This window comes from Pteronotus mesoamericanus, unplaced genomic scaffold (genome assembly GCF_021234165.1).
Source record: "Pteronotus mesoamericanus isolate MK-2021 breed Mesoamerican mustached bat unplaced genomic scaffold, CSHL_Meso_final contig_82, whole genome shotgun sequence".
NCBI lineage: Eukaryota > Metazoa > Chordata > Mammalia > Chiroptera > Mormoopidae > Pteronotus > Pteronotus mesoamericanus.
In genome coordinates, this window is record NW_026555265.1 from 23710455 (window position 1) to 23782543 (window position 72089).

Sequence of the window (72089 nt, forward strand, 5' to 3'; positions counted from 1 at the left end):
TACAATTAGATGTTGTGTACTTTCAGTCCTTGAAGGAGCTTTTACTTTAAATGCAATCTGTAAAATATAAATAACCTTGGCAAAGGCAGTGTATTAAGGCAGTTATTTTTCATACTTTTTATGTTACTGAAATTACTCCTTCAAATAAATTTTATATAGAAACTCAATATATAAATAAGGTGGAGCAAATGGAATTGAACCTTGTCCACATTTCTTTCCATGCCTCTCAACCCAAATCCATGTGGCCCCTGAGGCACCTCCATGAAATCTCAATGATTCCTGAGAACAAATTTGAAAACTATTAAGTCAGGAAGGTATACAGGAATAAGGTCATATTATAAGGAGACTGGGTTTCTTTTTGTAGTTATGTATGTATGAGATCCCATCATAAGCAATGACTAGAGCTTCTTTATGTTCCAGATATTATGCCAAATAATGGGTATACAATGATAAAAGACACATTTTCTATTTTCAGGAACTTATGGTCTCTTGAAGCAGTGAGATAATGATGCCAGTAATTACAAATGAGTGTTAAGAATTAAGTGCCATAGACTTCCACTTCAGTCAAGATGGAGTTACAAGAATCAGATTTAGCTTACCATGAAAAAGTAATATAGATTAAACTTGTGAAAAAATAGTTTTCAAGGCTTTGGGTATCAGGCAATAAAGCAGTGATTCCTGATAGAACTGAAATTAAAAGGTGAGCCTCAGCTTCCTGCGGGGCCAGAAATTTCTGGCTGCAAGACAGAGATGGGCAGTTTAAACAGAGCCTTGCAAGGTGACATGCACATGCACAGTGAGCTGAGGAGCAAGGGGAGGCCAAGGTGGCTAAAGTTCTAAGGGCAAATACCCAGCAAAAGAAGGCCACAAAGGAAAAGAGCTCTGCAGATCTACAGAGGATTGCCTTCTAGTGAAATAAATATTGATGCATGCAAAGAAACTGTAAAGGTCAAAAATGAACACCCTAGAAAGATTCAAAGAAGCAGTAACCAGACCTCAAATAAGACCAGGAACAGCACCTGTTTTCAGCAGCCAGAGTAAAATATCCCATAATTCACGGGCATCACGATGAGATCAGAAAAGTTTTACTCCAGTTGTGGAAACTAAATGCCACTCTGGTTCGAACAAACAAAGAATTGTCTGGGTATTTAAACATGTTTTTAATATATTAAAATGTTGTAATTATGTGCACATTAAGTTAATAAAATAGTTAACTTCCTGTTACAATTTGTTAATTTGCTAAGATTTTGGATTATTTTTAAGAAAATTTACATCAGAAATGATACTGCATTTTACATTTTTAAAACTGTATTGCTGCCCAAGAATGGTACCCTAATGTCAAAAATGTCAAAAAGGCATACATTCATAATGTACATTCAGCACTGTAAATAACCTTATGAAATTTTTTTGATTGAAGCTGTTCAAAATAAAATGTAAATTAAAAAATTAAAATGAAAAGAACTGAAGAAATTAAACTGCTCCACTAAGAGATTAAACCCATCCAAAAACAAAACTCAAAAATATTTTTAAGATTTATATTGAACATTCCCAAAATTAAAAATTGACAATATCTGGCACTTATTCAAGATTTATCAGGCATGCAAATAAGCAGTAAATACAATACATGATAAGAAGAAAAATCAATAAAAACTGACCAAGAAGTGATCTAGATGATAAAAGTGATTAATCAAGGTCATTAAAACAACCCTGGCCAGGTGGTTCATTTGATTGGAGCATTGACCCATACAGCGAAAGTTTGTGGGTTCCATTCCTGATCAGGGTACATACCTAGGTTGCAGATTTGATCCCTACTCTTGGCTCATATAGAAGGCAACTGATCAGTGTCTTTCTTTCACATCCATCTCTCTCTCTCCCCCCGTTACTCCATCCCTCTCTCTAAAAAAAAAAAAAAAAAAAAAAAAAAAAAATCAAGTGTAAACAAATCCTCAGGTGAGGACTAAAAAAATAGATCATTAAAAGAGTGTAATTGTAGTTTATATATTCAAGAAGCTAGTGTAAAGACTGATCATATAAATCAGATACAGGGGGAATATTCTTAAAAATATGTAAATCAAACTTAGAGAAATGTATGAGATAAAATGTATTAGGTAAAATCAACATTAGATTAGACATTACAAAAAATATTAGAAAATTGAGAACATAGCAATAGTAATCATCTCATATAAAAAATGAAGAACAGAACCTGAAAAAAGTGAACTGAGCATCAGTGAGCTTTGGGGCAAATTCAAGAGACCAAATGCATGCATAATTAGAGTCAATTAGAAGAGAAAAGGGAGTAGAGAAGAATGATAATATATTTTGAGAAATACTGGCCAACATTTTTCCATATTTATAGAATATTATTAAACTATAGATACAGGAGACCAAATGAACTCTAAACACAGGGAGTATAAATAAAATAAAATTAAGATAAAATAAACCAACAACAACACACTTCATAGTCAAATTCCTTAACACCAGTGATAAGGAAAACCTTGAAATCAGCTAGAGGAAGAAAGACAATTATGTACAGAATAGTTAAAATAAAATGACAGCAGAGGACTTCTGGCCAAGATGGAGACATAAGTAGACATGCTTTGGCTTCTCACACAACCATAGAAAGAATTACTACCAGATCTCAAAACTGATAACACCAGCACCAACAGAAATTCTATCTGTATAGAAGTATGACAACAAAAGATTTAAAGAAGACACATTCATCCAGACAAGCAGGAGGGGTAGAGTCACAGAAAGGAGCAGAGAGGCGGCGTGGCATGGAATGGTGGCAGCAACAGTGGCGGCAGAATGGACCAGAGAGATACTTTGGAAGCAAGCAATCCCAGCCCAATGCCAGGCCATATAGTCCAGGGTTCCAGCACTGGGAAAGTTAGATCCCCATTACCTCTGGCTATAAAAATCAGCAAGGAAGAAACTGCTGGATTTCCACCTTTAAACGGCCAGCACGGCCTTAGAATGTACACAAACCCACCTCTCTAGGTTCACCACTGGGATGCCATTCACACACAGGAAGCGGGTAAAGTGCCTGGAAATGGTGCAAGCACCAGGCAGACTGCCTGAAGCCAGGCAGTGGCATTGTCCCCTCTTGGAGTCCTCCCTACACAGCCACTAAGTGGTGAAGTGGGTTGCTCCACTCTAGCATTTACCTAAGGTTCTGCCCCACAAAATTTACAGGACTGATGATGATAAATTCATAGGTCACATTACTAAGACAGGGAGTAAAGCAGCTCTACCTACTACACAGAAACAAATAGGGAGGCTGCCAAATTAAGGAGACAAGGAAAAATGGCCCAAGTGAAAGAATAGAACAAAACCCTAGAAAAAGAACTAAGAAAAAAGGAGATAGCTAACATATAGATGCAGATTTCAAAACACTGGTGATCAGGATGCTGAGAGAACTCCTTGAGCACAGCAAGAAAAATAAAGGAAGAAATGAAGATCACACTAAGTGAAATAAAGAATAATCCATAGGAAACCAACAGAGAAGGGAAGGAAGCTGGGGTTCAAACTAAAGATTTGAAACATAAGGAAAAGATAAATATTCAACCAGAACAAAAAGAAGAAACAAAAATTTTTTAAAAAATGAGGATAGGCTGAGGAACCTCTAGGTCTTCTCCAAAAGTGCTAGCAACCAAAACATAAGGATGACAGAAAGAAAGGAGTAAAAGCAAGAAATTGAAAACTTATTTGAAAAATTAATGAAAGAAAACTTCCCTAATTTGGTGAAGGAAAGAGACATGCAAGTTCAGGAACCACAGAGAGTCCCAAACAAGTTGGACCCAAAGAGGACTACTCTAAGACACATCATAATTAAAATGCCAAATGTTAAAGATAAAGAGAGAAATCTGAAAAGCATCAAGAGAAAAGCAGAGAGTTACCAGCTAACAAGTTACCATAAAACTGTCAGCTGATTTCTCAAAAGAAACTTTGCAGGCAAGAAGGGCATGGCAAGAAATATTCCCAAAGATTAACAGCAAGGACCTACAACCTAGGCTGTCACTCTATCCAGCAAACCCATCATTTAGAATGGAAGGGCAGATAAAGTGCTTCTCAGATACAGTAAAGCTAAAGGAGTTCATCAACACCAAGCCATTATTACATGAAATGCTAAAGAGATTTATTTAAGAAAAAGAACAAGAACAAAATCATGTACATTAAAAAGGCAACAAATTCACAACTATCAACATGTAAATCTAAAAGAAAAAATCAACTATGCTTACAACCAGAACTGGAACAGAATCATAGATATGGAGATCTTTTGAAGAGTTATCAGCTGGCAGGGAAAAGGGGGAGATTGGGGAAATGGTGCAAGGATTAAGAAGCATAACTGATAGCAACAAAAAGGATGGGCAAGTTAGAGATAGTATAGGAAATGGAAAAGCCAAAAAACTTACATGCATGACTGACCCATGGACATGACCTAAGGCGGGGAATAGTTGTGAGAAAAGGGGGTACCACTGGATGGAGGGGGGCAGGAGGGGGAAAATTGGGACAACTGTAATATCATGATCAATAAAATATACTTAAAAAATGACAGCAGATTTTATGTTGGAAACAATTCAAGCAAAAAAAAGAAAAAAAGAACAATCTTTAAAGTAATAAAAGAAAAAAATCAACCAAAACAAACAAAAATCCTGACTCAATTCCAACAAAAATATTTTTTTGAAAAAAAGGTTAAATACTTTTGCTTTCTTAAGACATACAATAATGAAGAGACTCCATCATCATCAGACCTGCATTGAAATAATTGTAAAGAAAGTCCTATACTCAAAATGAAAAGGATACCAGATAGAAATGTGGATCTATGCAGAGAATTGAAGAGAAATGAAAATGGTAACTTGTAGGGAAAATATAATATACTATTTTTTACTATTTGAAACTACACAAGGTTATTAACTGCTTAAAAATGTCAATGCATTATGAAATTAAAACATATACAGATGTATAAAACATTAAAAGCTATAATGATCAAAAAGTATGATAGTGGTATAAATATAGATATATATAGATTAATAGACCAAAATAGAGAATTGAGAAATAGCTCCACACATGTATTTTTGACAAAGGTAGAAAGAAAGTTTACTGGAGAAATGTTATTTAAAATAAATGGTGCTGGAATAATTGAATATCTAGGCTAAAACAACAAGAACAACACACTAAAAAATCCCAGAACTTTGATAAAAACAATTAATTCAAAATTGTCATAGATTTACGCATAAAACCTAAAATAATAAAACTTCTAGGGAATAAAAGAGGGAAAAATTTTGTATCTTCAGTTAGTCAAAGAGTTTTGAGACAATACTAAAATCACTCCATTGAAATGATTAATTGAAGTTTAACAACATAAAGAACTACTTTCCAAAAGGTACTGTTAAAAAATAAAATACAACTTGTAGCATAGGAGAAAATATTTGCATATCATGTATCTGATTTAAGAACATGATTCAGTTATATATAGGGCCCTCAAAAATGAATAAAATAAAACAATGCAAAACAAAACTTGGTCAAAATATTTCAATGGACACTTCATCAAAGGAGATACAAGAATAGCAAACAAGCAGATATAAAGTGGCTCCTCATGTTTAGTCATTAGGAATTTGATACAGTTTAAAATTTAACAAGATACTGCTACAGACCTATTTAAGTTTCTGAAATTAAGAAGACTGACCATAATTACCATAGGTGAAAATGTAGAGCAATTGAAAATTGCTTTCATACACTGCTGATGGGAATGAAAAATGGTAATGCCATTTTCAAAAACGGTTTGGCAATTTTTTTAGAAGTTAAACATAGCAAGGGAAACAAAAATAAACAAATAGAACTATATCAGACTAAAAAGCTTGAGCACAGCAAAAGTAGCCATCACCAAAATGAAAAGACAACACACTGAATGGAAAAAAAAATGCAACAATGATACATTTGATAAGGGATTAATGTCCAAAATGTATAAAAAACATATAAAACTCAATAGCAAAAAATCAGACAATCCAATGAAAAAAAATGGGCAAAGGACCTGAATAGATCCTTTTCCAATGAGGACATATAGATGACCCATAGACATGAAAAGATATTCAATGTCACTGAACATCAAAGAGATGCAAATTAAAAGCACAATGAGATATCACCTCATACCTGCGCACATGGCTACCATCAATAAATCAACAAACAACAAGTGCTAGAGATGATACGGAAGAAAGAACACCCTCTTGCACTGTTGGCTTGAATGCAGACTGGTGCAGCTAAAATGGAAAGCTGTATGGAATTACCCAAAAAATTTAAAATAGAACTGGCTTATAACCCAGCGATTCCACTTCTGGCAATATATCTGAAGAAACCTGAAACACTAATTTGAAATAATATATGCACCCTCATGTTCGACGCAGTGTTACTTACAATAGCCAAGATTTGGAAGCAGCCCAAGTGTCCATCAGTAGATGAGTGAATAAAAATGCTGTGATGCATTTACACAATGGAGCACTACTTGGCCATAAGTAAAAAGAATATCTGCCCAGGCTGGTGTGGCTCAGTGGCTTGAACCCCTGCCCTGAACATAAAGGTTGCTGGTTCAATTCCCAGGCAGGGCACATGCCTGGGTTATTATGGTCCAGTTCCCCAGTAGGGGGCACCTGAGAGGCAACCACACATTGATGTTTCTCTTCATTTCTCTCTCCCTTCCCCTCTCTAAAAATAAATAAATAAATAAATATATATGTATATATATATTTTTTTTTAAAAGAGGGAAAGAAAATATTACCTTTTGCAATAGGGTAGATGGACCCAGGAAATATTACATTAAGTGAAATAGCCCAATCAGAGGAAGACAAATACCATATGATTTCACTTATACCTGGAATGTAATAAAGAAAACAAACTAACAAACAAAATAGAAACATACTCATAGATACAGAGAACAGACTGACAGCTGTCAAAGGGGAAAGGCATTGGGGGGCTAGGTGAAAAAGGTGAAGGAATTATGGGGGGGCAGAGCCTGATAGACACAGACAGCATTATAATGATTACCAGAGGAAAAGGGGGGTAGTGGGAAGTAGAAGAAGATAAAGAGAGGATAAATGGTAACGGAAGGAGGCTTGATTTGGGGTGATGAACACACAATGCAATATACAGATGATGTATTATTGAACTGTACACCTGAACATATAATGTTATTATACAACGTCACCACAATAAATTCAATTAAAAATCAAATAAATAAACAAATTAACTTAAATATAGACTACCTTATTTTTCAGTTATTCAAATCTTAGGTATTCATCCAAATGACATGAAAACATATGGCACAAATTCTCAATTATATAAGACGAATAAATTCTATGGGTCTGTTTCATAATATTCTTTCTAAAGTTAACAATAGTATATTGGACACTTAAAAATGTAAGAGAGTAGACCTTATGTAAAGTGTTCTTACCATAATATAATATTTTTTTAAAATCATACATAATGTTTCCTAGCTGTTTTATTTTTGATAGCCAATATTTGTAAAGAGTCATCAAGTGAACAGCTATGCAAGCTGTGGTATTTCATACAATAGAATTTAACTGTAAAACATAAAGAAATAAACTATAATTTATATAACAGTTGATGAATCTCAAGATAATTATGCTGAGTAAAAGAAGCCAGAAAAAGATATACATACTATATGATCCCATTGCCATAAAATTCTATAAAATGAAAACTAACCTAAAGTGGTGAAAGCATTTCAATTCTTGCCTTGGGTGCAGGAGATAGGAGTTCCAAAGGGACAAAGAGACCTTTTGGGAGTGATGAGTATGTTTCTTATCTTGACTGAGGTGATGGTTTCATGGGTATGTATATATGTCAAAACAACAAATTACACTTTTCAAATATCTGCATTTTATTGTATGTACCTCAATAAAGCTGTTAAAAAATATATTCCAAATGTGTCAGAAATATGAATACTAAATACAAAACTAAAGAAGAAAATTTTAAAGAAAATACTCAAAAGGAAGAACTCTATAATATAGAGGTAAGTTTAGAGTATTATGTGACTACATAAAGGTGACATGTACCCATTTCTGTGGGTTCATAAAAACCTATTTTAGCTGAGCCAGCTAGGGGCATGCCAGGCTGAGAAATATGTGTTCAGATAGTAGAGGCTCTATTCTCTTAATAGAACAAAATGATCCAAAATATGACAAAGAAATGTCAACGATCAAAAACTTAAGTATTATCTTGCCCATCATGTTCTCTGACATTGTGAATCCCGATATCTAGGACACACAGTTGCCAATGAGACAAAAATATAATCTTGAATGATTTGAGAAAACACAACTAAGCACAATAGAAAAGCACGGATGTACATGCAGTGTTCAGACACAAACTCTACTGGCAATAACTATTTCACCCCAACATCACCTTTTCTGTTACACTATTTTTACACCAGACATCTTTTGAAGAGGGAAAAAGGATAGGTGGGTGTGTAGGGGGAAGAAAAAGTCCCTGAATCCATGGTGAGCTTTCTAATGGAGCTGGGATACAAAAAAAGTACTCCCTAGATTTAATGCACAGAAATAGAGCACAGAGTCTACTATTTGGTGTTTGTCAGTCTTCTGTGGATAGAGAATCTAGTATATACTACAGTAAGCAAAAAAAAAAAACTGTTGAAATTAAGGAATACCAAAACTTTTTCTACTATTGTATACCTATCAGTTAAAAAAATGATCAGATTCCCAAATATCCATTAACTTTCCTGTGAAATACATAAGTGCAACATTGTCAGACTATATTATACAGTTGACCCTTGAGCAATGTTGGGGTTAGGACTCCCACTTCTCACACAGTCAAAAATCTGAATGTAAGTGTTGACTCCCCAAAAATATAACTACTAAAAATAGCCTACTGTTGACTAGATGCAAAACCAGTAACATAGTCAATAGACACATACCTTATATGTTATATGTATCATATGTTATATTCTTACAATAAAGTAAGCTACACAAAAGAAAGTCTTATTAAGAAAATCATAAGAGAGCATATTTACAGTATTTATTGAAAAAAAATCCACATTCAAGGGCCAACTTTACTGATATAAAACAAATATAAAGATGTTAATGAACAATGATAAAAATATTTCAAAATAGGTAAAATAAATAAAACTATATAGTGATGTAAATCTAATCTATTCTTCTGGTGCAAGTCTCTCTGCAGTAAATATGCCCCACTTTGGACAACCTTGCTCTAGTTTGTGTCAAAGTGAAATCATTTGATGAGTAGGAAATACCAGAAGAGCTTGTTTTCCAATGCTTGTTGAGGTCTCACCCTTGGACTTCAGAAAGAATGTTTTACCCCTGCCGTTAAAACAGAAACCATTTCCAATTAATGTCATGTTTGTTAATAAATAAATTAGTTGAATGTTTAGGGGAGGGAAAAAAGAGTCCTCTGATTTAATAGGCCAAAGCAGGTCGAACTCTTTTTACAAGATATGATGGCAACAACAATAACAACAACAGCAACTAAAAGCTTCCTGGGAGCACAGATGATAAGGTGAGAACACATCTTCTTAGAGAAAATTAACTGGCCCCTGGAAATGTCAAATTTGGATTACTAGAAGATGAGTCTTATCTAATGCAAAGCCCATGTAAAATGCATGATGGCAGTTACCAAAGTCATAATGAGTTTCACTGTTACTGCCCACAAATCCTTGTACATATGCAAACACCCATTGCCAGCTCTTTAGAAGAGCAAATATTTGCAAAGCAAGGCTTATGCAAACTGGAAACTAATTACCAATGTTCATTTCTAGCCAATTTCTGCAAATTAAAATTCTAGCTCAGTCAAGAGAGTATATTTTAAAATAAGCTATTACCAATATTTATAAGTGATTAATCATTAGAAATGATATTGCACACTTAAGTTGTGGCCCAACTAACTTTTCTCCCATTGTACAAAGTGTAAATTCTTCCTAAGACATTCTAGCAAAATAGCCACAAACGTCCTTAACTCTACAAAATTTCTAACTCTAGTAAATCAACATGTATCTTACATGTGCCAAAAACATAAAATATGAGTTTGCCTATTTTAGTCTATATCACCTTGACATTTCCATCAATTATAACCATAGTAATTACCACTTAATTACCACTAGAGTAATACATATGTCCCAACTTTCTGTTTTCAATACATATGCTTGACAGTATAGTTGAAGATAAATCACATGGCAATATAGTTGGAGATAATTCCATGCTCTCCGGTGAAATGGAGTTTTCAGAAGTAAGAAATGGTGAAGAAAAAGAAAAATAGGAGACAGAACACTTATAATTAATTATCCATTTAATGTGTCATTGTTCACATTTAAGAAAGTAAAACAGCCCTGGCCAGGTGTCTCAATTGATTGTAGTATTTTCTCGTACACCTAAAGTTTACGATATCCAGTCGGGCCTTAAGAGAGGCAACTGATCTATATTTCCCTCTCATATCAATGTTTCTCTCTCCCTCTCTCCCCAACCCGCGACCCCTCCCTCCCTCCCTCTTTCTCTAAAATCAATAAACGTATTCTCAGGTGGGGATTCAAAGAAAGAAGACCAAAGTTTATGGACTGCCATTTTGTGTTTAGCCCTGTTGACCTAGTTCACGTTTTCTAATTCAATCTTTAAAACAAAAAAGGGAGGTGGAGGCGGGGATAGCAAGTTGGGGAAGGAGAGGTGGGTCTGAAGCTTGTCCAAGTTCACAAAGATGTTCTCCAGGCAAGTTCAAAATCTCCCATTTTTTAATTTCAAAACCAGAGTTTATGTACTCTCTTTTAGGGTGATCAGTGACGCAGGCTGTGAGAGTTCACGAAGGGAAAATAGTGCAGAGAGTAAAGTTTTTTATTTACTCCCCATGATGGGAGAGGGGTATGGCTGTGGAGAGATACATCAACCCTGATGGATAGGGCTTTGAGCTTGTATCCGGGAATGGGGCGGTTATGGAGCAGGATGTTTCAGTCAGGCTTGCAGCCTGTTTCGACTGCTCTCTTTGGGTGCAGGGTCCATCTTTGTGATCTGACACTCCTGTTGTTCCCAGATCCCCTGTGCCTTCAGGGCGCTTCCAGTAATTTTCTTGTTCCCGTAATTTTCTTGTCCCCACGATAGAGGCTCACAAAACAAGAGTCAGTCATGCTTTATGGGGTCCAGATAGCTCTGGCAAAGGGGGCCTGAAAAGGGGGCTTTTATCCTATTACTCTCTCCATTTTACCTCAATAGATTCAAATAAATTTGAAGTTTTAACTTATTTCCTGATATAGTTTTTTATCATATGAATGTCCATTTTAACTCTAAAAATTGAAAAATATTTCTTCTGGCTTAAAGAAATCAATTAGAAGCTGTTAGTAATTCTAAGGAAATATAAGAATGCTATCTGTAAAAAATAAAATCGGAAGAATATATTTTAACCTCCAGGGAAAACTAGTGGCTGTGTTCTGCAGTAAAGTTTGTTCAACATTAAGAAGTAGAAGCTATTTAAAAAGTTCAATGCAGGCCATTGGAGAAAAGATGTCCATTGCCAAGTCCTTCACAGCTCACCATTAATGTGAACAGCAAAGTATTATCTATTTTAAAATCAATCAAGATGATGCAACACTTAAAATGTAATTGATTTTGGCTAATTTGCAAATAGAAAGGTTTAGAACTGAATAATTTCTTTCCCACTTTAACGGGTTCAACAGACTAGTCAATGAGTTGTCTAGTTATTACTCATTTATTTATTTTCTTTAAATAATTCTCAAGTGAGACGGCTTTTGATTTAATTTTCAAGTGTCCTTGGGTAAATAAGAGAGTCCACAGACCAAAATTAAAAAAAAAAAAAAAATAGCCACTAGGTAGGTTGAGAGCAAGATAAAAAAAACTTCAAATGCAACACCCACAATCTACAATTTTCAAACTCTGGGTTTGGAATTTTAAAAAAGTGAAAAACAATTAAGAGACTGCGTTTCACCCTCCTGTTAGTGATTAGCCTGAAAAACAATGAGGAGAAATAGGAAGAAAATCACTGCAAATTCCATTAGGGACAGATTAGAATAATGTTAAATTACTCTCTCTGTCTGCCTTCTCTGATCAGGCAGCATAAAGACTTTAGCACCTTTCTGAGGAATCAGCATGCCACTTCTGTGTCCTTTTAAATAGCATTCATGATCTTTTAAAAAAAGCTTTTATAAGCACAATGTTTTATCTGAAAGATATGATAAAGAGCCTGCTGCGTTCCTTAAGTTCTTGGGGTCTCTTTCGTACATTTCCCCAAAATGACCCATGCAATAAGAGGCAGGAACATTCTAAAGCCTGAAAAAAAAACTAATCAACCAGGATAAATATTCCAATATGCTCAAAGTGCATGGTGTCTTACGTAGGCATACCTTTGTATGCAGATGAGAGAAATGTGCAAATAAGTACACTAAACTATATATATTCACACTGATAAAGAGAAACATTTACAGATTTGAATGTTGTATCAGGAAAATGAAAACTTACTGAAACTTTTTTCAGCAGAATAAGTGGTTCAAAATAATCTGCTATTTTCACAAATGCCTAATAAATTGGGTATCTTTTTCCCCAAATTTTACAGTATGCAAAGTAATTGCCTTACTTTTCATTCATAAAATTATTGATTTATCTGAATACAGTTAATTTAAAATCTGCTTTTGGTAGTAAGGTGCACACCTTACTTTACTTTTTAATGAGGCTTTACTGAATATTCACAGAATTATTAGAATATGTTTGTAGGATTATACTTAGTGCTATTATAGCTAAAGTTCTAGCAGCATTCAAATGTTTTTCTTATAGAAATTTAAAAACCTGGTGAATTGTTCACAGTTTCCAGGCTGAAAGACAGTCTGTCAAGCTGAAATAGCAACACAATGCAAACCATTTTGTGACTTAGTACTTGATTGCAGACAGCTGAGATTCAATAGCTGAGGGGGGATTTAAGGACACCATCCAGACGTCTGTAATCATTCCTCTGCTTCCACCCTGCCCCCCAAAGTTGAATGCTGCATTAGTGTGTCTGCCTATTTCTTGTCTCTATAATTAAACAAGAAAACAGCACTGATACACATTTTGATGAGAAAAAAAAATTTATCCATTCACTAAAAGACTAATGAACATACCAGCAGAGTTATTTAGTCTGGAAACTTTGCTTATTATAATGCCTGGAACCCTGGTTCTGACATTTACAAATGACCCACTAATGCTATTGCAGCTGATCAGGATAACCTCAGCAGGTGTTCAGAATGGGGCTGCCCAAGATGTTCTGCATTAGCATGTGGGTTATTTTGAGCTGAAAGCAAAGGAAGACCTTGCAAGCCCAAGAGAAAATTTTATTTATTTATTTACTTATTTATTTATTTACTTTTAGAGAGAGGATGTTGGGAAATGCCCTGCCTGGCTTCAGGGACCATAGCCTGGCCAACAGGCAAGGGGGCCCCAAGGCTGAAAATAATCAAGGAGGCCTTGGGAAAACAGGCCACCGAGGAGACAAAACCTGTCCCCTGGCAGGGGCTGTGCACTTGCCCCCCTCGCTTCCCCCTGTTCGGCCCTGTGATGGTCGGTGATCTATGACGGGTAAGTTCACTCAAAAGGAGGGACAATCTAAGCCAGATATTGGCCAGTATGGGAAGTGGGACAAGGACTTGGGGGACATGGAGAAAGGGCAAAAAGGCCTGCACCCCTCGGCTCAGCTTGGATGTGGCCAGAGTCCTCATTCTATCTGAAAGAAGTCTCCTTATCTATTGGTGGCTCTGCCCCACCCACCTGGCTCAGGCTTGAAACAATACTAAAGGCAGGTACAGCTCTAAATTGGTTCCTCCGGAAAATCAAGCCTAGAAGTAAGTTCCTCTAAGCATGCTTGTTCTTCCCTCAAAAGCTCATACTGGGAAGGAGATTTACATTATTCATAGATCCTGACCTAAGGCAGTTCTCTTGTGTTCCTCCCATTGTTATCTATGATCTCTATTTGTTTTCTGTAGTAGTAGTCTTTTGACATTGATTGATGAGCTTTGCTGAATATCCTTGTGCAGATGGCTCTCAATAAAAGCCTTTGGACACATCGGTTCAGGGCCTTCTCTCCCCTAGAGAGAAGAGCCCTGTCCCTTCTCCTGGCAAACAGAGAAGTATTTGCAATAACTCATGTTTATTGCCCCCATCCATGACAACCCCAGAGCTTTTCTGCAGTATTCAGAGCCCTGCTCCCCCCTCATTTGGCTCCAGACGGTAAGCCTCAGATCCAGGAGCACCCTCATGCCACAATGCATTGCTTCCCTGTGACAAAGGGGAAGTGAGGAAGACAGAGAGGAAGAGAAACGGTGATGTGAGAGAGAAACAGCGATTGGCTGCCTTCTGTACCTGCCCTGAGTGGGGACCAAACCTGCAACCCAGGCATGTGCCCCTGACTGGGAATCAAACTGGTGACCTTTCCGTCTATGGGATGATACCCAGCCAACTGAGCCACACCAAACTGACCCAAGAGAAACTTTCACTTCTCCTTTAAAGAATTTAAATTGGGTCTTATCCCTAAAGGGTACCAGAAATACCTTTTTATGGTACATTATATTGCTGGACAAACTTCTAATTACTAAACATCTGTTCTTATTGTCCTGTGAAGACCTTCCTCACCTCTGAGGCCTCAGGCATCTTACCTCATTCTAAGTTTAGGTTGTCACATTTATTTCATTTTGCCTTACTGTGTCTGAAACTCTCATGCATGTGGAGTTTCTGTACATACATACATACATACATACATACATAATTAAATTTGGGCCTTTTACCTTGGTAACCTGTCTTATGTTGATTTGACTATTAGACCAGCCAAAAGAACCTAGAGAGTAAGAAAAATATTTTCCTCCCTGATGCCTCAAAATTATCTTGGTGAAATGGAGTACCTTCAGCATAAGAGGAGATTCAGAGAATATCAGAACAAATGGAAACTTCTCCATAACCTGAACTTCTCTGAGATTCACATCATTTACAAATACACACCACAAACACACATTCATTGATGAATGCATATGCAATTCTTTGACATGAATCTGGTAATTGTATCGTAGTACAGATACCCACTTCTGTAGCATGAGGCTATGAGTTCTGAATCATAAATAGCAGACTAATTGGCCTGGTCTGTAAAATAGCTAAATTCATAGTAAACTGAGGAGTTAGAGGATTGTTCTGGGTCTTAAAACATAAAACATGAGCACCCGAAACACCACACACTTGCTGATATGAAGGAACACTGCCAATGTTCCAGCAATTTAATCAAAAAATCGTTCATAGAAATCACACTGGCATCTTAAGTCACATTAACTCAGGGCACTGAAACTGGCATTTTGATAGGTCTTTTTAGCATTTCAGGCAATACGTTTTTTATTTTGTCCATTTGGCTTTCAGTGTTCAGAGCAACCTCATGTTCAGAGGATCCCAATCCATTCCCAAGCCCCAGACTCTGGGAGAGAACATAGATAATTATTTCATGTTATTTTCAGGCTTAACCACAAACAAAAATCTTGAGGCTTCTTTGAGATCCTCCAGGTTTTCTTGCAATATGTCTTCTACTGTGTCCTATGCCCTTATTCTGCCACTAACTGCCCCCCAAGCTACCATTCAGCGCATCAGGAGAATTTGAATCCCTTATGCCCTAGTTAAATTCTATAGCCTAACCATGCAGGAACACAGAAATGCTAAACTATGGCCTCATACCTGCAGTAGTTGTACTAATTGGCTCATATGCAAAATGTAAGGACAGAATAATTACTGAATAATTCTAGCTTTCCATGCAATCACTTCCTGCCACTTTGTCATTTCCTAACTGCTCCAACCCTGACAAATTGCAGGTAAAGAAGATTACTATATCTTGGAATTCCAGCAAAGTCAAACTATAATGTGCCAATATGAAAAATGGATCCCACTGGAAAGGGTAAAATGTACTCACCAGCTACTGACAGGTCAGTGCCTGTAATCGCAGTGCTTCCTGACTCTATTATAAAGTTACTGGTATTCCAGCACTGCTCACGACTAAGGCCACATGAGCCAGTGCTCCTCTATTCCAGGATCTGAGATACAACAATAAACAAAGCAGAATACAAATCTTCCCTCAGGGAGTTGCGCACATATAGAAAAGGAAGACACTAATATAAAAATGTTAAATATAAAATTAATTTAAAAAATAAATATAAAATAAAAGAAGGAAAGAAAATATGGACCCCCTCTTTTAATCTGTTCCCTGGAAAGGTTACATTTGAGGCTAGGATTGAGTGAAATAAGGCATACAAATAACTGAAAGTTGTTCCAGGAAGATAGGTCTGAAAGATCAAAAGCCAACACATACCTGGGTTTAAAGGGAGCAGCACTATCAGAAATTACTCTCATTTATGGGTCATTAAGAACAATGTGCTTCATATAGATACTGTAAAGTTAGGAAATCAAGACAGATCAATTTAAGAGGCAGAAGTAAAAAAGAAGAGTCTCACAAATAATGGGAAGACAAAGAAACACCCCTCAATTGAAGGGAAAGAAAGTATAGCCACAGAGAGAATTAAATGAAATAGAGGCAAATAAACTGTCAGATATTGAGTTCAAAACAACGATTCTAAGGAAGCTCAATGAGCTCAGTGAGCTCAGAAAGAATTACCAAAAACTACAGGGAAACTATGAGGAACTTGCTGCAAACTATATCAGCATGAAAAAGGACATAGAAACTATCGAACCAGCGCACTGGAGGATAAGGTATAAAAAACCTCCCAGAAAGAACAAGAAAATGAAAAAAGACTCAAAAAGAATGAAGAGGCATTGAGGGAAATGCAGGACAACTTGAAACATAATAATATCCATATAATAGGGATACCAGAAGAAGAAGAGGAGCAAGGGATAGATAGAGGACCTGTTTGAAAAAGTAATAATGGAAAACTTCCCTAAATTGAGGAGATAAAAAGTCACACAAGTCCAGGAAGCACAGAGGGTCCCATTCAAGAAGAATTCAATGAGGCCTATTATTCAAAGATACATCATAATTAAAATAGCAAATATCAAAGACAAAGAGAGAATCCTAAAGCAAGCAAGGGAGAAAGAGGTAGTAACATTTAAGGGAGCACCGGTATGGCTAGCAGCTGACTTCTTAACAGAAGCACTGCAAGCCAGAAGGGAATAGCAAAAAATATTCCAAGTCATGAAAAGCAAAGGCCTGCAACTTTGCTTTTAAGACTACTCTATCCAGTAAGGCTCTCAATTAAAATGGAAGGTGAAAGAAGGACTTTCCCAGACAAAAGAAGGCTAAAAGAATGCGCCTTCACGAAACCAGCATTGCAAAATATGCTAAAGGGACTGCTTTAAGAAGAAGAAAAAGAGTCTATGAATACCCAGTTCCTTTCACAGTCACCAATATGGATATTACCAACATATTAATACTTATCAATCTGATTGTGACAGTGATATGTCATTTTAATCGTTCCTTTATTATTTGTGGAAACTAAACCTATTTTTATATATTTCTTGCTTATTTCTGTTATTTTAAAAAAATTTTAAATGACTTTTTGGTATTCTTATCCATTTTTTGACTAAATGTTTATAAAATTTTTTTCCCTAAAAATCCCAGAAAACAAACAATTAACCCTTTTTTAGATGTGTTGCAAATACTTTCCTATTCTATTACTTGTCCTTTAACTTTTTACATGCATATTACTGTATGGTCTTAAATGTTTAATATAGGTATATTGTCAATATTTTACATTATAGATTCTGGGTTTGAATATTTAACTTCAGGGTAAAAAAATATTATTTTGTATTTTCTCCTAAAACTCCTTAGATTTTACATATTGATTTTTAACTTACCTGAGCATTTGTTGTATAAGGTGGGAAATAGGGAACTATATTTGCTTTATCTCAAGTAATAGTTGTCCATGCACCTTATTTGTTGAATAAGCCTTATTTTCCCCCATTGATTTAAAATATCAATTTAATCACATTATGTTGTTAGATATATATATATTGGTTTCTAGAATGCTCATTTTATTTCATTGATCTACTTGGTTATTTCTGTGCTGGTGTCATGTTTTAATTGCTGACACTTTATAATGGATTTAAATCTTTTAATATTTCATAATAGATTTTGACATTTAAAAAATAAATAAATAAAATCAATCTGCATTTTAAAAAAAGAAAGAAAGAAGGAACTCCTACCTTTTGTGACAACATGGATGGAACTGGAGAATATTATGCTAAGTGAAATAAGCCAGTCAGTGAAAGATAAATACCATATGATTTCACCTATAAATAGAATCTACTCAACAAAAAAAACCACAGGCATGGAAACATGTAAAGTGACCAGTGGGGATGGGGAAGAAGGATGATGGTGGAAAGAAGGAGAAGAGACTAGACAAAGAACATGTATGACCCATGGACATGGACAACAGAGTGGGACTTGACTGTGGGAAAGGGGAGCAGGGTGGGATGGGTTGAGGAGGGCAAAGGGGAAAAAACTGAGACAACTGCAATAAAATAAACATGATTTAAAAAGAAAATTAAAAAAAAAATGTGCTACTTATAATCCAGTTAGTTGAACAAAATTTCCTAGAAAACCCTTTTTAAAAAAATAGTTTTCCCTTCTTTACTTTCATGCCAAGTTTTTAGTTGAGTTCTTCATAACATTTTGGCCAGAGCCATTTCAGACTTCATCACTGGACTCCTCCAAAATTCCCACTGTTTCTTCAATCGGCCTATCTTAATGCTGCCAAAATGATCTTACAAAAACAAAGAGGGCAGCAAGACACTCTTTCTCCAGAACACAATACAACTTCTTAGTTCTGACCTTTGAAGCTCTCAACAATTTGGCATTTACCTCCCTTTACAGAGTAACTTACAGAAAGTTATTTTACTATATCACTTTGTCACTATGTCACCAAGAATCTCCTTCTCTTCATGTTTCCAAGTTAGTTTTTCACAAGAGAAATCTATGCATGATTTGAAAGGCAGAGTAAAAATACAGCCATTTCTCTGCATAGGTCACTGCAGTAGGATATGGGAAGACACAGATACAGAAGTGTGGCAAGTTCCAGCTTTCTCTGGATCTATGTGCCTCACATCTGGCTCTCCTTCCCAAAATCCATTTCTGCTCATGGGACCTCAAAACTTTTGGCATATACAGAAGCAGCACACTTCAGCAGCTCTCTTACCTGCCCACTCCATCAGCTGGAGGGACCAGCTTTCCCTTTGCAAGTTCCATTCTGTCCACCCACATCCATGCTTCAGAAGTTCTGGGGACTGATTTTCTCTGATTCTCTGCAACTCCCTTTTTCATCAACCCCTCCCCACGCGTGCGCACGCGCACACACACACACACACACACACACATTTATATAAATCTCTTTTAAAGTACATATTATTCTACTGTAGGCAAGGAAGGGTTAACTTTATTTGACTTTCATTCCTTCTAAGAGTGATTGTGGAAATTGGTAAGCATGAGGAGAATGAAATTTCAATACCACTTAGCTAGTGTGCAGTCTCTTCTGCTCCCATACCTGTGTTTTACTAATGCTGATTATCTTATACGTGATCAGGAATAGGAAATAATGGAAGTTTATATGCAGGTGTTTCTAGGAAAAGGGAGCCAGAATAGCCAGAGTAGAATTAAAGTTTTCATCAGGAAAGGGCAAGTTCAGCTGCTACACTGGGAGAAACCCTTTTAGCTCTACTTTAAGAAATGTAAAAATGAGTTACCTGCATGCAGGGCTCTTTCTCCAAACAGGCTCACTGCCAGCTTCGCACACCTTTCAGCTCATGGTTCATTCCTCTTCCTCCCATGAGTCCGAAATGGCAGTCCCACTGGCTGAGGGCACAAGTTGGTCTGCATCATCTCAGTGCCCACAAGACAGCATTTTTAGTCTATTGTCTGGTGGTGTTTAAAGTAATTATCCCCTGAGGCTGACTAGACACAGTGAGCTGCTTGCCTCTGCTGTCTGGGTTATATTCCAAGATACCAATTAATATCTTAGTTACTGCTCTAGTTAAAAAGTAATAATGATATTAAATCTCTACTCAATTTTATTTTTTTCCAATAAGCCCTGTTTTTTTTTTATTTTATAATTTTGAAAAATAAAAATTATCCAAGATCACATATATTGTTGTATATAGCAGAAATACTAGTATATGCTATATAATATGTACATGAATTATCTCTGTATATGAGTATCTAGCACCCATTAATATTGCTATGTACAAAATTGATGAATGAATGTATGAGGGGGAACTAAAAAAAACCCTGGATTAATATATAAAATGTGTATTTATTCTTACATGTTTAAACTTTGGTCACCTTCAAATTACTCTCCATTTGATGCAATACACCTATCAAGACTTTTTTTTTTCCACTGCTCAAAAGTTTTTAAACTTGTTGGTTTTGATGCCTTTTAGAGTTTCTGCTGTTATTTGTTTCACCTCTTCTACATTGGCAAAATGTTTCCCTTTGACAACCTTTTTCATCAGGGATATAAAACAAAATCACTCATGGCAAGATTAGAGATTATGCTGTTTTTGGTCAAAACTGCTGGACACTCAGTGCAGTGAAAACAGCTGCACTATTAAATCCCCCATCATGAAATGGTCAAACATGTTGAAAGAGTCTTCAAAAAAATTCACTGGAGCCAAACGCAACCTCTCACAACAATGCCAGCTGGTGCACTGATACAAATGGATTCCTAGAATACTCATCTAGTAGGGGGATCCTGTACTACAAGGTACCTGCCCTCCAGAAGATAATTTCATTTTTGGGGGGACCCCCTTAGATATGTATATTTATGTGTATTGTGTGTAGTATAAAATGTCCATATATATTCATAACTCATGCACTAATTTCAATAATTTTTTGTGTGAGAATATTTGCTTCCATTTATGGAAGTAATATCAAGTGAAATTGACAATGTTCATGCTTTCACAGAAATTATAATTTGTAGGAAAGACAGACAATTAAAAATCAAATTCATCTTATTTGTATGCTAGTGGAAGTCCAAGTTTTCCTGTAAAGCTGCTACTGAGGGTGCCCAACCTGGTCTAAAGGTCAGGAAGAGCCTACTAAGGAAAGATCTGAAAGGTGAGGACAATGTCAGAAGAGGGGGTAGGTGGTGTGCAATAAGCAACATGTGTGAAGGTTATTAGATAAGAGAAAATGTGAAAAATAGAGAACTAAAATAAATCAGAGTTTGAAGCATTGAGTTTGAGGGGGGAGTATTCCCAGGAATGAGGTAGGGCAAAGGTCCCACACAGTCTTACCAGCCCTGCTGAGGAGCTGAAACATTTTTGTCGTGACAATGAGGAATTGCTAGGCATCTCAAGAAGGGGATTATCTGAATCAGATTTGTGCCGCAAAAAAATTATTTTGTTTTTACAGTAGGTGAACCATAAATACAAAATACTATGGTATGTGAAGCAGAAAACTCTTTTTTAGATTTTATTTATTTATTTTTAGACAGAGGGGAAGGGAGGGAGGAAGAGAGGGAGAGAAACATAAATGTGTGGTTACATCTCACATGCCCCTTACCAGGGACCTGGCTCACAACCTGACTGGGAATTGAACTGGCAGCCCTTCGGTTCACAGGCTGGCATTCAGTCCACTAAGCCACACCAGCCAGGGCTGAAACAGAAAACTATTGAAAAAAAATTTTTTTAAGACAAAATCCTTATCAAGGACAGTAGAAAAAGGAATAGAAAAAATGTGGGCTTTTGATGGTAGAATCAATAGGCTGTTAGATGATAGAATAATAGGCCTTGGTAAGTAATAGATTGTCATTAGGAGGTTGGGATATAAGGTCAAGATGGAGTTAAATATACTTAGGTATCTTTTTCTAAGTAATTGAGGGAATAAAGTAATTTAATGAAAAAGGAAATAATGGAATATAAGTAAATAGATGGTAAAAAAATGAATTCAAGTCATAGGTATGTTCTGTTAGAAGGTTAAAGGGTAATTTGGCCTATAAGTATATATTTGGCTCTCACTCCTATCGTGATGGCAGCTGAACCTTGAGAGTAGATGAAATTTCCTGGAGTGTATAGAATGAGAAAGGAAGAAACCCTGAACTGAGATTCTAATAATTAAGATATAACTCTAGGAAAAAAAGCCTGTACAGAAGATGGAGAAATAGGAAAAGAATAAGAGTATGGCACTATGAAAGCTATGGTAAGTGCATGTTTCAAAATGGAAAATTGGTCATGTGGTCAAAAAAGTTATGTATTTTCAGAATCCATTGTGGGTAGTTTTGTTGTCTCCATATTCATTGGTGATTTTTATGAGATCTGTTTCAGTGGAGAGGTATGGGAGAAGCCACATGTAGTGGCTAAGGACTGAGCAGAAAGCCAAGACCTGCACCAAAGATGAGGGGTGTTTTGTAAATTTGACTGTGAAAGGGAGAGAGATAAGGCAAAGTGCAAGGGGGCCAAAGAAGATAGGGACAGTTTCACAGACACAATATGTTCGTGCTTGTATATGTCCAAGCTTGCTGTGCCTTCTCAAAATGTTTCTTCTTGGAGGAGCAATATTAAATTATTGGGACTTCAACTCTCCTCTCTCAGGTTCCTTTAACTTCTAACCGGGGTCCCGGATCTTAATGGCCTCAGGAACCAGCTTTTTCCATGCCAGTGCTACCGGGATTTGCCCAGTGGCGGCTCCTCCCAAGCCTGTCTCTGGGGTTGTCTCTTGTCCCACTAATGTTGCCACTCCTGTGAAACCTCCAAAAATTCTTGATACCTTTTTAGATTTCTTTTTTACCTTCTCCACTGCTATCGTTTAAAAAAAAAAAATTGTTAGTGTCTCCCAAAATGAAGATAGGTCCCCAGTTTGTTATGGGACCTTCTACTTTGGTACTTGAAACATATGTCATTTGCTTAGGATTATCAAGTGTTATATTTAGAATCACTGGTACATAAAACCATGAACTTGAATTCCTAAACACGATTTCGGCATCTCCACATTCTTCTATCTTAGGGAGATTTTTGTTGCTTTATGGAGAAAATTGCCCTGCCCAACCCACCCCAGCTTAGGGGAACCACTTGCCTCACCTTCATCACTTGATCTCTAAATCCTCTTAACTCTTCCTCCAATAATACCTAGCGTATTGGGTGGAATCTATGTGCCTAAAGGACATATAGGAATTAGGTATCATCACCCTGACTAACCACCACACATTCATTCTGTTGCAGATGAAAGAGATCATTGATATTGCTGATATTCTCCCCCAAGTTAAACTGCCCCCTAAAATGAACCTTAAAATTGACTTTAAAAAAAACCAAGAGTAAACATCACTTGAAAAAGTGCAGCAGAAAATGTGCACTGTGTTTCTAAACATCTCATCAGAGCTAAAAAATAATCATCAAAGGGAAGCCAGTCAAGGTTAAAAGCAGCACTGAAAAGTGATTCATTTGGTAAACAAGAGTAGGTGTAATTATCACAAAAGCAAACTTTGCTAAGGGGATAACTGTCAGAGCTCTTGCAGTAAAAGGTCTCTTTACCATTTTAATCAGACAGCCTGAGAGTTCCCTAGTGAAAACGGTTCTCAATAAAAATCACAAATGTAACTATGGTATCCTTTTAAACTTTCCTGTTGGCCATGGCTACCAAAACAAGCTTAATATCAATTCAAATGACACTAGAGATTGAATGATAATACAGATAATGAAAAATCTTTTAGCGCTGTATTTTTATGTGTTGAACAATATTCTCATAAGCAGTGACACTTTAGAGTTTTGCTTATTTGTTCATTTGAAGCCAAATGGACCTGACCCCTGAAAGAAACCAAAGTCAAATTTCAGTGTGAGAGGCGACTCTTAACTGTATTTTGCAACAGAGCCTTGTAGTATTTGTTCATCACCGCTGAACAGACCTTGTGGTTTTTCAGACAACCTCCTCACTTGAAAAGAAAGAAACTGAACTCAAAAAAGAGAAAGTAAACTAGTTCTAGGTCACACATAATAGTGCTAACCCTGACTCAAACCATGGTCTCTCAACATTCAGACCACTGCTTTAAAAAAAAAATTTAATAAGCTCCCTTACAGTGCTGCCCAATAGAACTTCCTATGGTAACTAATATTCTCTCTTTGCTCTAGCCAATACAAAATTCACAGGTCACATACAGTTACAGAGCACTTAAACTGTGGTTAGTGTGACTGAATTAAAAACTGAATCATTAATGATGTTTAATCTTAGTTAATTCAAATTTAAGTAACCATATGTGCCTAGAGGCTACTGTAAAAGCATGATGTAATCGGCTCACTAAGAAGTTCCCAGGGTACTCTCGTTCTCCACCAGCTCCTACTTAAAATGTCACAGGAATGGGGAGGACCTGACATTTGACTGTTGCAGCTTTGAAATAGAAGCAATGACTTCTGTTTCCTGTTATTTCCCAGATTCCAATATGTGGCTTTTTACAGAAAAGGCACAAACCTAAAATCTGGTGTTGCTATTAATATTTACTTGCCTTAACAAATGCTAGGGGCAGAAAAGAACACAGCTTTGAAATTCGTGCACTAAAACTGCCCTACTTGCACCTTTGTACAGTGAGAAAAACCCATTCTCTCCTTAAAGTTGACTAAACCTTTCAGGAGAAGGCCCCAATATATACACAGTTGTCTAATCAAGGCTCAACTCGCATGTAATACAACTGTTGGTGGTGTTCAACTCAGGGGTTAGGATGACACAATGCAACTGACATTAAGCAGTTAACTTCCTCCACTGTTTTTATGACGTGTCATAAAAACCACCTCCCCTGTTTGCAATAAGCCATTTACCTCTGCCTAAAGAGGAAATTTGGTAAGGTCGATTCATTTTTTTTTTAATAGAAAAAATAATTGAAATTAGTATTGATTTTACTTTTTAGATGACTCTCTAATTGGTAAGTGCATGCTTTCCTTGATAACAACAGGAAGAAAATTGGTGGGAATGTTAGAAATGGAATGTAACCATCAGGTGACCTTCAATTATCATTTCTTTTTATTAACACATTTTTTTCAAAGCATATGTAGTTCTTCCCTGAAGATCCCTGAAACATTAGCTGTGAGCACCATAATAGTGTTCTTGAGTTTCCTTTACATGTTTATTGTATTTGTGGCTAGAAAACAGGACCATCAGCACTGTATGTTATCATGCAAACATCATTTTACCAGAACATGCCTTGCCTTTCCTGTCTTTTTTTCCTGTTCTTTCTGCTTTTTAAATAAATAAAAACATTCTTAAAGATTTAAGGAAATAGATGGCTTAGAACAACTATCATCAGTCAGACACTCTTGTTGAATATGTCTCAAGGGAGCTACCTTACAAATCCTGCAATGCATGTCAAATTCCATCGACTTCTTAAGAGGCCAAAAGGTCTTTTGACAGGGTCTCAGAATCGTTTCATCTCCTTAAACTGTCCTCTTTGAAGAAAGCAGTTTTGATGCTCTAAAAACCAGCATTTATATCTATTGCTCCAAGTCCCCAAGGATGATGATTTCTCTGAAGTGAAGAATCAATGATGTTTCCTAGGAGGTTCATTTAAAGATGATTTTGTTGTTTCTATGTGCTGATCTTAGTGCTGTCAGAAACTCTTTTCATTTAAATGATCATTTTACTTTATATATTTAAGATTTTATCAATCCTATTCTTCTAAATTAATGAAATGTTAACTGGAATTTGTCCTTACCAACTGAACCTTATATTATACACCATCTGTAAAGGGCTTTAAATAACTTCATTATTGCCAAGAAAGCGCATCTCCATACACTAAGCGTGAGATAATTGCATGGCCATTGTAAATATTTACAGTAGGCATAATCTGGGGGTTATGAACAATGATTCAATTAATTAATTATAAATAGAAAAATGTAAGTATGTGTAAATATTGCCTTTTGTGCTTATATGCCACATTGTTGCTGGTTTCAATAGCAATGAGCTTCACAATGCTGCATTTGGGGGACGATCCTAAATCACTGTGGCAATTACTAAAATTTTTTCGAGTCTGTAGTCAGCAATACCATAATTTTCACTTAATAGGCTTAAAAATTGGCCTGTCATCCATCCTTCAGAGACTTCAACTGAATGATATAAGCCCAAGATACCATCCTTTAGATCTTGGGTACAGACATGAAGAGAACATACGCCAAGATCTGGCGATTCTAAGCTTATGCTTTTCTCAGAAGGACTAAACCCACCGAGCTTTCCAAATCCCCAAGGCCCAATTATATTTCTCTGCTACAGCATCACTTTTCAGATGTTTTCACCACTGCTGGTGAACACAGATAACACCGAGGTCACCCATGAGAGAATTCTTGAAAAGCAGGTCATTAAACACTAAGTTAATTGCCATTTATTAGCAATCACAATTATTGTTTCCTAAAGAGGTTAGCATTGTTCACAGAATCGTATAATCTCAGAACTGAAAGTTCTTCACATGTAAAATAACCTGAATCATTTGCTACAGTTTAATCTTCCTTCTATATTGAAGCCTGTCGATTATTTTAATATAGCTCTCATACCTGCCCCTAGAGTTTTCTCTCCTCCAAGCTAAATACTCTTAGTTTCTTTCTACTGTTCTTAATATATGGTTTCCCTCCATTGCCCACCCCACCTCCATCCAACTTTAGTCACATTTCAAAGCTAATAGAGCTTTCAAAGGCATTAGCTATTAAAGGCAGGCACAGCACACTTCATTCATTTTGATCATAGAGTCAGATTGAAAATCCATAGTCTTTTTTGCATGATTCAGCTCTGGACTCTATCTGATTTTATTTGATTAGACTTTCTGACTTTTTAGAGTAGTTTTCACAGTTACCATTGTGAAGTGCAGGTAGTGCATCTACTTCACTTTAATGTTATCTTCTTGTGTCTTAATTTGAGTAAATAACCTCAGAAGAATATTTAATGTATATCAAATCAACCAAACAAGTGAAATAAGTGAGATGTACTTATGGGGGAAAGGGGAAAAAAGGCCAAATACTTCCACTTACTTTTCTCTGTTGAGATTTATGAATCACAATAAATAGCAAAACTAAAGTTTTATTTTCTAGGAAAACACAAAACTAATTTTAAATCAAAGAGTAATAAATTAAAAAACCTGGAAATTTTAATTTAGTTTAAATTATGTAACATGAATAGTTTTTAGACCTATGATTGTCATACTATTTTAGGAATGACTAATGATAGATGATTTTTCACAAGCTATCAAAATGGTTTAAAACCACTAATATACCCATTCAAATATCCATATCTTAAGAAATTTAAGCATAGAAAACAATATTTGTCACTTTAAAGTTATGAAAAGCATATAACATATTTTAACTGGCACACATTTTTAATAAATATGTAGTAAATACTCTAATAAAAAAGCATTAAAGATAATGTTTGTGGTTGAATTCATATTATAAATATTTCAAAATCAGAAAAGTTTAAATTTAATTTTATTTAATACTATTAGCCTATCAATATCTAAGGATACCTTTAAAGCTTGAAATTCAAGGATAGTTTATTCTTTGAAATGTTTGTTTCACTCTAGAGTTTGTCATTAGGAGCTTCAATCATTATTGGTTGATTTGCTTATCCACTAACTCAAATCTGGGCCTAGATGCTGATATGCTGCTAAAATTTTAGTGCATAATTCTCTGATTCCTCTATAGAAATGTGATCCATGAGGAACAGATCCAACTTTTTCAAGTTAACATATGTTTTTGGAGAGTGTATTGTGTTTTGCCAAATGGCAAAACTTTAAAATGCTAATAATCATTGCTCTTTCTACTCATTTCAAATCTGCTCTATTCAAATTTATACAATTTATGCAGTGCTATTTGTAATATCTAGCTGCCTTACAGTTCCATATATTTCAGCAATATGAGGAAATTATCAGCAGTATTTTCCATTTTAGAAGTGCTTTATTGTATATAAAGACCTTATTTTTCAAAATATTATAAATTACTAAACAGTCCCCCTCTTTGGGTTGCATTTGGAGGCAAGTAATATTCTTAATGCATAAATTATTTTCAGATACAATTTTTGTAATGATTACATTTGAAAATAAACAGGCTTAAGTAAAACAATTCCTTCTAATCATTTTAAGAGATGTTGATAAAGTATTTCATTTGAGCTGACAATTAAAAGCAAAAGGTTAACAAATCATGTAGTCAGGCTTATAAACACAGACAGTGAAATGGAGGGTCCCTATGACTGTGATTAAACTTAGTTTAAGAGTCTAGCTCTAGAAATCATACCCCTCTCTCTCCAAATATATATATCTCCAGAGATCTAGCCCTTTCCCCAGATAATCAGCAACCCCAAAGGCAGCAGAAGACAGTAGGCTAGAGATGACTAGTAATCACAGGGTCTGGACCTCTCTCAGGCTAAAGATGACATTTTGACCTAACTTATGTTTCAGTTCCTGAACCGTAAGGAACAACATTCTGGCTACTCTCCCATGAGATCAGATAGAGGGATGCTGAAAAAAAAATCTCAGAATTGTCTTTAAGATCTGAAGAAATGATTTATTACCTTTACCTCACCTTGGACCAATCAGCTTTCAACACAACCCCATACACCCTAATTCACAGTGTCTTGTGATTTTGCCCTATACAATCTGTAACCTACACACCATTGCAAGGAGTCAGATTTTTTTTTAAGAGTATAAGCTCCCCTTTCCTTATTGTTTAATTCAACATTAAACTATTTTTCTTTCTATACTATAAATTCCTGCCCATGCATTTCTTTGGGCCACTGCACACAGACAGGTGAACTCAAGGAAGCATTGGGGTTCCTATAGCAACAGTATCGAAAAAGATGGCTATTTCATAACCATGCAGGTAGATATAAAACTAATCTGTCCTCCTTCTTCTGGGTCTAACTAGCTTCTGCTATATTGTAGGAAATTCCATAAAATTAACATTATGTGTTTATCAAACTTTTCCTATTGATAGTTATAATTATTGTAATTTTAAGCATAAATTAGCAAGACAAAATGCTTCTGAGAGTCCTAGAATTGTTCACCATCAATCTATAATTTGTACGTATGCACATAAATTATTTTTAAAGTCAAGATAAATTAGAAATTTATGCATAATATATTGGTCTTAATTTGGGTTGCTATAAGAAAGTACTATAGCCTGGGTAACCTATTAAAAAAAAAACAACAGAAAATTAACACTCACAGTTTTGAAGGTTGAAAGTCCTAGATTTGGATGCTGGCATGGTCTGCGTCTGGTGAGAGCCCTCTTTCAGGCTGCAGATTGGCAATTTCTTACATCCTCACATGGTGAAATGCACTAGGTAACGTTCTGCAGTTTCTTTTGTGAAGGCACTAATCTCATTCATGAAGTCTTCATCTTCGTGACCTAATTACCTCTCAAAGCCTAAGACCTCCTACTGACTCACAATGGGGATTAAAATTTTAATATATGAATTTTAGAGGTACACAAACATTCAATCCATAAAATATCTAAGCCAAAAGTTATGCAAACTACAGCAGAGTTTTAACTAGACATTGGAGCAACTCCACTCACGTAAAATTTCCAAAGATTAGTGTAGTCTTTATATATGGTCAACATATCACATTGAAAGCCAGCCTGAACCCTTTAAAATTTAAACTATTAATATATGATATCTTTACAGACACAGATGTCTGAACCTTTTCTCCTAGTACTCAATGTTACAATAACACATATTCAGTTCTTCTTTTTATCAAAAATTATTTCCATCATTTGGCTCTCTGGCAGAAGATATGTCTATTCATAGATTTAGTAATGACTTCAATTAAAACATTCTTAGTTCAGGTTACAAAGCAACATACATTCTATTTTCAGAAACATATATGCAAGTACATATGTAAGTACAGAAGAGACTACTTTTATTTCTTTGGACTCTTGATGATTTTATTTTCTGTATTTTCTACATTATCTGCACTAGCCATGAATTATAATAAAGAAATGAATAAGTAAAAGTTATTACCAAATCCAGTAATAAATCATAATAACCCTACAATGTATCAGTAGTGAAGGCACTGAACCCAAATGATGAAGTTCTCTCTTTCCCTTGCCATATTTCCACAGTAGCTGATAAATTCTTGTGAAATGTTAAATTGCATCATAAAAGATTTCACTTCTATGTGTTCATACGCACAGCAATGTAGAAAGGAAGAGAGCTCATGTGATGTGCCATGAAAATTAAAAACAATTTTCAACTACAAAAGAATCACCTGTCATGCAATACAACACTCAGATTGCACAGCAACAATAAAACTGTCTTTAAATAAACTACCCAGGTAACAGCATTGATTCTCAAGTCCTTAGAGACCAAGAGTAGTAGCTCTAAGGATTGGCATTCAATATTTCAAAAGTATTTGCTTCAGAAATGGCAGCTTCTACACATGAAATGACCAAAGTCCCGGTCTAAACATCCTTGGCCTCTTAGGAAGTCAGAAAATATTTGACACACATTGCAGGTTTTTGTGTAAAGTGGTTCTCTCAAGTGATATATAAATGAACCTTTTGCTAGATTTCTTCTGAGAGGGTGTAGATTTGGCAGCTGGGATCCAAGATCATAGTCCTGCACTAGAAAGATGACTCAGTCATAGACAGTATGAAACAGGGTGAAACCAGGCCCTTCCAACAGTACACAAGGTTGGGACACAGACAAATCACAGCCAGTGATAATTGTCAAGGGGCAAGCTACTGAAAGAGTGATCCAAAAGACAGGGTATTGATAACTTCTTTATTATTTTTTTAAAAGAGTACAAGTCTTATACTTAGGAAGACTTTTTTGTTTCAAATTAAACACTTTATAGTCCAGAAAGGTTGGCTACTTGTTATTGTATTCAATTTATTAGATCATAATTGGACCTTGTTTAAGTGGCATTTAAAAAAAAAAGGTTTCTTGCAGCATTAAGTTCCCTTTTTATAAGTAGTAGTCAGTGCATTTACAGAGAAGCAGTGTTCTGGAGTGGTCTCAATGTCTCTAATATAAATTAAATTTCCCCTGAAATGGTCTTTATAAGGTCTTGATATACCAAACTTAAGGCAACACTTGAATGTAGACTAGAACCAAAACATCATGCTATGGACATTAGATGACATGATTGAATATTAAGAGTAGATATGAGACGCTGCTGTGCACTGAATGTTTGTATCCATCCAAAATATATATATTGAAATCGTAATCCCTACTGTAATGGTAATAGAATGTGGCACCTTTGGGATAAGGGTGGAGCCCTCATGAATGAGAGTAGTTCATTTATAAGAAGAGCCAAGAAAACTAGCCTGCTCTTATCTTGCCATATGAGGATACAACTGGAAGATTGCAGTTCCCAAGAAGGCTCTCACCAAAACCAACTATGCTGGCAACCTAATCTCAGACTTCATAAATTTCTGTTGTTTAAAAGTTATTTAGTCTATGGTTATAGAAGCCCAAAGTGATGATGATAGACACCTTTTCTATTGATTCTGCTCAGAGAGGTACTCAGAGTAAATTGGATGCCTTAGCCATTTTTGACTCTTCCCTATTTCTCAATTGAGTATATTAAATGAGAGAGCTTTTCAATTCTATTTTCAAAATGGTGTTCATATCCATCTTACCTCTCTTTCAAAACCTAGTTAGGAACCTCAAAAAATACCATTAAATTTTACACTATGTTGATTCTCTCCCATCCTTAATCCATCCTACATAATTTTAACATATAGTTTATCTTCCAAAATACAGACTGACTTATCTCTTCACCTACAATTACCTACAATTATTCTCCGGTGCTTAAAGGATAAAGTCTAAATTATCAGGGACATTGTAGTTTTATCTCCTGTTCTTACCCACTAAAAATCCCTGAGCAGGGTTGTGCCTATCATATTGTAATAATAGAAAGGAGACCAATAACAGGAAGTTGAGTGAATGAAGAAACATGACATGGAAAATCATGTCAGAGAACTAACAAATTATGTGGCCTTAAAGGCCATGGTTAGATATGACTACAGTTTGAACGTGATAAAAAGCTACTGGAGAATTTGACTATGGATTGACTTGGCCTGACAAGATTAGAAAAGATCACACTAGTTTCTGTGTAGCAAATAGAAGGGGTGGGGACACTGACTAGCACAAGTTTGGAATAGGGAAAACAGTTAAGGAATTATTGCAGATCTAGACGAGAAAAGGTGGGTGGTGGACTGGCCAGAGAAGTAACAAATGGGTTAATTAGAAATGGTCATGTTTTAGACATGTTTTTAAGGTAGAAGTGCAGGATTTACTAATGGATTAGATGTGGTATTTGGGAGAAAAAGAAGTAAAGATGCCGCTAAATTGTTTAGCCTGAACAACTAGAAATATTTGGTTGTCATTTGCTATTTGATATTGAGTACAGTGTATGAGGACCAAGTTTGGGAGGATAATCAGATATTGGATATTTTAAACCTGAGTTCTCTATGGACAATATGTCTATTAGATATTTAAGTGGAAATATTGATAAGCTGTTAGATTTTGACTCTGAATTTCAAAGGGATGTATAAGCTAGAAATACAAAACTATATTCAATGCCATGAAATTGAATTGTATCACTAAAAGAATGAATACAATTTACAGAAAAGAAGTTCAACTCTGAGCTCTTTGATAATCCAATGCTTAGAGGTGAAAATGATAAGAAAAGATGGGCAAAAGACACTTAGAAAGAACAGCATGCAAGTATTACTGAGAAGGCCTGAGTCTGGGACTCCCTCTCCTTGGTTCTTGCCTTGCTCACAAGAAAAAAATTCAGGTGAGAGACAAATACAATGAAAATGAAATAGCAAGTTTATTGAGCACGAGCCTGGAAATGGGTACCCATCTAGTCTGAGTGTCTCAGGTATAGTGGAAATAAGGTAGTACGTTTGTTTGTATGTTTGTTCTATATACTTGAGCACAAAGCTGCAAGTGGGCACCCAACTAGTCTGAATGTCCAACTATTGAGATCTGGGAGTTTTTATGCTTGTAGCCAGCTTCTAAGTCCCCTCTCCTCCTCTCCCTTCTAACCTTGGGATTAGTACACTGTTTCAAAAGCTTTTTTGCCCAGCCAGTAGAAATGATACATACAGAATTTCAAGGGCTCCTTGCCGTCTGCACTATCCTGGTTTTTCTTGTGATTTTTGGAATGCCTGGAAATCTTATCAGACCAGGCTCAGGACTGCTGAGCTAGTGGATGAGACATGTTTCCCTCCTCCTCCCTGTCTTGGTTTACTATCTATTCTACTTAACAATAATAGGACATAAAATCTAGGGCTCAGATGGAGGGATTGTACCTAAAAGCAGAAACACTCCATCTATCAGTAGTATCAGGGCAGAGTATGTGTGTATAAATTCAGATTCAGTATGTAGATGGGATGTTAGAGGTGACAATACTCTTTCAATTATTTCTCTTATCCTAGTGAACTAGGAAGCAATGTCATATGATTAAAGTGGTTATGGAAAAGGGGTATAGAGGTTTAAAAAGAAAGAGAATAAGATAGTCACATGAGAGAGTACCTAACTGTTCAGCAGGACTAGGGACACAATTAAGTTTCATGGTCATGGATCCAAAATGAGGACAGGTAGATAACTGGGGATTTTCCATCTAGATCTGTTTGGCTTCAAGAACCCAGTAATGGAGGAGGTAGGTAATTACATTTAAACAGAATTGAGTTTTTTCCTGATGAATAATCAAAAGTGAGAGAAGGGCAAGGAAGTGGATAATATATGCAAGGAAGGGATTATAACAAGGGATAATGACATTTAAATTGAGTGAGGAAGACCGAGGACAATGAGAAACTTTAAAAAAGTGGGCACAGGTATTAGAATCAATACATGGGAAGGAAAGACTGTTGAAGTTGGGCGATAGGCAGAAAAATAAGAAATAAGTAGACTGCTTGAAATCTGAAATTATAGAGGGATTGAAAGTTTTGTAATGACAAGTTCTATCATATGACCATGATAATGAGTGCCTAAGGGAAAGTAGAGGGGAGAAAACCATTAGCCAACAGCAAGTCAAAGAAGTGAGAGGCCACAGTTATTGAAAGATTATTTAGGTGGGTATTGAAATCACAAGGACTTTATGATAGGATATGAGAATGACACTAAGAGATAAAATCTTGAGAGAGAGAAAGAGAGAGAGGAGGAGGAAGATGAGGAGGAAGAGAAGAGGAAGGAGAAGAAAAGAAAGAAGGAGAAGAAGAAGGAGAAGGAGAAGAAGAAGGGGGAGGGGAGGAGGAAGAGGAAGAGGAGGAGGAACAGTTTTGGGACTAGAAGTTGACTAGAGACAGTGAGGGGGGAGGCAGATAGTAAGTGTCTGACGATATGAAATTAAATGCTGAGGATTTTGTGAAAGAGTGAGAGCAAATGACCCAATGGAAATATAATGTGGAACATATAATTTTAATTTTGCAGTAACCTCAATAAAATGGAAAAAGAAACAAGTAAAATTAAGTTTAATACTATATTTTATTTCACCCCATATATCTAAAATAGTGTCATTTCAACAATCAATATAAAAAATTGTTAATCAAATACATTACATTTTTTATACTGTTTTCAAAATTCATTGTGCATTTTTCAAATATAGCACACTCAGTTTAGACTAGCTACATTTCTAGTGCTTAAGAAGTGCATATAGTTATTGATGACCATATTAGACAGTGAAGATCTAGGGATATCAATTACATAAAGGTTGTGGTAAAGAATTCTGAAAGGCCTCATAGCCAATAATTCATAAAATTTCTGGAGACACACATACTCAGGGAAAAAGCTAGATTTCATTAGGTCAAGTAGATGAAGAAAACACTCAGAAACTGACGGAAGAGAACATAGGGGATTTTGCTGATTACTGTCTGTGAGTGTCAGACTACACAGAAAAGAATTTTTCAGGTCTTAGGGAAGGTGGTAGAAAAGTAACGAAAGAGGATGTGTGTCTGCAAAATGAGGATGACCTGAGTCTTGTGTTTGCAGTAGTGGTTGTCAGAACCAAGAGTAAAGTGAAATTTTGTCCTGGCAGCTTCCAAACAGCATAGTCCATCTTTGCCTAAACTGTCAATGTTGAATGGTAATCTGGAAAGAAAACACATTCCTCTAGACTTATCTGGGATTCCCAGCTAAGTCTGAAAGCAGGGGCCAGCCTGAGATTTCTTCTGATGCCTAAAAGTAACTGGGGGAAATGGTCGGATTATGCTTGTTTTAATAGTTTCCTACAATATATTACTTGTAATTTTTCCAAAGAACATTATCCAAGGTAGGACTATAGAAATGTTAGATTGACATCCTTCCAAGGTTTCTGCTAATGTTCTTAATATAGACATTATATTTTATTTCAAGCCCATTAGATTTGCTGAAGGAAGACCAATAATGTTGACTTCAATGAGAGGCTCTACATCACTATAACTGAATGAAAATAATTATAATAATGTCTTACCTTTGTATAGGTACAGGATTGGATATAAATAGGCTAAACTCCAAGATTGCTAAGGAGATGGCATTTCTAGGAAACTGACCCTGGTGATAAAGTTGTACTAAAAATGAATGCACTAGACTTGTCACCAGTTACTCTTACCTGTTGCGCCAGAAGATAAATAACCTGAGCTCTGAGAAAAAAAATTGGGGGTAGTCCAAGTAATATTAGAAAATTTAATTGTTTAGAAAGCTAATGAAACTTTTCAAAGAACCATCTAGAATTCTCACCTCAATAGGTGATTTCCCTGGCACAGGGTGCAGTCACAGGATGAAGGCCAGGAAACTCCAAATGAAATTGCTGCTGAGGATTCTGCTTTCTATAGCTATGTGTTCAGTAAAATACATCATTTACTTACAGTTATAGGCTGCATTGTACCCCCCTCCCAAATCGTATGGTCAAGACCCAACCCCCAATGAGACTGTATTTATATATAAGACCTCCAGAGAGGCACTTAAGGTTAAATGAAGTCATAAGGGTGCAGCCCTGATCCAATAGGAGCAGTATCCTTACATAAAGAGTGAGAGACACTAGAGAGCTTTCTCTCCTTACACAGGCATATAAAAAAGACCATGAGGAATTGAAAAGAAACAAGCCAGGAAGAGAGCTCTTACCTGAAACCAACCCTGAAGGTACCTTGATTTTGTACTTCTAGCCTCTAGTACTAAGAGAAAATAAATTTCTGTTTAAGCCCCTTAGCCTGTAGCATTTTGTTATGGCAGCTCTTGAAGACTAATATAGACACTAATAAGTTTCAACTGTTTCTCTGTATTTTTTAGAATTTTGTGACAACCCTCAAAATTGCTTTAAAGTTTTTTAAATTTTTTTTTCTAGGAACATTTTCACTTAACTCTTATACTAAGACTTGTGGGGTTGCAAATCAAAGAAAGTAACTCAAGTTAGTACTGGCAGGAAGGAGCTTTCTATTTCTATACAGAAAATTCACATGAAGTGCAAAGCCAGAAAGATGGGTAAGCACCAGGAAGTCATAGAAAGCTATTTGAACTCTTGCTTGTGACTCATCTCTCTAGATCTGACTCATTTTTTTTTTCCTCTCCTAAATCATTTCCTCTTATTTCCTGGTCCATATGATGAGTTTGAGAGGAAGCTTATCATAGGTCCTGGTTCAAGCTTTTGGAAAGAGTGAAACAATCAATCACCCTCCTACAACTCCAAATTTCAGTAATAGAAGTTTCATTGGCTCAGCTTGGGTGCTATGCTCACCCCAGTTCAGCCTGTAGGGACAAACATACAAAATGACTGGGGTTCTATCAAGGATGGATGGATGAATTAAGGTCTCCAGCACAACCTTGCAACAAACTAGGGAGGTCTGCCTTATTATTCCCATTGTGTGTTTCAGGGAACTGAAAATGGTTTGTCCCTAGGCACACAGCTCTTAAATGGAATAAAAATAATTGCCTCTGATTCCACAGTCTGTCTGTCAACCTCACTACCTAACTAAAGTGATATATTGCATCACTTTAAAATATTTTAAACTGAACTGAGGAATTATTCTTCATAATTTAAATGTAGATGAAATTGATGATTGTTTTAGAAAGATATATTTCATTCATTGAAGTTAACAAGCTGATATTCTTTCAGCAAAATCAAAGTTGTGTGAAAATGCAGATACCTTCCTTCAGTTTTATGTTGTGAATTGTCACATAATATGTGAAAATACCTTGTTTTTTAATGTACTAATACTTTACATTTGGGGTGGTGTAAAAATGAGTACATTTACTAAAAATATGAATGATGAACTAGATATTTTTTCTTTTTTATTCCTAGGACACACTAGCAAAGAAAAATAGTAGGGAGTCCCCATTGCTGTCTCCTTTCTATTTATTACTAGAAGTAGGTGGCACTGCTTTCACTTAATTTATGTTCAGCTCTATGGGAAAAGGTTGTCATTAGTTGCTGGAGACAAAAATAACAGTAATAGTGAAAGTCACCTTGATAATTTCACTTAAATTCTTTTACTTTCAAGAACAACTATGATTTTATAAAAATCCTATGGAGTGTTATTTTTTTAGGAGTTTGATATTTGAAAAATTGTATTTTTTCAAATACAATTTTTATAGGGATAATGCAACTGACAAATACATGTAAAATGTTTTCCTTTTGTTTTACAAGATGTCAGATAAACAATATCAGAATACTTTTAATGTCAGTTATTATACTGTCTTTAGGATCTGTACAAATTTCTACTTTTAAAAATTTCTGATATTTTTTGCCTATACGTTTTTATATTATATTGTTAGATAGGAAATGGAGGTCCAGTACAGTCTCTAACAAAATAAATTATCTCTTGGTAAGTCTAGCATACATTACACAAAAAGTACATATTAACTAGTCCTGTACATAGCATGTAAGTCAATATTCTATGCTTCATAAAGAACCAGAATAAAAAGGTACAGCAGAAGCTCCTCTATTCTTATTCACTTTTCTTGAAAATCATGGATGAAGTTACATTAGATTCTGGAGGCATCTCCTATGGACATCTAACTCATGGTCAGTGAGGCAACCATTCTTTGCTTCACTTCTCTTTCTTATCTATTCTCTCCATCCTCAAGTATTAAATGGAATCAGCCTCTGGTATGTATGGCCTTTCCATCATTTATAATCATCTCGTGATCCAGTCCATGTAAATCTAGTATTAGATAAAAACTGAAAGATCGCAGAGTAAGGACAAGAGGAGAATAAGTGTTTTAAAATCCAGGGTTGTGTTGATACATGACAGTGGGAAATCTACAAGTCTCTCAGTCCTTTTACTGTCACCACACTTCTTAAGAGTTTCTCTCCATGCTCTACTTAGCCTTTCATCTTACTATTCTTAAAATGTTTCTCTTTCTCTTCTTTGTATATGAAATTAAATGAGGGATTGATAGCACCTAGGCATTCTGGGTTAAAAAAAAGAGAGAGAGAGAGAGAGATGGACAGTTTTTGCATAGAAATCCACATTCCTGATTCCTCTCACTCACTTTCCTACTTTTTTTTTTTTTTTTTTTTTTTGTCTTGAACTTATTTTCTACCTCCTGGACCATTACAGCCCAGCATAGTCTACTGGCTATATATGGCCACACACCAACCACTCAGTATTCAGACATCTGTGAATATTAGCTTTATACAGCTGAGAAAAATTATCTGCACAGTTTATGTTGTTTAATCAATGTACTGTTTCTAGGCAGATTTACATTCTGATATTGCTATGGGTGAGAGATCCTACATAAAAAGTACAAAGCAAAATCCCTTAAGAACTTAAAGAGGCTAAAGCTGGAAGAAATTCAGAGTTCCTCTGGTTCAACCTTTTCATTTTACATATCAGAAAAGAGGCCCTGAGAAGGAAACTGCTTTGGCTTAGTTCTCATAGCTCTTTATTGTAGCTGAGGGCAATGGGGGGAGGCATAGAGACTTGAGTCAAAGCTCAAAATGAGTTAACAGGTGATATGTCTACCTCAAAAACCAATTTTAAAAATAGACTGCATGAATGAACAAAGGCTCCCTCATCGTAGCCTAAGTAGACATATATGAGGTCCAGGAGAGACAGCAGTGGGACGGTGGAGGGGCAGAGGGGTGGTACTGGGATCTGTATCACACGGCATCACTTTAACCCTTTGAAGCATCAGAAATGATTTTAGCTCCTCCCCTCCCCCCTCAGTTGTCAGGGAAAGAGTTTGGTATAAAACTATTCCATCATTTCAAGTCAAAATTTTCCACCTGAAGGAATCTCCCTGGCCACAGTGAGGTTACCCAAAGTAATGGGCTGCCAGCAGCCTCTGCAAGAGAGCAATACATTTTGGAGGGACAAGCCATGAGGGGTCAGATAGAGTAAAGGCGATGGTAGTATGCTGGATATTAAGCTGACTGGTATGATCACTGGTGTTTGGTTTATTATCATGCCCCCTAATTGGAATGTGTATTTGTATGTTTTATATTAATCAGATATTAAAAATAAAATCAACTTTTAAAATATGATCCAAGACTGTTATGCACAGTGAAGTTACTCAACTATAAAAACCACAGACATATATTTTCACACATACAAGAATTCAGGGCCTAGAGGCTACTAACTCCTCTTGAAAAAAATAACTCCAGAATAAACACAGCCAATTAACTCATGAATAGAAACAACTTAATAAAAAATTGATGATAAGCATTAAAACTTCTAAAATGTAGAAACACAGGTAAACAATTATGGGAATGATGGTGAAAAAATATGTATATTCTATAAATAAAGACAATATGAAAATGAGAATATAACCAGCAATAGTCAGGAGAAAGTTTAAAGACAACACGTACAGTACACAGTTCTTAAGATTGATAAACCAGTTACTGCAGCTGACCATATGTTATTTTAAAAGGCATAAGGATCCCCTAGAAGAATGTACAAATATATAAAATATGTACTTAGAGTGTAAGGCAGGTAAAGGTGAAGGAGTTTGAAATAAGATTGAATAACTCTTCATTTTTATAATAATTGTATGTCTTTTAAGTACTTGAATAAAACAACCATATATTTCTAAATAACAAAAATAAGATATAAAAGCAGACAAATATATACATGAAGACAATAAAAACCATTAAAAATGAATTCCTGTAAATTATTTGTAGACTACATGGGAAGGGTACTTACTTACATTAATATACTATGTTCCTTGAATTTTTACCATAAACAGTACATTTTTTACATTAATAAGTACATTTCTAATTGGGTTATCTCTAGAAGATAAAGGGAACAGTACCAGATGTTTTAGTCTCTATCAATTGATATGATTCCCAAGTAATCAATTCTCAATACTTATCTTTTGATTAAATAAGTTTTTTTTTTTAAAGGAAGGGCTTATTTAAAAAATGAAAAAAGAATTTGCTTCAAACCAAATCCCAAATCATGTCCTGAGGGACTTTAACCACTAGACAATATTGGGGTATACCAATTACAAAAATTCATTCCTACGCATTCTGATAAAGTTTGGATATCTACATCTAAGTTATGCAATATGATCCTTTGCAGATGTTTGTTTCTTTCTTTGTTGGTTTGTTTGTTTGGTTGGTTGGTTGGTTTGTTTGGGTGTGAACCATCTTCAGATAAGCACCCCTGTGGGAAATATGTTCAATTGAATATGTAACCTTTTATGCTTGCTCACTCTTCCCTGTCTCCATCCCTCTCTCTTCATGTATCTACTTCTATATTAATATGCACATCTACACAAGTCTTCATCAGTTAGTGATAGTGTTTTACATTTCCAAGAACACATCTCTCATTCTTTAGAAAAGAACTTTGATCAACTTCTTTCAAAAGACTCACTTCTCGACATGGTGATTTACAGTTCTGAATTTTCCCACCACGGCTCATCTTCTCCCATCCATGGCAGTGTGGTTGGCTTCAGGGTTAAATAATTCATGGCTTGCCACACCACAAGTGCAGTACGCCAGCCCTTTTCCTCTCCTAAATAGCCAGCACATACTTGCCAGAGACGGCATTAGATATCCCAATTTAACACCAAAGCAACAGAGCTTTGGTATCAATGTGGTAAACTAAGACTGATAATAAATGCTGTAATTAGAGACTACAAGAGCTCCTTCCCAGCAGTACCTCATAGAACCTAATTAAGTACTGTAAGGACACTAAAAATCACTTCACACTTAAAGGTGTCTACCCTCTCAGCTCTTTTTGTGCTTGTCATTACCAGTGTTAAAATAAAATGTTTTAAATGTGTTATATCATAGTAGTAAAGATTAATTTCTCAAAAGCCACCTTATGCATTGCCTATATCACCACACGCAGATATGCATGTGCATGCACACACACCCACACTATTACCACATAGCATCAGTGCTTAATATAAAAATCTCCTTAGAGTTAGGAACACTCAATATAATCTCCATTTGATTTTAGATACAGAAACATGGGTTTTTCCCACCTCTCTCTAGATGGTTCTGAAGAATATCTGGTTTGCTCTTCTTTAGCATCTGTGATGCTGGGATAATTCTCAAGAAATACTTTGAAGCCTCAGGCTCTCTTTATATTCAAGGCTCTTGTTATTTCTAATATAAGAGAAATTCTAACAAGAATATTATGTGCTGATTTCCAAAGAAAGTAACTAAACTGAAATTCATCTATAGTCAAATCCTATTATGATAAAACTATTTCAATAAAATTTTTCATATAACAAAGAAGCCCAAAAGATTACCTTTTCTCAGAAAATATTTTATCAAAATTATAGTATAAGGACCATAGCCACACTCCTGTAGAGTTCACTGTAATGGGACCTGATTTATTATGAATCTGTAAATGCTCTCATTCACATAAGCTATTCATAAGCAATTCTGTTTTCTGTATTGATGGTTTATCAATCAGAAATCGACACCAAAATTATTATTCTTTCTAATATTCATTGTTTTTAATCAAACTATTTCACTTTCCAAATCACCAGCTCTTATTTGCTGTGAGTCCTGTTAATCATTAGTATAAATTAGGATGGGTCTGCAATTGTAATGATCCATGCCTTATTAACCTCCTCCTTTTATCAAGCACTGATTTAAGAGACATCAGTTCAGCCTACAGCATGTGCAAAGCTAACATCAGTCATTCTGAAAATAATCATGAAAGAGAGCATTTTAACAACGTAGAAAGAAATCCTGAGCTATGTAGGATTCTTACCAATTCATAAACTTAAAACTTATGTAAAGATAAAAGAGTAGCAATTCATATGCAAATATGTGTGCAGCTATTTAGAAATATGCTACTTCAGTTATGTTGGATTTACTTACTCCAAACACTGAATTCTGACCATGTAAAAGATCTGGTAATAGGTTTTAAATGGAGGTAGCATGGCTTAATGGACTAAGTTCTAGGACTTAATGGAATCAATGAGTGAATTTAAAAACCTGGTCTGCCACTAAAAAGTTGTATAAACTTTAAGAGTCACTTAAATTTTAGTAGTTTCAGTTTATTACTTCCAATCAGTAACATCTGAAATATTATCTGCCAAAATCCACCCTGTTGTCAGTGAAATTTACCAGATGTTTCTTTCCGTATATGTGACCATATACTTATATTTTCATAATGATATTTTCTCTTTACTTACATGCTTAATTTTAGGTACATAATCACTAAATGAGATTTTACTTTTTATGACTATTGTCTGTCACACAGTACCTTTATAAACCTATGGTTGCTAACAAGAGGTAAGAATCCTTTATTTTCCCACTTACACAATGGAAAACATTGAATGAATTAGGTATTTACACTAGAAATGGTACAAAATAATAGATATTGTCTGATTTTTTAAGAAAATTTTATTTTGAGTTTCTACTGGTCTGGTCACCTGTTCTGGTGTACCAATGATGAATATAGAAAGGCCATTGAAGGCCACATATAATCATTAGACAAGTTTAAATCATCCTGTCCCTAGATAGTTTTATTTTTCTCAATAGACTAAAAATTTAATTTTCCCTTGTAACCAAAAATTATTTTTATGTCAAGCACTGATCCAGGGAGATCAGCTCGTTCAAGATTTGCACAGCAGAAATTAGCATGAGCAAGACTGCAACAGCTTAAATTGACCATTTTGAAGTTAAAGTATCAAAGGTCCAAAGGAGAAAGATCGTCGCCACTGAAATTTAAATCCTGGCAACGTAATTCTGATTTGGTCAGAGTGGCTAGCAGAAATTGGACAAATTCCTTTGGAGATATTGGTGAATAATCCTCTGGTGGTTGAGAATTCTTTATTGCCACTTCTAGCTGTTCAACCCATGGGTCAGTACCAAAAACTCTGGCTTCTTCTAAAACAGCAAGTAAATTAATGCCATCATTTACAATGAGCTGTCTGTAACATGAGTAGTTCAAAATGGGCTCAAAGTACTCAGGTCTTTGGTTAATTAAGAAAGCTCCTCCATGATTCTGAGGAAAACGGACTCATGGACATGGACAACAGTGTGATGATGGCCGCAGGGCAGGGATACAAGGGGACTAAATGGCAATGGGAAAAAAATACAATAAAAGTTAATTTTTTTTTTTTAAAGAAAAGCTCATTAGGCACATTCCCAGCTCCTGCCTTGGAACATATTTCCTTTTCTTGGACCAATTTCCTTATACCATGGACACACATACACACACACATATGCGCATACAGCTTGTTCCCTTACCTCATTCAAGTCTTTTTCTCTGATATCACCTTCCAAAGAGACTTTCACTGACATCTGATTTTAACTGTAATACTCTCTTCTTCCCCCTCCGGCTCAGTGTACCTTTTTCTGTTCCTACTTTAGTCTTCTCCACAGTGCTTACCAAGCCCATGGTAAATTATGTGAGTTTACTCCTCTATTTATTTTATCTCTCCTGCCATTTCAAGTAAGTTCCCTGAGGGAAAGATTTTTTTAAAAAGTAAAGAAAGAAAAAGAAAGCTCCTCTATTATTTTTCTTATTTCCTCAGACACCTTTGTCCTTAAACATGTGGGCCAGCATACGGTCGGGCTCTGTATTCAGTAAAGTGCTCCATGTGGCTGTAAAGTACGCCTTCCAACATTTAGTGTAAGTCAGTCCATGTCAACCCTTCAGGTAGTTAGACTCTGTCTGAGGATCGGTGAATGGTTCTCCTTCACATACAAACAACACATCATCGTTCCTGATCAAAGCAATATCATCAATCAGTCCACCTTTCCCACTATACACACTAGTGGCTTTTATGCTGTTTACCGCTCACCTCAGAAAGCAAATCAGATAAAGTCCCATATACAGAGACTACCTTCCTATTCTTGGGGTGGCTTTTAAGGAACATCACACTGCCCCCATCGATTTCTGAGCAAGTTGCCATCCTCCCACCTGGCCAACCTCCCACATTTTTCTTCTCCTGCCCTTCCGCTCTCTCTACCCACTTGGACTCTCCTCCCTTTACTGCCTTTCTTCTCTTATGGACACACACACACACACACACACACACACACACACACACACACAGGCACACACTCTCAGTCCCGCACTCCAGTGTTGGCCCAGATAGTTACTTTATAATCATAATTGATTCCTCACATTTTCTGCCGCTTGGAGTTATGCTAACATAAATCATTTGAACCATTGTTCTTATCAATAGCTCTCCTGTATCAAACTAGTAAATGATAGGAATAATAGTAACAAAGACTGAATACAGACTTCATGAATAAGACAATTTCTTCTTTGTGTATTTATAATTAATTCTCAAAAATATCCATCCAATGCAGTTCTAGCAATCCTTCTCATGTTGTGACATTTTTTGGAGTATGAAATCTCAGTGTAATGGTTAAGCACTGGCCTAAACAATCTCTCTGCTATTTACTCCACCATTCATTCAGCTAGAGAGGTAATACAGAGACAACCAGAGCAAGAGGAAATTCTCAACTATTAAAATAAAAACAAAAACAGACACATGTCACCATTTATGTATTACTTTCAAAGATCTGGGCATTTTGTTGAGTATTTAACATGGATTATCTGTTTATCTTCATCATAATCCTATTGTGAAGTAACCTCATAATCATTTAAAAATTTGCAGAAAAGAAAACTGAAACAAGATAAATTACTTACCTAAAATCTTATGCTAGAAAGTGGCTGACTGTGGATTTAACCCTTGTAATACAGCCAAAAGTATGACATGGGAAACAAATGGAAGTCTCCTGATTGGAGCAAAGCTGCTCTATCTGTAAGAAATCATCTTTACTCTCAGAGGAAAATATTTGTATTCAAAATGTCTCTTAGTTTTGATATAGGTTTAAATCAATCTTGTGCAAAACCTTCCTTCTATAGGCAGTATTATTCTGTTGCATCATTTTTCAGTTACAAAAAAAAGAAAAAAAAAACAGGTCCCATGTAAAGACAGAAGATTGAGAAAAAGGAAGAGAATGGCAGAAAATGGCAGAGAAAGGAAGAGAATGACATTTGTTGAGTACTTATGTTTTGAAGGCACTAAGCAACATGTGTTTGTAAGTACTTAAACCAAGGCTAATATATAAGGATTATAAACTGCATTTTACTAAAGAGAAATGCAAAGCTCTGAGAGGTTAATCAACTCCCAAAGATTATCCTGGTTGGAATTCAAACCAACATTTCCTAAATTTAAAAATATTTATGCTCTTTTAACCACATGAATAAAAACCTTGGGTTCAATGTCATTCCTTTCCTGCTTCCACTCCCTGAAAACAGAGTTAAAGTTGTTCTTCCTTTTAAACTCAAATTTTGTTTAATTTTACAGGTTCATTAGATTTGTTATGAAGGGGTAATTTTACTGTATAAGGTACAGTGTCTCAAATGTCCCTTTGTAAACAGGCTAAGATGAGAGGTAGGGATCAAAAAGAGATCATTTGAGCATATAATGCCTGTTATCTACTAAAACAGATTACTTAAATTGCACTCAATTAGACAAAGCCTTGCCATTATTTGATTTACAAGTTCATCCTTCAAAACACAAAAAGATAGCATAGGCTTTTGCAGAATTATGTATAGATACCACAGCTAATCCTTTGAAAGAAATCCAAACTGATCACAAAGACTTTTAGAAGATGATCATAAAAAGAAAAGAAGAAAACCAACAATGTTAATGGACATGAAAAACACATATTCTGATCAAAATAGTAATGGAATTCAGTATTTAGTTGATAAAAGAGCTTGTATTCTAGAAACTCTCAGGAGACGAATGAATGGTGAGAATAAATACAAATGCTAACCTCATTAATAGAGAAGACCAGCACCAGTCCTTAGGAGAGTCAATCGTTCAACTGTGTTTGAAAAAGGCAGCCTTCAAAGTCTATGGCCTTAATAACACTGTGCAACAACCTTAATCCACACAGCATGATATAAAACTTTTAACTGGAATTTTGCACTGATGACCGTGAATCTGAGACATTGTCTTTGGTGGCACGACAAGCATAAGCATGACCTTGAGTATCCTACACATGAAGATTGTGGATGTAAGATGTCCTTTTCTTTGGTAAAAATTAACTAACCAAAAGACTGTCTGAAACCTCATTTTTGTCTGGACTATAAGCTGAAATCCTACAAATCCCAAGCAGTTCTCATTTAAAATTAGAGAAACCAGTGAGGTCCTTACAAACTCTGTTAAGTCTGAATCGATGCGTGACACTAAGGGTGGCAAGATAAGCCCAACCTGAGCTTCATAATTCAAAATCAACAACTATGCAGGCTGCAGGCCTGAAGTACTGCTATGCAGTCCAGAGCAATGCAGAGGTGTTGGTAGTGCAGGTATATCAACACAGAATTGATATATGTAGTAATGTGGGACAATGCCCTCTGTCTACATTGTGAGAATATCAGTTATGGTAACTAGTGATTTAACACATTCTTGCCTCTTTTTTTCTTGATTAAGCTTCTTTTTAGGTAAACATAACTCAACATTTTGTAAAGAGAAAGGCACCAGGCTGCCCATTAAGAGAACCTCCCATGATAGTTATAATACCACAAAAATATAAGTTGGCTCTTCTTGCTGAGGCTCATAATGCAATCAGAGACAACTGACAACACATATGTCTGAAAAAACAGGGGACTAGGATAGCAAAGACCTAGCTCTATCTACTCATCTTCCATAAATTGACTATTTTTTTCATTGGTAAAATGAACTGCACCAGTGGTGTTAAATGATTATATCCATGTAAACTTTTTGGAAATAAAACATAGCAAATTCATATATGCATGTATGCATGCACACATGTTAAAAATGCTGCTTCAAGGGAAACAAAGTTAAAGGACTCATTCCTCACACCCTCCTCTATGGCTTGTCTTTAAGCCCCTCTACATAGAAACTAAGGTAGCTAAATTTATTTGAAGTTGCTAAGATTATTTTCAAATTTGTTACAATAAAACAGTGGGTTTAGATAAGAAACCAGTTCTCTAAATTTGACTTTCATTATTTCTACTACACTGTATATGTATTTAATAGTGCATTCTGTAAAAACAAACAAACAAACAAAACAAAACAAACAAAAAATAACAGTGGGGTAATCTCTAAACTCCTTAGGACAATTAAAAAATATATTTAATTGATTATACTATTAGAGTTTTCCCAGTTTTTCCCCCTCTGCCCCTCTCTGCAGAGCAACCCCCTTTCCCTCCAGCAATCCTCCCATTTAGTTCATGTCCATGGGTCATGCTATAAGTTATTTGGCTACTCCATTTCCTATACTATTATTGACATCCTCCTGTCTATTTTGTACCTACCAATTAGGCTTCTTATTCCCTGAACCTTTTCACTCATTCTCCCCTTTCCCCCTCCCAGCTGATAACCCTCCAAATGATATCCGTATCTATGATTCTGTTCCTGTCCTAGTTTCTTGCTTAGTTTGTTGTTGTTGTTGTTGTTGTTGTTGTTTTTTAAGATTCAGGTTTCGACAGGTGTGAATTTCTTGCCCTTTTAATGTTCATAGTTTTTTTTTTTTAGAATAAAATTTTTGTTTTTTTTTAATTTACTTTTTATTGTTCAAATGCATTTGTCTCCATTTTCCCACCCCCACTTTCCCCTGCCGCCCTCCCCCCTCTTCCCTCTCTCAGTCCTTTCCCACTTTGGCTTTGTCCATGGGTCCTTTATACATGTTCCTTGACTTGACCCTTCCCTTCCCTTTCCCCAGAAACCCCCTCCTTCCCTCTTGATTCTGTTGGTGTCTTTTTTCTTTTAATGTTGCTGGTTATATTTTCCTTGCTTGTTTGTTTTGCTGATTAGGTTCCACTCATAGGTAAGATCATGTCTTATTTCTTTTTCACCCCCTGGCCTATTTAACTTAGCATAATGCTCTCCAGTTCCATCTATGCTGTCGCAAAGGGTAGTAGCTCTTTCTTTCTGCTGCATAGTATTCCGCTGTGTAAATGTACCATAGTTTTTTGATCCTCTCATTTACTGATGGGCACTTAGGTTGTTTACAGCACTTGGCTGTTGTAAATTGTGCTGCTATGAATATTGAGGTGCATATGTTCTTTTGAGTTGGTGTTTTGGGATTCTTAGGGTATAATCCCAGCAGTGGAATAGCTTTGATCTTCTTTTTCTTGAATAAGTCCCTTTACCATTTCATGTAATAATGGCTTGGTGATGATGAACTCCTTTAGCTTTACCTAGTCTGAAAAGCACTTTATCTGTTCCTCCGTTCTAAATGATAGCTTTGCTGGATAGAGTAATCTAGGTTGTAGGTCCTTGCTTTTCATCACTTGGAATACTTCTTACCAGTCCCTTCTGGCCGGCAAAGTTTCTTTTGAGAAATCGGCTGACAGTCTCATAGGAACTCCTTGGTAGGTAACTGCTTTTCCCTTGCTGCTTTAAAGATTCTCTCTTTATTTTTAACCTTTGGCATTTTAGTTATGTTGTGTCTTGGTGTAGTCCTCTTTGGGTCCAACTTTTTGGGACACTCTGTGCTTCCTGGACTTGTCTATTTCTTTTGTCCCTCTTTTGGCTGTTGCTCTGGCAGTGAATCCAAGAATGGGTGGGTTTGCTGCATTTTAAGTGCATATGGGCATTTTAAATGGACTCTCCTGAAAACCTGGCAGTTTCTTCCACTGACCCAGCCCTCACTGGTTTTTACAGCCAAGAGTTACGGGGATTTAGCTTTCCAACACTGGAACCCTGGGGTCTGCGGTCTGGCCCGGAGCAGGGATTGCTTGCTCCCAAGGCGTCCCTCCCAGTTTTCACCTACCATACACGAATGTGGGATTCTCTGCTCTCCTGTCACCACTGCTTCTCTGCACCTCTCCACCCATTTCTGTGACTCCACCCCTCCTACCCCTCAGAATGAATGTGGCTTCTTTAAATCCTTGGTTGTCAGACTTCCATACAGCTTGATTTTCTGAGTGTTCAGGGTGTTGTTTTGATATTTAGTTGTAATTCTTTCTATGTTTGCACAAGGAGGAAAAGCATGTCTACTTACGCTGCCATCTTGACTGGATGTCTCTTGAACACATTTTAATTGATCATTTTACTGCTTTAATATGTTAGAGGAATCACAAAATTTCACTGATGTATTAAAAAAAAATGAGTAGAAACAGACAACCATTGGGGTATAACTACATTTAGATCTTTTGTTTATACTAAGCAGTGAATGTGGTGAGTGTGATGGAGGATTCAAGCTTTGTAGAAAGGGAAAGGCTTAAGGTAACCTAGCCAAAAAATAAAATTTCTTGTAGATAACATTAACCTATCCTGTAAGAGAAGTCAAATCTAACTCTCCCTTATGTAAAGTCACTAAGTTTCTGGCCAGGTGAAATCCCTTTTCCTGAAACTGAAGTCCAGTATCTCATCCGTGCAAGAAGACTGACTCAGACATCTATGGTTAAAGGCTTTATAAGCAGTGAGAATATATATATAAGGTTCACTTATAGAAAAAATAATCAAAAAAGCACAACACAGTTTTACATTTTGAGGATCTCAAAGTGAATAGTCATGAAAGATCCACCACTGTTGCTTATAGACAAAATAAAATCCCAGAAATTATGAGACTGACTTGGCAGTGGAGACCCAAGAATAATATCATTAACAAAAGTTAACCAATCCCCCATAAAACACATCACTTATAATTTTGGTTCTGCAGGTTTCTTGGCAAAATTGGAGAGAGTAAACAATAAGATATCCTGAAAACAAATTGAGCTAACTTTCAACCTTTGCCTCAGTGTTGATCTTTTCATTAAGCTAGGGAAAAAAAAAAAAAAACTTTTAATTAAATGCCCATAGAAGTTTATTACTATATTTAGCACATGAAAATCTAATTAAAAATAGATATATTTCCCTACTAAGGCACATGCCTTGTAATTACCAGTTCTTTAATTTATTCTCATTATTGTCATTTCCATTTTTATGGGTAAGAGAAATAAGAAACACAAGTTCCAGTTCACTCATTTAATACAGCTCTTAGTTTCATTTATCTCTTCTATTATTTTCTTCTCTCTATTTGCTTTATTTATACTCTGATCATTGTTATTTCCATCCTTCTGCTAACTTTAGGCTTAGTTTGTTCTTTTTATATTTTCTTAAGATGTAAAATTAGGTTATTTGAGGTCTTTCTTTTTTGTTTTTAACTGAGGCATTTATTTTTCTCTTTGATCTGTTTTTATTGCATCCCATGAGTTCTGATGTGTTTCCATATATTTTTGTTCTAAGATATTTTTAAATTATTCTTTTGATTTCTTCTTTGACTCATTGGCTGCTCAGGAGTATAAGGATTTTTTCATAATCCAGGTATTAACAATTCTTGATTCATAGGTGTTGCAGAAAATGTGACAGAATTGAAATATATGGAGAAAATTTAATCAATAGAACTTAGTAATCATTTGATATGGGCAAGAAGGAGAAGCCAAGTATGATTACTAAAGATCTTCTATCACTAAGCAGAAAAGCAAATTGCATACCAAGAGAATGCAGAGGAAAGTTTAGATCTGATGTGGTAAAAATGGTGCATTTAGATTATTTTAGTCACATGATTTGATAAGTCTCAGTGGTCTGGCAGGTGGCTTGCTGTTAGTTTGTCAGTCTGTATAATTGATCTGGGTATTCAGAGCATGGATATGGTTGGACATGATGGTTAGATATTTTATTTGTGATGCCAACTGGGGGCTTTAAAATGGTCAGACAAAAGCAGACCAAGAACTACCCTAAGGTGTAGTCTCTGTAGAGTCTCAGATAGGTGGGTGGTATGTTTATTAAAGTCTCTCCACTCTGCATGCTCAGAACCCCAGTTTCTCCTATTACTGTTCAACTAAAAAAAGTATATATAAAAATTTATATGTATATTTATAAAAATTTTTATATATATATATACATATATATATATATATGGACATATACATATATGTCCAGCTAACAGTCCCCAGAAACTGTTTCCCTTTCAGGTCTCTTAGAATCTTGAGATGTGCATGACAGTTTAGAATTCTTTCAAAGATTCAAGATATCCTTATGCTAGTTTCTATACTATTTTCTGTGATAACCTGCCTTGAAAATAATAGCTACCTCAGATGCCAAAAATAATCTAGGTTTTGTTCCATCCAGTGAGACTGCTGACCTCTTCTTGGGCTCCACCTCCTAGACCAAAGTTTGAAAAGTGCTCCCAGGCAGAAAGCAGAGTAAATTTGGAGCTTATTTACTGAGTTCCCTTTCTCCTGAGGATGATAGTTCTATGAGAAATTTTATCTACTGTCTAAAAAAGTTGCTTTATGTATTTTATCCAATTTCATAATTTGTTATGGCAGAGGGTAAACCTGTTATTTTGTCATTTTCAGAATCCCACATTGTAAAATTTTTAGCAGACATTACTTAGTTTCCTTGCCCAAAAGTTTATTAGGGGTTTAGATAATCAAGGGTATACAGTCTCACATCAGGAATAGTATAACTCAGTAACTTTGTTGTAATCTTATTTATTATTATTGTTTTCAAGTCATATTTGGGATATTTGGGATTTGTCCTTGACAAATGCTGCAGGACAGTAATCTAAAGGAGCTGTAATATAGGGACTTTTCAAAGATACATATGACCTATTTAGAAAGGACATGTCCACAAAAGCAATATAAGAACATGATTAAAAAGAAGGAGGTATGAAGTAGTGTGCAGTGGCTGAGAAAGGAGGACATGAGATTAAGCTCCTAAATAGAACACAATGTTTATATGTAATGGGATTACTTTTCCATCATGTCTCATGGCTAGAATGTCCTTTTCAATCTAGACATAGAAGAACTGGATGAAACAGGTCACATTTAAGTCCTCTCTGTGGCACTACTGGGAGTCAAGAGTAGGGAAAAATGTTTATTAGCATTTCTCAAAGTCTGTTTTACAAATCCATGACACTCTTCATAAAAAAGTTTCTAGATCTCCACAAAGGACATAAGAACATTGAAGGTAATGAGAAATTTTATGATAAAAAGACCTGATTAACTTGGTTTAATGTATTGTTTTGAAAAATTGTTCAACCATAGACAGAAACAATTACCCAATCACATATATTAATATAATCTGTATAGTTATATGATTATTGTGAAGTTAATATCATATCAGTAAACTGAGAATTTGTGAGCTATTTTATTTGAAAGTACATAAAGGGACTTTTTAGAGAGAAAGGAAAGCCTTTGGACAACTCAATACAGTTTCTTCCTGAGTCAGACTGATCAGTGGGGCTGCTGAGATGTTCCACATAAAATGGTCTTCAAGACTAGAAAAATAAGAAAGCCATTGATCCTGCAACCATACATCTCAAGAAAAAACAGGAGAACTATGCCTAAGAAGATGGAAACAGTGGTAACAGAGTAACTTAAAAGTAAGTGTGTATCAGAGAAACTAAAGTCAGAACACATTATTCCTATGTTCAAAATACCAAAGGTCAATAGGCAAAAAGAAAACTGCTGTCCTTGGGTGAGACAGAACAGTGCACTTCTTACTCAGCAATGTTACAGAAGGTGTATCTGTACTAATAGAAAAGTCAAGAATAAGATGGTGAAAAGAGGCATGTAGCAGTGTCATCAGCATCCCAATTAGTCCTTTTAATTAAGAAAAACAGAATAGAGACTTCATGGAATAGAAAAAAATGTGCTAGAACTCAACATTGTGCTCAAAAATATTTCATAACACACATTATAACAATCAGAGACATTTCTACCAGTAGAAAGAAATGGCCAACCTAAAGAATACTATGAAAATAAAAAGATTTTCTCTCTTAAGAATCTGTTAATCATGAAAGGACTAGTAACTAAACAAAAGTCAAAGGGTATTAATTAAATATAGGTATAAATTATTTGCAAATGTATATCATTTAGCTAATAAACTAATAGACTATTCTCTCATTCACTAATAATTTGTTATTATTTACCAACCCACAATACTATAATTCTGACTAATTCACATTTAGCTTGATATTAAAATGAAAATGTTTGAACATGTACAATGTTAAGTCATCATTTTTTTGAGGTAAAAACTCACCTTAAGTGTGTCTAAGACATGAGAGCTAACCAGGTAAACAGCCTGTATGTACTGTCCTACCTGCTTGAAATTTGTGTTCCCACCAAATAAATAGATGGTGATGTGGATCTATCCTCAATTAAAGGTGGGTTTAAAAGCATTTGTAAGGTTCTTTCCTTGCCCTGAGTCTTAGTTTTATGTGTGAAATATAATAGATATAATCTATCTATAATAGCATTAAAAACTATATTTATGTCCTAATAATTAAAACAGTGTCCTAAAACAACCATGGACCAATAGGAGAATTGTCTTTGCATAGGAAAAAACTACACTTTCTAATAATCGTTTGTTGATCTTTTGTTTTTCTTTGAATTTTTTCAGTTATACCTGTTATGAAATAGGAAGAATATGTCATGCTTGAGTTTTTAAAAATTTCAATATGTTTAAATATACCTAAAATATTCATAAAATTAAGCTTTTTCAGGATTAAAAAACATGGTTTCCTAAGTTGTTTATAAGAGAGACTATAAGCTGACAGAGATATTTTGAGCACAAGGTGCAGTAGAATTTTAAATAACTTCCTCTCACTCCTCATCAGTGTCTATATGATTTCTAATCATTTCTCTACACATCAGCTGTGATGAAAAAGAATCAGGTGTGATGAATATGATGTTCTTGTTATTCTGAAGGACGTTTATTTTTATTTATGCCATTGTGTTTAGGCTTTTCAAGCAATATTTAGAACAAATAGACATACAGAGCTCCTAAGTTAAACCTTCTGCTAACTGTCTCTGGGGTGTGGAGAGGATCTCCTGCATTCGGATAAAGATTTCCCATTAAAATTGGATAAGTGAGGCCAGAATCCTAATTCTCAATTGCCCTTCATCTGCTGAGGAGTAAGAGAAAATTTTTTAAGTCGTAGTTCCATCTGAAGTTTTAAAACTCTAGAGAAGTTGAAAAGGAAAAAAAAGCATTTTTCAATGTGAACTTCTGCTAAAAGAAAAACTTTTCAGGCACAGATGTCTACCCATAGATAGAGTTGTTATGGTAAAAGGAACTTTTCATAATTATAGGTAATCATGCAAACCCCTTTAGCACACAGATTCTATTTCATTTTATTCCTGAGATTACAGAGACTTGGAAAGGGAGTATTTTTACTTATCAAGCTAACAGCAGATCTTCTGAAAAGCTTAGCATAATATTTTTTTTATTAAGCATATATTTGCTGACTAAAGTGATTACTGTTTACTTCCACAAGATAATAATTTTAAAGTTTAATCAATCCACAAGTCTAATGCTTCATATTTGCTGTTGTGCAAATAGGAAAAACAAACAAGAGCTAACTAAAAAAACAAAGAAACCCACCTTAATATTAGAAGAACACTTTATCACAACTGGGAAATGGTTATATTTGGTTGATACTTATTAAAGCTGCATATTTAAGTCTATTAAGATGCATTTCATTACCTCTGCAAAGTGCAAATAGGCTTTCAGCCTTTTCATAGAAGCAGGATTTGTTGTACAGTTCAAAGAATGATCGTATCTGCCTTCTGGGCTTACTGTAGTCTAAATTCACAATATACACGCAAACAGGATTTGTTCTCAGAGTAACACTGGGACGATTTTTGAGCTGTAAGTCAGGTGCTTGATGAGCTCCTGAAAATATTTGTTTGGTATTCAAATAATACATATAATTTACAATGTTATTCTGAGATAATGAGAAAATGTTATTTCAAATAACAGCTTACTTAATAAACACAGGTTCCAGGGGAAATACTGCCCAGCTATCATGAGACACCTTACATTTACACTATAACTCATGTCCCAAGAAAATTACAAAAATTGTGAATTGGCTGACATTCTGCTTAAATAAGATTTCTGTAGTAGCTACAGAAATGCAAATGAATTAATTCAAATTAATTACATTCAAAATGCTTTATTGTGTTGATAAATATTACATTTCACTTGAAGTGAAGCCAGGGAAAATATAACTCTTAAAGACCATAGGCAAAGTATAATCAAAATACTTTTGAAGTTATAATGAAAAACACTCAAAAAATTCTGTCCACTTTTTACAAATGTTAGGTTATAAAAAAGATATTACTCATACATATCAATATTGTATTGAATTTTTAAAATTTTTATTTTCCAAATTTAATTTATACTCTCTCACAAAGCATGAGGTACACTTGAATGTCCTAGTACAGTTTATTTTAACAGTTAACTTCAAGATGTAGGTAGTTGGATTACTGGTTCTTGCATTATTTTTAAAAATACATTAATTATAAAATCTGAATTGATATTTTTTCTTTTTATTCAACTTTTTAGGGAAATTATATTTTAAAAATATAATTCCAATTAATTGTCTATTTGCTTCTGATGTACCTGTTACCAAGATGATTAAACACATATTCTAAACACACATTCTACATATATATTCTACACATAATATTTTTCTTAAATGAATATATATTATGTATTATATTATAATATTGACAATAAATACAGATATTCTTTTACATACATACCTACCACAGAGAAATATTAGGTGAAGTCTTATAGAAATCCAGTATAATTCCTTATACTACTGGGATTATATTTCTTCATTATTGTTTCAGTAAAACATTTTATAATATGAGAATGGTAGCCTTATAATATGAAAATAATAGGGAGCTTTGAATATAATAAAATTCATCTAGATAACCAAAGAATAACAAAAAGTTTAAAAATATCAGAAAATGTAGTCTTTTAAAACACCCACGGATTACAGTTCTTTTTAAAAAAAATATACTTTATTGATTATACAATTACAATTGTCCCAATTCCCTACCCTTTTGCCCCACTCCTTCTGGAAGAGCCCTTTAACAATCTTCTCTCTTAGTTCATGTCCATGGGTCATGCATATAAATTCTTTGGCTTCTTCATTTCCTATACTCCTCAATATACTATTCTTGACATCCCCTGTCTATTTTGTACCTACCAATTATGCTTCTTCATCCCTGCAAATTTTCCCCGTTTCCTCACTTCCCTCTCCCAGCTGATAACCCTCCAAATTATCTCCATATATATGCTTCTGTTCCTGTTCTGGTTGCTTGACTAGTTTGCTTTTTTAGGTTCAGTTGTTGATAGTTGTGAATTTGTTGCCCTTTTAATGTTTATAGTTTTGATCTTCTTTTTCTTAAATAAGTCCCTTTAACTTTTCATGTAAGAATGGCTTGGTGATGATGAACTCCTTTAGTTTCACCTTGTCTGGAAAGCACTTTTTCTGCCTTTCCATTATAAGTGATACCTTTGCTGGATAGAGTAATCTAGGTTGTAGGTCCTTGCTTTTCATCACTTGGAATACTTCTTGCCATGCTCTCCTAGCCTTCAAAGTTTCTTTTGAGAAATCAGCTGATAGTCTTATGGGAACTCCTTTGTAGGTAACTCTGCTTTTCTCTTGCTGCTGTTAAGATTTTCCCTTTATTTTAAACCTTTGGCATTTTAGTTATGTTGTGCCTTGGTGTAGTCCTCTTTGAGTCCAAATTGTTTGTGCTTGGAAGCACTCTGTGCTTCCTGGACTCGCCTGTCTATTTCTTTTGCCAAATTAGGGAAGTTTTCTTTCATTATTTTTTCAGAGAAGTTTTCAATTTCTTGCTCTTCCTCTTCTTCTTCTGGTATTCTTATGATTCAGATGTTGGTACATTTGGAGATGTCCCAGAGAGTCCTTATACAATGTTTGCTGTTTTGTTTTTTTTTTTTTTAATTCTTTTTTCTTCTTTATGTTCTGGTTTAATGTTTATGTCTTCCTAATGTTCCAAATCATTGATTTGAATTCCAGCTTCATTCCTCAACTATTGGTTCCCTGTATAAACATATTTTATTTCACTTAGTATACTCTTCATTTCTTCCTGGGTCTTTTTTATTTTATTGCTGTAGTCAATGAGTTCTTTAAGCATCCTAATCACCAGTTTTTGAACTGATAGGTTGGTTATAGCCATTTTGTTTAGTTCTTTTTCTGGGAGTTTGTGCTGTTCTTTCATGTGGGCCATATTTTTTGTCTCCTCAACTTGGCAGCTTCCCTGTTTGTTTCTGTGTATTAAGTAGAGCTGCTTTGAGTCCTTGTCTTAGTAGCATGGCTTACTGTAGAAAAGGCACCTGTAAATACGGTAGGGAAAGCCTTAGGTAATTGCCAGAGTAGGGCAACCTGCTATACCACTTTGTGGCTCTGTGTGGGGGAAGGGCTCAGAAAGGAAACAATGCCGCTGCCTGGCTTTAGAGGTTTGCCCAGCACTCATCATATTTCCAGTCACTTCACTCACTTTCCATATGCGACTGTCCCTCTTCCAGTTGTTGCCCTGGTTGTGAATCCTAGAATGGGTGGGTTTACATAGGCTCTAAGTCCACAAGGGCCCTTTAAACAGATTTTCCTGAAAATCTGGCAGCTATTCCACTGTCCCAACACACACTGGTTTTTACAGCCTGAAGCTATTGTCCCAGTACTGGAACTCTGGGCTGTGTGATCTGGCTTGCGCTGGGATTGCTCACTCCCAAGTTATCCCTCCTGATTTTTATCCACCTCACATGAGTGTGGGGCTGCCCATCCTTCTGCTGCTGTCTCTCTGTGCCATACCATGTATCCATGCCTCTCCACCCATCTCCATGATTCTGCCCCATTACCCCTCTGAATGAATGTGGCTTCTTTAAATGACTGGTTCTCAGACTTCCATATAGCTGGATTTTCTGACAGTCCTTGTTATTTGTTTTGAAATATAGTTGTAATTCTCTCTTTGGTTGCACAAGGAGGTGAAGTGTATTACCTATGCCTCCATCATGATAGGAATTCCAGATTATCAGAAATGTACTCTTAAAGAAGGCACAGTTCTAAATCAAAGTTTTTTGGTTATAATTCATTGTTTATATACTAAAATACTTAAAATATATATGGTCACCCTAAGTTCCTCCATATATTAAAGCTTTATTTCTCCAGTTTAAGCTTTGATGCTACATCAATTTTATTTATTTTACTTGGAAATTGAAATTAACTCCAATTTTTTTAATATACTAGATATGTGGTTTTTTAATCAGATATGTCATCATTAAATAAATATATGTCAAATAAATACAGGAAATAAATGAACAATGGAGTTTTAATCAATGGAGAATATGAAAACTATAAAGCATAAATAAGATACATTAGTACAGTATTAAAGTTTGGTTTTTTTTTTAAATTCATGCATACGCACACCACCACCACACTACCACCACCAACTAAAAACAACAAATGACACCAATATTCTTTTTCTGATCTCTAGGTAAATATCTCACTAACATCAAGAAAGAAAACCAAGTTCATTAAATAGTGCTTCTAGCAAGAACTGAAAAGTGAATTAGATAAACTACATCTGCTTCTCAGCGGCAAGTCTCATAACCTCAGATGACCCCCTTCTGAGTCATTGACCCTCATTAACTTGATTTCTCCCATTTCTGCCACTGCATGTACTTTTATCTCTCATTACCACCAACCATGGCATTCAGTGTACAAATTAAAAATATTTCCTATAAGAGACCAACCTTGGAATTGATATCTGTTTTCTCTGCATGTATCTCTTCTTTGCAGAATAATAGACAGGCAAGATTGAAGAAAGTTCAAGTCTTTTGGTTCTCAAACCTGCCTCAGGCTTTCAACATTCTAGAAGCAATCAGATAAAATACTTAAATCCCTCCTCCCACATGCTCTAATCTTCAAGTGAAATACAAGAAAATAAATGCTTATTCTTAAAATAGACCAGTTATATAAAAATAATTTTAGAGATTTGAAAATGGTTTTGCAAGCTTTTAGTCTTATCACTGAAAAAAGTGTTATGTGTCATTTATTCAGCTAGTATGTGCCAGGTGTTCTTTACATTCTGGGTATGTACCAGAGAATGTACAAGAAGATCCCTGGTCTTACATTGCTTCATTAATGAGAATAAAGAATGGAAATTTTATAAGAAAACAAATAAACAGGATAATTTTAGCCTCAGCTTCACTACTATAAAATTACGCATCTGTTCACTCGGTCATTGACTATTTATTGAGAGTCTATAATGTGCTGGGCACTGCTCCAGTAATTATGAATAGACACAAAAAATATCAATTCTCATGTATTTATATTCAAGTGGGAAGATCTAGATAATAAGCTACATAAGCAGGTAAAACATATTATGTTAGATGTTGGTATGTGCCATAGAAATAAAATAACTAAGGAGAGTGAATAAGGACGGTCAAAACAATGGAGGTATCAGCATCAGGTTTCAATTTTAAGTGGAGGTAGTCAAGGAATTACTCTCTGTGAATATTAGGTGAGTAAAAGTTTTGAAGGAGGTAAGGGAGCAGTGCCTGGGAATCACTTGGAGGCAGGGATTACTGGTACCTGGCTTGTTCCAGGAATAGTAAGAAAGTTAGTATGGCTAGACTGAGCAATCAAGGAGAATCATCGTAGGGGAAGAAGTAAGAGAGATAAAGACATGGTTTGGAGGATGAAACTGATGGTTTAGAACCTTGACCATTGTAAGGACTTTGATTTTAATATGAATAAATAGGGAAGCCATTGAAAAATTCTGAGCAGATAGATTTTACATATCTGACATGTTTTAACAGGGCAAAGACAAGACCAATGAGTTGGATGAGAGATGATCATGAGATATTAATAACTGTTAGGTTTTAAAAGTAGTGTCTATGAGCCTTATTGGTGATTGTATCTGGGTATTAGAGAAAAAGCAGAATCAAGGATGACCCTGAGATTGTTGTCTTGGACTACAGAAAACAATGGAGTTGCATTAACTAAGATGGAGAATCAAGGGAAGAACTGGTTTTGCAGGAAACGTAAGAATTCTGAAGATTTATTCTATTTATTTATTTATTCATTTATTTATTTTTATTGATTGATTTTTAGAGAGAAAGAGAGAGAAAAAAACACTGATTCCTTGTTGACCTATTTATGCATTCATTGGTTAATTCTTGTATGTTTTCAGACCAAGTATTAAGATGCTCACTGAACATCTGAAACATCTACTATGAAGATTAATATAGAAATATGGAGCTCGAGAGAGAACTCCAGGTTGAAGATTTACATCATATTAATTAGGCAAATTAATAAAAACAGTATAATAGTTGCACTTAACTATACCTCAGGGTATTGCTAAAAATAATATTCTCAGCTATTTACACTGGACTCAACACAAAGTTAAGCCTTTAATAAATGTTTACTACTGCTATTGTTATTATTTAGGATTCTACTTAATGGGTAAGTATTATTTTATTTATAATTACCATAACAATTAGTAACTACTGGAAACTACAATGTCAAATCTGATTTAAATGTGCTACTATCTTTGTAACTAAGGTCATGTCACAGATTATACAAGGCTTAGAATATATGTAGAAACAGAAAGTAACATTTCTAAGAGAGTATGAAGGTGAGGCAGTATGAATGGATAGTAGTTTCGTGAATATTAACTCTGGAGTACCTCCTTCTGAAAAGAAATAGGTAAATGTGCACCTCAGAATGACCCCCCCCCCATTTTTAAAAAAAAGATTTTTATTTCCATGTTATGTGGTAATTCAGAATTGAACTCAGAAGAAACTTGACTGGTGAGTAAAAGTCATAAAAATTGAACTTGGCCATATTCTATCAATAAAAGAAAGTTGAATATAAAGACTATCAGATAACATAGAAAACATGTTGGAATGTGATTTGTTACCTTCACTTTGCTTATGTTTCTCACTTGTGAACTTCTATGTAAAAAGTTAGGAAAAAGACATACTTAAGTATTTTCCAGTTATTTCAATGTATGACCTTTTAAAAATTGCTTTAAATCATAACCTTATTGAGCTATAATAAAAATAAAAAGTGATATTAAAGACTAACAAGTTTTACCACAATCATATTGCATTGATCTTAAAGAATGAACTTTATGGGCAGCAAGAGATTGAGTGATTTAAATCCCATTCTGAAGGAAACACTGATAGAATTTGTGTTAACATTTACTGGTCTTTTGACATTTTTGCCTTTATGTAGCAACCAAATTTGACAAAGCAGATTATTCATATTCAAATAACACATTTTAAAATCAATAGCAGTTGTGTTTTTCTATTATTTTTCTCACTCAAATCACTGTTAAATTGTAGAGCAAAATAAAAAATTAGTATTTTCTTGATCAATCATTGTTTCCATGCAAGTTCCATCACTCAAAATATAAACTCTGAAGTGAGCAGTTATGAACAAACTCCCAGAAACCATTACTCTATAGCATACTATTACATAAAGGTCCATTAACAGACATAACTAAGAGCATTAAACACTATGAAGCATGATACACAGGCACCTACACCTTAACAGATATTGAAAAGCTGCATCGATTATGTCACCTAGTGGATTAAAAAAAAATAGCAAGACTATGAGTCCCTATGTATTTGGGGACAGTAAGGCTACATCTTACATTTTGAGTTTACAGTAGAAAGTTTGTAGAAGCAATTGGTTGGTGGATAGAGTAACTGCTTGTTTTCAAGAGGAGGTAATCATTCAAGCATAAACTTATCTCCAGTGTTGAGATAAAGAAAAAGTGACAATCAGGTTTAGACTTAACCAGGTTTTAATGCTTTCGTAAAAGCCAATCCAAGTCCTGTTGAAAGAAAAATGTGGTATAGATACTGACAGATTTCATGTACGATACTTCCGATTTTATTTCTGTATGGGTTGACCCAATGAGAATATCATTTTTATATTCAACAAGTATGCAATTATTATTTCCTTAAGAAATGAGGAAATAAAGGCAGACATGAACATAGCAAAATCATGCCTGGACATGGTTTAGAGATTTGAAAACCAGCTTGTAAGGCAATTTGGAGATTATTCAAAAATACAATTACTCTCAGGAACACATGTGATTGAAATACTTTGCTACAGAGAAAAAGAGGGACCTAATCAATGTCAAATATGAACGTAATTGGTAGTCACAATGTTAAACCTTAAGGTTTAATTATTAAGAATTTACTTTCATATTGAGCACATTTAATAGCACTTGACTCTTTAAATTTTTAATCCTATGCTTTCCTAACAGAAGTATGTGACCTAGATAAGGAGCTTACAACTTGCATAGCACAATCCTCAGAACTGACAGACACATCATGCAGCTTTATTTTCCTTTTTAAATTAAAAAACAAAAAAAGATTAGCTGTGTGAAGAGAGTTTTACTTGCTGGAGAAACAACCAGAAACTTAAAAGAGAAAAAGAAAACCTCACATATTTTTAGTGCCAAAAGAAGAGGCACATATTCAAGCTAATTTATATAAACTTTTCTCTTCACTCCACTGATGAATAGTTATGCAGCAGAAAAGCAGGCATGAAATCCATCAACAATTTTAAGATGATTAGTTAAGAGAATTGCTGCTAGTTTCTCTTAAACTGATCTGAAGCATTAATCTAGTTAGCTTGGGCAAGCTTGTCAACCAGGTCATCTGCCTTAGGCAGGAACCTGGAATACAGCATTTTTGATAATCCTTTACTCAATTCCAACTGTCAAGCAACTCTAATGCTGTTTTTCTTAGATGTCACTGTAATTGCCCCTGACTGAGAAGTGGCTTAGTTTCTTGGTGTTTCACAGATCTGTAGCTTCTTGCCCAAGGGACTTGTCCCAGGCTTCACTCACGTCATATTCTGTTAGCTATGGTTAACCAGGAGTAGACTTAAAGTCTGACTACTTTTCCTAAAAAAAGGAATAAGTAAACTAATTGAGTTTTCAATTAATCATAAAGGTTTTTTTAGGTGGGTGGATATATGCGTGGGCTTCTGTACATGTGCACAGAGATGGGTACCTGTTTTTTCTTTCCTCAAACTTTACTGATAAATATAGGCATATGCTGGGGATGGACACTTCAATATTATCATAAGATCTGGGTCCCCTTTAGGCCACCAACAAAAATCAAATTTGGTATTTCACTTTTTAATGTCAAATAAAGCTTAATAGATACTGTCATTAGCATGAATAAACAAGTAATATTAGGACAATAATCTGGAAATGTTTTAATATTACATTTATAAAGATCTCAATCATGATATTTTTATAATGGTGATTAATGGAAAATAATTATAAAACCTGTTAAATACTTTAAATATGAAAAGGTCTAAACTTATTTAACTAAAAATATTAATAAAATAAGTGTATAGTTATATTCATATACCTATGCAAAGAAGTATATATAAGGAAGTTCATTGCAGAATTGGTCATAAGAGAGAAAGAAAAAGAAAAAGAAATACCTTGATGGTGGCAAAATATCAAAACCTAAGAAGTTGAATAACTTATGATTTATTTTTACAACTGGACACTGTACAACTATTAAGGAGAGAAAAAGGACAAATGTATGTGCCTATGTACAAATATTTCTAAGGCACATTAAGTAATAAACCACAAAACTATGTGTATAGTAAGGTATACTTTACAAAAGAAAGAAATGCTATTATCTTTGGGTTTCTGTTCATGAATATTGTAGGGAAGGAAACAATTTCTTCTTTAGATTTCCTAGTCAGGGCTAGAATTAAACTGACATATAACAGATTTATAAGAGAATATATGTAGATATTACTTAATATTTTTATGTGCACACGGAAGTCTTTAAAAGGGAATTGAAGACCAGAAGGAGCCATCAAGCCCAAAAGCTTAAATACTTTTTGAAACAAAGAACAATAAATTATGAGAATGTGATAAAACAAAAGGGCTTGGACTAGGTAGAATAAATTGTGGAACAGTGACTAGAAAATATAAGGGGAAAACTAATGTAAGGCAAGTGTTATTTTAATAGGTTGTACAGATTCATCTTGGTGTCAGCTTCCAGTCTCTAGTAATATGCATGTTTCTCTTTCCGATACATGTAGGAAACTTTAGGAAATTGTATTGCTTGCTTTTATTTATATGTAGGAAGGAGGAGGTGAGAGAACCTTCTGTATCTGTGCTCAAATTCCTTCATCTCAAAATAATCAATAGGCCAAAAGATATATTGTGGGGTAGCATGTTCTGATCCCCTTCAGGATAAAAGTATCTGAAAAGCATGTAAAAAAGAAAAAATAGCAGTAGCAGTAAGAATAGAGAATTTATTTTTAAATAAACTCATATTTAATTTTAATCACATAAAAATGAGGCAAAAATTAATTTTTATTCTTCAGTATTTACTTTCTCCTCTGCCTGCCTATTTGTTCAGTTCTAAAAAAGTTCATAGAGAGCCAGGTAATGACTACATTTCCCAGCCTCTCTTGCAGCTAAGTATTACATGTGGTGCCTAAGTTCTTGCTAAGAATAATGATTAGAAATCAAGCATAAGATTGCCTATGTGTTTCCTTTTAACAAAATTGCTTGTTTCATATCTATTGATGTTTTTTTTATTTCTAAAAGGCTATATAGGATGAACTTTATCAAGTTTTGTCGTTGCAGATAAGGACACACCTAGGTGACAGCACATTATGAAGATGAACTGAGCATCTACTTTTTTATGGAGCTGAGCTATCTACTTTTTGTCTTCTACACCCACTGGAACTGGTCCCTGAGAGAGGAATAAATACCTGTTTTATTTGAGCTCTTGTATTTTGAAATCTTTTATACACTTGGGTTGGCCCAACAAAGATAACATATTGTGTTTTAAATATAGTTTAAATTTTTTTAATTTAAGATCAAAGAAACAATTAAATAATAAATCAAGATGATGAAAGTGTTGATCCCATTATGTATTTATACAATGTGCATATTTTAATAGTATGTGACACTTCCATTTTAGAATGGCATAGTAAATTACCAGTTGATTTTTTTCTAACTCCTATATTTTAATTCCCAAATTGTTCTTAATATAATTATGTAAAAAAGAATAAACCATTATGCTCAAAGGAAAAACTTAGTTTTTTTTAAAATTTCAATTCAGTGATTTTTTGATATTCATTTTTCTTTATTTTCCTAGACAATCCTCTCAGAAGACTATATTTTATTTTGACAGCTATGATATTGTCACTTGTTTACTTCTCATCAGATAATGGACTTTGGTATCTGATTAACTTTATTCTTGAAAGAAAAATGTCATCCTCAGGCTAACATATCTTACTGATAGCTGTCAGTAACATAACCTTTGGTACCTTTTAACATTACTCTAACAACTTCTACAAAACACTGCAAACAGCCTAGTTGGATTCAAAAATGTCATTCATCATTTAAAAAAAAAAGATTTCTAATAACTATGATCTACACATCTATGAAATTCTTAATTTGAAGGAAACTTACATGGCTTGTGAAGCAACTTAATAATCAGGTAGAACAAAAGTCTTTATATGTAGTGTCATTATCAAAATTAGTATGGTGTCATTTACTTCCACCTAATTCCTATGAAATATTCTTTTTTAATTTTTATTTTATTTATTCATTTATTTTAGAGAGAGGGGAAGGGAGGGAGAAAGAGAGGAAGATAAATATCCATTGACTGCCTCTCCCACAAAGGTCAAATGAGGTCCCAGACAGCATGTGCCCTGACCAGGAATAGAACCAGAGGCCTTTCAGTTTGTGGGATGACACTCAGCACACTGAGCCACACCAGTCACGGCAAGGTGAAATATTTTCTACACTGAAACTTTTCTCATACAGTAACATCAGAGTTTTCAGCAACATTTAGAAATAGAGAAATCATTTCTAAAACTCAATGTGAGATCGACCATTGCTGCAATTAATCATATATTTATAATGTGTTTACTTACAGGGGCTCCTACACTTAAAAGTAAATTTTTTCCAGAGTATTTATATGAACATTCCTACTCTTATTTTATTTTCAACTTAATAATAAACTTACATAATTGTGAGAAATTTTTCCATTTATTAAAAAAATGAAATAAGAAACCTCACATTAATGGGCTGGTATAGGGGGTTGAATCTTTATGCTTGAATGACTCCATCTAATCTCTACAATTCATTTTAACTTTTTGATGTTATTAGTGCTGAGTTTATTTTGCAATTCAAAAGTACTTTTTTTTAATTTGGCAAAAAAAAGTCTTCCAAAGAAAGGCAAAGCCTTTATATACATGCATATGTAATTATAGACATTACATAATGACATGTGTGTTATGTAATGATAAAAAAACATAAAGGCAATTGTACAACTCTAAGTTTAGATAATACACAGAACCAAGGTATGGTCAATGAAGATGATAAGGAAGGTGCAATGGTTAGAAATACTGAAGAATTAAATCCATGATGGTGGCTAACTTATTGAATATGGATAGTAAGATTAGGAATAGGTCAAGAAAGGCTATGAACCTTTATTTTGGCAAACTTAGATGATGGCGGAAATGTAAAATAAACATTTGATAAATGAAAGTAAAGCCATGTTTGAGCTCAAAGTAAAATGGGAAGGTACTGCAGGACTGTTAAAGGAGTTCAGTAAACTTGGGAATATTATCAATCATAGCAGATTTTCATATCCTTATGTTTGATTTACTTGGAATCATTCTTGTAGAAGCCATTTCAAAGACTCCTACAGCAAATATTTACTTGAACATTTAGTACTGGAGTTTGGGGTGGAGTTTTTCTCAAAAAGAAATATAATTATTCAAGAACTCTAATACAACAGAGATGTTAATTATTGTAATAAAAGTAGTAATTTAAAACTATTGTTCAAAATTAAAGTTAGATCAACAGAGATGTTAATTATTGTAATAAAAGTAGTAATATAAAACTATTCTTCAAAATAAAAGTTAGATCACTTTTATTTAGAGATATACAGTATATGAGCAGACAGTATTTGTAAGGAAAATAGTGCTTTGCTGTTTACCCAACAGATGTCTAGTGCCCTGAATCAGTAAAATGTTTGTCACTGACCTATGAAGAGGTAAGTACAAAGATTCAAAAAGTTTAGAAACCTTTATAACCATTTGAATATGTGTTTTGAATATAATATTAATAATGAATCAGGGATTAGGTTTTATGTCATTTTATATTTATCTTATATTTCTATCAATTTACATTTTTATATATTACAGTGTGGAACTATGAATAAGAACTTTAAAAAAAAATCTGGCCCTTCACCACAAAAGGGTTAAGAAACACTGCATTACAAAATAGATAATATTTCTGCATAAGCATAGAGAGCATTCCAAAGTACTTGCAAAGCAAAGCATTACACATGTTCTGGGATCAGAATGTAGTCTAGTTTCATTGAAGTACAGTGTGTATAAAGATTTGAAAGTACAGAAGTTTGTAAATTAACTTTAGGCTATAACTCAGAAAGTCTTGAATGCTACAGTTAAAAAGAACTTTCCTGATCTTTGGGCAAGAAAAATTTATCTTTGAAAATGAGACTATAGCATAGGTAACAGGCAAATTCTGGTTATGAGTTTCCTGTAGAGAGACAATTCTAACTAGTGATCTTCTGTTCTCCTCGCACTTTCTCATTATATACCAGTACAAAGCCAGAAGGGATAGCCAATGTCCAGTATTCAATAGTGTGTTATATTCTGGTATATTTCCTTATAAAGCCAATGATTTGGGGGAAGGGGGAATGTATTACCTTTAAGCCAAGTTTTATCAAACACCTCAAAAAATGAGGTTTTGAAGTTAATTATAAGGTGTTGCAATGCAAGTTCAAGTAAGTCATCACAGTATTTTTCATAGGAGAACATGAGTTTCCACTCTTTCTTATTCCCAAACTACTTATTACATTTCAAAAAAAGAAAGAAATAATGAAAGAAAGAGAGAGAGAGAGAGAGAGAGAGAGAAGGGCTTATCCTTTTGTTTTAGGAAGGATATATTATGGTTTATTAAGGGACACTATATTTAGATGGATAAGGAAAAAATTTTAAAAAAACACCAAGAGGAAAGCCCTTAGGGGAAGCTAGATTCCCAAACACTTTTGATTTATGAATTAAGCCATCACGTAAATCTCAGTAAAGTAAACATTTTCTTATAATATAAACTTTAAAAATGTGGCCTAATTTGCATTAGCTGAATCAGGTCTTTCCTTGGCTCTTAGTCAAAACTAGCCCCCAAAGGATATACTTAAGCTACCATGAACCACAGCCATTCTAAAGAGCACATTCAATATCTCCTAAATTCACTTGTTTTTTCTTTTTGTTTTATTATAATATTCATAACAATGAAGTTGCATCAAAACATACAAATACTTGATTAGGAGCAATCATGGAGTTTCCTGTCTGAGCTACCGCTTACATCCTGAAGGAGTAAGGCAGGGTGGGGGACCAATCTGATACTGTATCTTTGCCACTCAATGGTTTTAAACTTTGTCTCAACACCTGTGCCTTAAGTCTAAAATGACTTTGAAAGAGATTCAGCAAAGATTTCTATTTGAATCACTACCAAAAAAAAAAAACAAAACAAACAAACAAACAGAAAGACACAGGTTTTATTTATTGAAAGTTCATTTGATTAAACATAAGACAACTGCAGTATGTTTTTTTCTATTAAGGCACCTTGATAGCTTTGTTGTATTAATGGGCATATGTTATTTTCAAGTCAGTCTCCAAAGTTACTTGTTCATTTTATTCCATGCATTCAGCAACTTTTGTTTTTTGGGAGAACAGCATTACACATTGATCTTCTCAGTATTAATTAAAAAAAAAATCTCCTGGATTTAGAGGTATAAACTGGTAGTTATAGAATAGCTAGCCATGGGGGTGTAAAGTAACAAACATAGAGAATATAGTCCATAATACTGTAATAACTGTATATAGTGTCAGATAGGTACTAGATAAGGTGATTGCTTTGTAAGTTATATAAGTGTCTAATCACAGGGGTTTTACACCTGAAATTATACAGTATTATGTTAATTATAATTTAAAAATTAAAATAATCTTTTAAAAGTCTCCTAAATTGATGCTAATAGTGAAGATATTTTTTTATTTTGAAGTTATATTTTTATAGTGAATCTTTTAACTCATATAGAAATATACAATGACTATGTACCCAACATTTTATTTAACTCATTAATTAATGAGGGAAACCAGTAAGATGTTACAACTGGTTCAAGGGAAAATTCAAACAACTCACACCTATAAAGGGAATCACAAATGCTGAAATAAATGGCATCTAGATGTAAATTTAAATTGAAGATGGTTGCATCTTACTGGATAAAGTCTAGTTTCATTTCTATGGACAAAAATTATTTTCATTAGTAAATCCTCAAAGAGGATGAGAGGAGGAGCAGGACCAAATAGAGTCAAAAAAACAGGAAAAATGCACTACCCAGGACAATCAGTAATTATTGTTATTTGTCCTTTTGAATGCTTTTGACAATTTTCCCCTGCAATCCTATCAAAAGACACCTTCTATTTTTGTGTGTTGTGTTTTGTTGTAGTTATTGCTTTTATTTTCCCACTTCATCCTAAAGTCAGAGGAGGAGACAGTCAAGCTTCCTTAAAATCAGGGCTTCAAATTAACTGCTTTTCAGAAAGTGTAGTTTCTAAGAATTTGAGAAAGGGATGTATGAAGTCACTGTATTCTCTGTGGCTAACATCCTTTGGTGGCACTTCTAAGTAGCCATATGCTGTTTGTACTGTTTTCTTCCAATTCTCAGTATGGAAGATGTGTTTGTTTTAACCTACTATCATTTACTGGCACCTAAAAGATCATGTTTATTTTAGGAAATCTGCTGGACAGCCTGGGGTATACAAGAAAAGTTCGGGGTAATGTAGCAGTAGGGTGTAGAGTGAACGTAGAGCCTCTCAGGTTAGTAACACAGCCTTGGGTTGATTGGTGCCCTCTGAATAGGATCTAGTAGTTTCCAGAAAGAGCCTATTAAGCAGGCATCCATGCTCCCTGGAAACTTGAAAGGGGTAACACAAGCCTGAAGGTCTGTCTCGTTTACTCCACTGAGCTACATTGGTTGATTAGGTCTGAGGGTCTTACATGAAGTGCTTTTGGGGAGTCCACACTGTGAGATTGGCAACACAATACTTCTTTTTCTGATTAACTTCCCCAAGGCTCTCCACTCAAAACCTTGCACTTGCACTCATTTCACTTAAATTTTTACAAAAGCCAGAACCCCTGAGGTCTCATTGGCTTGTACTGAAATGTATCTTTGCTGCCAAAAATTTATCTTCTTTAACAGAAGCCTATATCCTCCTACCTATCTTCACTTCAGAAGACTGTCCAGCTGTGAATCTGACCTCATATGCTATCCTTCTGATATCCAGGGAAAATCTGACTCTGACTAAAATCATTCCAAGTCAGATAATTACATGCTAGGCTTAATAGTGGGTGCCAGCCACAAATGTGATAATGTTCTTCTTCCTGCAGCCTCACACAAAGAGGTAATTTGTTCCATGCCCCCGGCAACAGGTGAATGGCACAAAACATGAGTAATTCATACATGGAGAGAAAGACACATTTTATGGGTAAAACGGGTAACAGAAATGATCCATGTGAACAATTACTAAATTTGCATTAATCATTTTGGGATGGATGCTCTCATTGTATGAGTCTTGGGAAATTTGGCAGAGGAAAGCTATTGCCTAGAGAATAAAAATAGCTTTATTCGTGCTGTCTTAAGCCGAGTACTGGGAGACTCAATTCCCTTGCCAGCTCTTTGAAACCCCAGCCCAGGGCACTGGAGTGTCATTTAAAGCCCTCCACTTCTTAATCGAATTTCAAGTTTCTCTTTTCCCAATATTTAGGTTTCATTTGCTCTCAAACAAGAGTTTCAGATCAGCTTGTCTTTCTCTCAGCAGCTATGTGCTGTTTTTATCCCAGTATAGGAATAGCACATAATTGAAAAATTATACACATAATTAAAAAATTTAAAGGTATTTCACAGGTAAATATACAGAAGATAAAACACAGCTATTAGTATAATATAAGATTTTAGGCTTCTTACAAACCATTCAATCCAGTCATAAATTGTCGGGAAGAAACAGGTACTTATTTCAGTGCTGCCTAAAACAATGCTTAAGGCACAGGTGACAATGAAAGAAAATCTTTGCCAGGACACTCTACATCTCCAGCTGTACTACAGCCAGAGATGGAGATTGAAAAACTTGCATGAAAACAAATTAAACCTAATAGATGGTAAATGAGGGAGCCAAATAGTATTGCATATTCATATGAAAGGAGGTTCTACAGTCAACTTCTTGTTTTCCCTGGATCTCCTTTAACCGGGAGAGCAGTTCCTTTCCTGCTCACAAACTTGGACTGTCACTCCTGAAAAGTCTCTCCCCTGTCACTCCCACAAGCACTAAATGCCTCTTCATGCCTCATCATCACCACCCTCCAACACACACACCTACTCTTTCAAGATTTCTCTAGTCTGTACCTGCTAGATCTGCTTGTACCACCCCTGTGAGCATTGCTATAAATCCTGGCCAGCTCTTGTTACAGAGACATGCTCCAGAAACAAATATTTTAAACTAAGCTTTTCACTTCTGAGGCCCCCCCATCACAAAATGTACTTTAGCTCTTGTTCTGTTTGCAGGTGGCATTTGGAGTAAGCCAAGGGGAGGAACGTGCACCTACAGCATGTTACTCTCCCAATTCCAACATGTTCTGCCTATATTGTTCCAATCATTCAAAGCTTTTGGGTTTGTTTTTTTTTTTACCCACAAAACTAAACAAGACAAGCAACATGCCTTGATTGTGAGGGATGGGGAGTGGGAAAATGCCAACATTTTAGAGGAAATGTCAGATTGCTAATCATCTGTGGTAGGCAGAATAATGGTCCGAAGTCAACATAATTGTCAAAGCTGAGGCCCGCAGATGAGG

At 35.0% G+C, this 72089-nt stretch overlaps 1 pseudogene; it reads right to left on the reverse strand.

The window, feature by feature from the left end:
• Window positions 1–22581: 22581 nt before the first annotated feature.
• Window positions 22582–44247, reverse strand: LOC129079830 (BTB/POZ domain-containing protein KCTD9-like; annotated as a pseudogene).
• Window positions 44248–72089: the final 27842 nt, after the last annotated feature.